Source organism: Acomys minous (assembly GCF_964271855.1).
Source record: "Acomys minous genome assembly, chromosome: 2".
Taxonomy (NCBI): Eukaryota; Metazoa; Chordata; class Mammalia; order Rodentia; family Muridae; genus Acomys; species Acomys minous.
Window position 1 is genome coordinate 39,604,461 of NC_140484.1, and position 72,089 is coordinate 39,676,549.

General features: G+C 36.9%; 1 long non-coding RNA gene across 1 annotated transcript; it reads left to right on the top strand.

The window, feature by feature from the left end:
- Positions 1-13,544: 13,544 nt before the first annotated feature.
- On the top strand, positions 13,545-49,762 carry LOC311583606. The gene is made up of 4 exons (XR_014774596.1): positions 13,545-13,643; positions 28,680-28,884; positions 46,203-46,375; positions 49,551-49,762. It is a non-coding gene; the product is annotated as an uncharacterized lncRNA (long non-coding RNA).
- Positions 49,763-72,089: the final 22,327 nt, after the last annotated feature.

Here is a 72,089-nt window from a genome sequence, read left to right on the forward strand (position 1 = left end):
CTAATGATTTTGAGCATTTTTAAAAATTGCTTCTCCATCATTCAAGATTTCTCTATTGAGAATTCTGTTTAACTCTGAACTCCATTTTTAAATTTGGAGTGTTTGGCTTCTTGGCACTTAATTTCTTGAGTTCTTTATGTATTTTGGATATTTTGACATTTGCAGGCAATTGTGTAGAACTAGAAAATATCATCCTGGGTGAGATGACCCAGACCCAGAAAGATACACGTGGTATGTACTCATGTATAAGTGGATATTAACCATATATTACAGGATAACAAAACTACAATTCACAAACCTAAATAAGCTAGGTAAGATGGAGGGCCCAAAGGAAGATGCTTGAATATCACTCAGAAGGAGAAATAGAACAGACATTGGAAGTGGTTGCAGAGAAGGAACAGGATAAGAGAGGGAGTGCAGAAGGAAATAAGGGTAGGGATCACAAGTGGAGAGAGCTGGGGGTGAGGGTAGGGTGTGGTCAGAAGGCTTGAAGAAAGAAGAGAAACGAAGACAGGGGCTTCCAACTAAGATGGAGACCTATGACAGGGTAGGCTCATGGGAAGTATGGAGGTGACACTACCTGAGACCCTTAGTAGTGGGGGTCATGAGACAGAAGAGGCCACCCTCTGACTAGATAAGACTCCTAGCGGAAGGAGGTGGAGACCAAACCACCCACAAAAACTTTGATGCAAAATTTACCCTCCCTACAAGATGTGCATGGATAAAGATAGAGCAGAGATGGAGAGAATGTTCCAATAATGCCTGGCCCAACGTGAGATTCACCCCATGGGAGAGAGGCAACCTTGACACTACTGATGATACTCTGCTATGCTTGCAGAGAGAGCCTAGAAAAACTGTCCTCTGAGAGGTTTCACCCTGCGGCTGTTAGAAACAGATACTGAGACTCATAGTCAAACCTTGGGCAGAACACAGGGAGCACTGTGGAAGAGTGAAGGGGAGGGATAGAAGGACCCAGAATGGACAGGAGAAGCTCCAGAAGAAGACCAACAGAGACTGAATCACCAATCAAGAACAATGCATGGTTTGGCTCTAAGCCCTCCGCCCCCCACAGATGTACCCAATGTGCAGCTTGGACTTCACGTGGGCTCCCTTGACAGGCGCTGTCTCTCATATGGACTTTGTTGCCTGCTTTTAGATCACTTCCCCGTGGTGGGGCTGCCTTGTCACGGCACCGTGGAAGAGGACACACTCAGTCCTGATGTGACATGATGTGTTAGGGTGGGTTAGTAGAGGAGGGCTCCCCTTTCCCTAAAGGTAGGAGATGGGGGCGAGGGTGCAGAGGGAGGGAGGGTAGAGCTGGATGGAAAGGAAGGAGGGGGCTACAACTGGGATGTAAAGTAAATGACTAAATTAATAAATTTTCAAAAAAGGTCATTTTTAAATCAAATATATTTTTAAATAATTGATTCTCAGAAGATGCATGGTTCTGCAGCTGGTTAAACTCACAGTCCAGCTTCTTCTCCATCATCAACTGATTTTCTTATGCTACATCATCCTAGAAATAATGTCTCTTGTTTTTTCTGTTTGTATGATAGTATGATTGAAGCACTACTAAAAAAACAATCTCAGATTTATTTCTGTAAGCCTGAGAAGAGAGTATCTCCCCCCCCCCACCATCATTGCTTACTGATTAGATTAAAACATGTAGCAAAAATTTAAATAGTATTTAAATGAAGGCATTGTTAGAAATGTATTCCTCAAGAGATTGGACAGATGCATAGATCCTTTCTAATATCTTATGGCCCAGATAAAAGGGCGATAATAAAGTAAAAACCAACTGTTCAGAGAAACTCCTTTTACCTATGCATTTTAGGAAGAGATATGTTTTGTAAGACTTGCTGGATTGTATTTGAACTTGTAGAAGAAGGTTTTTTTTCAGAGCTAGTTAGAATAATAGCCTACCTCAGTCATTTTTGGAAGTTAATATTTATAAATATTCATAACATTTATAAACTCTTCCAAAGCTCTCACAGATAATTGAAAGTTTTCACTAAATGGTTTCCTTCAAGAGGTCAATGGCAAACACTTTAACTATGTTTAGCAAAGAAAACCTACCATGAGAAAAAGAAACACACACACATATGTGTACATATGTACACATGCAGCTGGTTAAACTCACAGTCCAGCTTCTTCTCCACAATCAACTGATACACACACACACACACACACACACACACACACACACACACACACACATACATACACATACATACAAAGAAAACTAAATGGACTCAGGAAATTTTATTATCTATTTATTTTGTTACGCAGTCTCACACACATACATATATTAATAATTAAAATAAGAGTCTAAAAATTAAAAATTAAGACTTGCAACCAAAGAAAATCAATAAAATGTAAGTATTTTAAAAGATAGTAAACCGACCAAAATGAGACATTAGATTGAAAGCTTAAGTAACAGTAAGAGCACTGGAACAATATACATTTGCATATGCACACACACATGTGCACACATACCGATATGCACTTAGAAAGCCTGTTATTAAAAATAAGACAGAATAGATTTTTTTTCATCAGCATTTGTGGAAAAACACATAAAACGTGCTTTTTGACATGATGTTAAAATAGCAAATATTTAGAAAGTGGCTGAAGACCTTAAAATATACTAAACTCATCTCGAACAGCACAAAACCACAAGTCATACCGTAGGATTAATTTTTTTCTCTTTGTGTCCAGGTTTTCTGTTTTCATCAGATGCACAACAGGGTACATCAAAACTTCTTCAGGAAGAAGACATGATCATGTGAAGCCCAGTTCTAATCATCGAGTTTGTTGTGCGGAACACAGCCTCTGTCTACAGATGGTCTTGATCCATGTCTCTCATTTCTTTACCCTTCTGAGTGGTTCTGGAGCTGTCCTAGGGGATGAGGAAACACAAATGGCCCCCATCGCTTCTCTGTTCTGAATCTGACAACTTCATCCTGTTGGCAGTGAGAACATAGGCCTCTGCCCCACAAGAGCGGTATCTAAAGGGTTGTCAGCACATCAGGCTGTATTGTGGGCATTCCACGCACTGTGGCTATCTTTCATTGTGTCTGTGTATTTTAGCTGATTCTATGTGAAATGTTTCAGAAGTAAAATGTGGGAAAAGAAATATAGACAACCAACATCAATTCTCAGAGGAGTAAATAATCTCCATCTCACTCTGAACATCACAAATAAGTCCATGAGCTTCTGCCTTGGGTGTAACAATGCTAGAGTTAGTAGCATGCTTCCTGTGTCAGGGAGAGTTAGAAAACACAAAATAAAAGTGGCCACATGAGCACAGAGTAAGCACAGAATAGTCAAAGGAGCTGCTTTGAGTGAAATCCATTTTATGATACAGAATTAGAAAAAAGGCGCATAAAGATCAGTGCCACAAGACCTAGAACTACAAACAGTGCCACTGATTGTTCATTCTATATCAGGTTTTGTGTGTGCTCTTTGCTGTGTTCATTTGTTATTTAGTAAATCATAATTCAGGTAAATACTTCCTAATCTACTATTAGAAAGTTGCTTACAGGGTTGATATTTTAATAAAAATAAATTATCCTTAAGACTTCTAAGTCTAGCATTCAATTCAAAGAGTACCATATTCCTAATAACATGCTCATTGAAATTTATGAGTTTTTTTCCTTAAAATATAGCATCAAACTTAATTTCTATCATAGACTGACTGCATTTAGAGCTTTATAAAGTCATACACGAAGTGATTGTAGAAACAATAGTCAATAAAAACCACAGCATTTTCTTTTGGATTCAAGATTGATTATTCAAAAGTTTGTGTGCCTTTAATGCAAATTAACGAAGAACATGTTTACAGGACTTGACAGAAGTATGTGTGTACTGTAAAGACTCATCAATCCAAGCTGCTAACCATAGTTTAATCCCATTGTGATCTCCATATCAAAAAAATGTAGATGACCAAAGTAATATAGTTTCCTTATTCATATTCATCTATGGAGTGCTGATGAGAATATTTGTATTTTCTTTAAAATAACTTAGTCTCCACAGATGGATAAAGATATGGTTCATATCGAAGCTCCCCATAGACTCTTATCTACTTAAAGGCTTCCAAAAGGAGCAACTGTGAATAAAAGTTGTGCACAACGGTCTTTTGCATTGTTTCAGGAAAATGGCATGTATAGAAGAAATGCCTCAGATAAGCATATTTCCAGGATATGAATACATACACCCTCCCAGTGACTGTGAGGCAAGTTTTAATTCCCACCACATAATGGTCCATTTGCCTGGAGTGTTTCAGAATGGTTCAATAATCACCAGCCATGTGTGTAGTTTGTTGAATTATTTAAGCTTATTTCCAGGGGGAAAAAAAGACAGGGAGGAAAGCAACTGATTCAATGCAAATGAAAAGCTTTCGAAGCTCCCTATGGTGAAGATGTGATTACAGTCAGACAGTTAATAACCTAGACTTAGAAAAATCTGAAGGTTTTAAAACTGTCTGGCCAGTCAGTAAATGAGGTTTTTCCACACTATCGACCAACTGCCATGCGCTGTAATGGCTTCAGATCTGTTTGGAGTTGGAGTGGACCCACAAATGAAGCAAGAATACCACCCTCTGTACTTTTGATGATTAAGAAAGTAGTTTGTAAACCTCAATGGTTTTCTTTGGATTTGGGATTGAGTCTTCAGCACATACTGTTTATAGAGCCAGGCAGTGAGCACTATTTTCTGAGAAGAAGCAGAGAGAACTTCTGTTGTTTATTTGTAAAGCATGCCTGTATTGGGTTAGAGTCCTTAAAATGACCATTGCTGGTCACCTCTGGACACTCAGTGAGTGCATTATAACAGAAAGAATCAAATGACAGGGGAACTTCTAAGCAATAGTATTAGGTTATTTTGGTGGTGAGGGGTAGATCATTTTGAAATCAAAATTAGGAGGCTAAGCGTTTATCTTAACAGCTATTAAAAATATTCAAAAAGTGATAAAAATTAGAAATAAGGCTTCTTTTAGGCACTAGCCTAGATACATTTAATCTATTAGTAAAATAATTTTACTTTTTAAAATGTTCATTTAAAAGGCACGGAATACACAGTTTTTATGTAAAAGTCTTTGCTGAAATTTAGTAATTAGACATGTATTATTTGGCTGATTTAAGTAAAACTGTATCATTTATATAGTTATTGAGAAAAACTTGTTATGAAAACTTAAGAAGTAGCACTAAATCCTTTTTTCTTGAATAAAAGTGGCTACAAAGTATGTCATAAGCTATGGGGATAAAATCTTCTTTTTAGGACTTAAAATATGTTTAAGTACTTTGTAGGTTTCTAAAATTGTATATTTTTGTATATTTCATTTTGTTGCAAGAGGAAAATAAGAAGAAATTAGTTGTAAATGTATTACTTTAGAAGCATTTTGATGCTCTTCTACAGCTATGTTATCATTGAAATTATAATAGCTATTAAAACTACCCGGGGCTCTGTCTCAAGACCTATCAAAGTGTGCTAGAATGCTGTTTCAATAACATGTGTGTTGATGTTGTTTTTGTTATTGTTGTTCTGTGTGTCTGTGGAAGGGCAGAGCATGTGTGCATGTGTCTGTGTATATATGTGTTTTCTTTCTCTTAAGGAAAAAAAAATCTATAAAACAACAACAAAACTATAGCAGCAAGTAGAGTTTCTTTTTCTATAATATGAGAGAAATTTCTTGTACCCAGGCCTGTGCTGACTTTTATTCTACATCAGCAAAACCATACAATTTACTCAGTCTTTAAAACAAAAAAATCTATTATTCATTTCACTTATTGGCAATGAAAAATGTATCAACCATTCAAAAGTTCTTTAAAGTAGAAAGGTTGTATAAAAAACATGGTAACTTTAAGTATTCTATTTCACAGTTAGTCTCAATCAGATTAAATGACACTTATGTTCCTGGATTAAACGGTTCACCTCTTCAAATTGTTTTGTGATAGTTCAATTACTGATTAAGTGGACACCTTGAATTTAGCATGCATTCCTTGCTTTATGCTGTGCCATACCATGAAATCTTTTAGTTATTTTGGATGGATAAAGATTTAATGTCTGACAGTATATAGAATAGACACAATTAGTTTTATGACATTTCTTTTCTTTATTTGTTTTGCTTCTCTTAAAGTGTCTTTTTTAAAGTAGATAAAGTGGCATGGACGACGAAGATATGATCATGAGGAACTTCCTGAAGTTTACGTTAATTTACATTCATAGCATTTGAATTAAAATTTCAATGGTTTCTACTTTCATTGATAAGAAATAAAGCTTTTGATTTAGGTGAATTTATTAATTATGATAAGGAGATAAATATTCTTTGCATTGAAAGACAAAGTTGAAAATATAAGTGTACTTCTATATTGTTTAATATATTCTATCTCCTTTTAAAGATTTTTTTCAAATTCATTAATTTGATATTAGCGTCCAGTTGTTTAAATGGCAATTTAAAAATTGTTAACTTGAATAGTTACTGTTTCTATTTGAAACTGGCATATAAATATCTTCTTCTCTCCCATATTTATCAGTATTGGAATTGTATACATATGTATGTTATGTATAACATATGTATATGTATATAGTTATATGTATTTATGTACATGAATATTTACAAGCATATTGAAAAGTTGATGTCACTAAAGTGTGTAATTGCAGTGAAAAATAAAAGTTGTTCTAAACAAAGCAGAGGTCCATATGAAGGATTTTTTTGGATGAAAATGAATTTTTCTTTATAATCTCAAAAATTAGCATATTATGTGTTAAACTCAGGGATTTAGCTTTGGATAAATCTCAAAGGAATTTTTTGATACAAAGTTTGGTACCACAAGAGCATTTGTAGGACAGATGGATGGCTACATATATAGATATAGATGATATAGGTATAGATAGATAGAACTAGACATAGACACATGGAAAAATAGATAATAGATACATAGATCAATACATAGATGATAGACTAATATTAAATAAGATTATAAGATTATTACTTGGGAAAATGAAACATGCCAATAAAATAAAATAAAATCAGTATAGCCCTTATATATTAACTATTTCTAAGTAAATTAAAAATAGGCTACTTTGACAGAATTATAACTTCCAAGTTTCATGTTTGTGTAAAAAGGAATCTAACGAAACAAAAGATAATTTTATATGATTATTGTAAACACAAATGTTTGAACCAATTACATGGACTACATGGCAAAGTGTATATTCTTTCTTTCTATGAGCTTCAGAACAAATATAACATTCCCCAAAGTTAATATGTGTTCACTTATTAAATATTGGTTGAAGGATTTGCACAAGAATATATGCTACTGTGTAATAAAGCATTTCAGAAACTTAGTTAACATTTGAATAGTATCAAAACATGTAAAAATAAGCTATTAATGTAATTATTACAAACTCTATTGATCAAATAAAATTATACACTCTTCTTTTAGATTTATTATGTTGACTAATCTCTGCTTCTATTGCAAAGAACTCAATTTTCTCATTGTCTATGTTGTTTTAATTCTATGTAATTTAGTACAGCCTTTAATGTTCATTTATTTATTTGCTTTGTTTCTCCAACAAAATAAATTAATGGAAAATGCTTTAGTTAAAAGTAACATATTTAAAGATTTGATAATAAAGAATAGGTTTGCATTACTTCTCCTTTGTGGCTTGTAAGGTTCTGGACCTTGGATGGGACAAAATGTCTTTCAAGAACACAGGTTGATGGACAAATATTCATCCCAGCATATCAAGGAATGTATTATGACTAAAAACAAAACCAAAAATATTTCTTTATCCAGCCTGCTATTGGTTTAACAGTGGAACTAGGAGGTGGGAGATTAGATTTTACTATATTCCTAAAATCCAGAGACATGATGGTGTTAATATAGAAAATTGTACATCAAAACTGTGCATCCTAAACTAGCAAAGGAACAAACAGGAGTAATACTGTGTAGGGTTTTGCTTAGCATTTTAGTTTTAAAGGAATGAAAAAAAATCATATAGATTTTTCTTATGAAGCACTAAAAAGCACACATGCTTTAAGCACTAAAATGCATCATTTGCCTTGTTCGTTTGGGAAAGTCCCTATCAATAACAGGTGTGGCTTAACCACATCACATTAAAGGGCAAAAGATGTTCATTAGTAAAGAAAGGAAGAATCTAGAACTGTAAATCAACAGGGCCTCCTGGGGAGTTATATATTAGGCAGTAATTAAATAATAGTTCGTGTTGCTTTCTTTCACTGGGAATTACATCCTTTCCCCCCTTTTCTCTGCTAAAGCAGAGACATCCATTACGGTGAGTAGCTACAACACTTGTCAGATCCAATCAGCCCCACAGAGCTGAAGAACAACTGAAGTGTACTCTCTGAAAGCAGGGCTTCTTCTCCCCCCAAAGCCCACTGTCCTTTCACGTGCATGCAGCAGTCAAAAGGGATCACATCACTTAATGAAGAAAAACAGAAGCATATGGTAGTAAGGGGCCCCAGCAGGAGATGGCTGAAATGCCAAAGCTTGCACATAAACAAAATATACGCAAACATGAGTGTTCCTAGACTCTGTCGGCCACAGCTCCAGGAAATAATAAGCCTACAAAAGAAGACAGAGTGTACTGTGACCGCAGTTACCTGGCAGTCCGTATTTTTAGCTTAATGTTTTATTGCTCTATAAAGTGGTGCACCAGGGCAGGCTAGTCCCAGGTAGTTAATTATGCATAAGCAGTAACAAAATTCGGCCATGCTGTATAATTTTGAGATACGTATTCTTCACAGTGTGCCTTGCTCACTCCCTCTGCAGTCTTCCACCCCTGGCAGCTGAGCGGCAAACTGTAAGTGACTTCGATGCTGCCTGCCTTTTCTTCATGCTACCACTGCACAAGGGTGGGTGCAGGATGAACTTCATCAGTAGTTCTCTGCCATTCAACTGAGACGTAAGCACACATATTTCCAGAGGTGTAGTAATGAACATTTCAGATATGCATTGTCACGTTCATCCTAATTGTTTCTTCCGGATTTCTTCTCTGCCCAGTTAATGGTGTTAATCAAAATCCTGAAATCTTCCTGAAAGGGCTCTGAATCAGGAATATGGCCACCCTGCTACCTGGTCATTTGGCAGTGGAAATTCATTCCTCCTCCTTTAGACCTGTTTGCTTTCATGTTGGGACACCTCTAATGTCACCACTCTGTGAAATCTGACTCAAACCTTCAAAACTGATTGTCCTTTTGTTGTGAGTATTTTACTAGTCTGTGATTACATTGCTAAAACTGGGGGGTTGTCAAGTCAGGACTCATAAAGAATCATATGTAGTTTCAAAACACAACTGTATGTAAGCTATGTTCTAATGCTGCCAAGAGGTTTTATTTTCTAAAACATTAAACTGACATGGGGTCTCCTGTTTATGGCCATATTGAATAAAAAATAAAAAGTTAAAAAACGATGTTTTGCTTGAGTTTCCAGCTCAAGTTGCATAAATAATTATATTCCTAAGATAATTTTTTTCTTACTTTTAATCATTTGATCTCAAGTGGCTGCATTTTAACCTAAGTAAAACACATTTCTTTAATTTTTTTTGCAAATAATATAAAATGTACCAAATGGTCTTAATTCTTAACACAAATATTTTCTTAAAAGGCATCTTAGAATTATATCGTTGTCTGAGATGTAGAGTCTGTCAACAATGAAGGATGGATTGGTTACGAGATGAAGAATGTCAAAGATTTGGTTTCTTGCATTGATCTGTTTGCTTCATTGTTTTAATAAAAATGAATAATTGACAACAACTGTGATTAATTTGTTGCCTTTGGAAGTGATCTGAGGCCATTTTGCTAATTAACCTTTAACACTACTCTAATATTAAGGCTCTCGATAACCTTCGGTTTCTGCTGAACAACTAGCCTTAAGGCTTATAGTGGTTCATGGGTAAATACCTTGGAGGATTAAATTTTTTAGGACTTACTGTCTATTTTAATTTCCAGTTCATCCTCAAACTTCTACTTTCAGTACTGAGGAAATCTGAAAACATTCAATATAGTAATTTCAACTCTAATAAACAAAGACTTTTACACAAGCACAGATGGATCAAATGCCAGCAGGACTCAGCTGGGTCTGGACACGGCTATTGGGAGAGTTTCAAGTTCCCCCAATGTTTCTTATCTACAGAGAAATATAAAGATGATTGAGATATTGCTTGTAACCTCCCCCCAGGTGGTTAAAACTACACTTCTTGGTCATGTTAGTCTCAAGTGTCCTTTTAACTACGTCTGCAGCAGCAATGGGGAGCCAGGCTACAGACGTCCTCTGAGTCTGCGCGAAGGATCTTTGATTCCTGTGGAGTTGGGCTTACAATTTAGAATAAAGAATGTTGGTGCACAGGTTCTTGGCCAGAGATTTGTGGGGAGATCTGTACTATATAGTAACTGGAATAATTTTTTAAACTGTTTTTAAATGCAGATGGTTGCATGATTAAAGTGGTTGTTTTGAATTCCGCTTTGTTAAGAGCTTACTGGACAAGTAAGTAGGGTAAGGAGACAAGAAAGGAGAGACTAGGATTTCTGAGCCCTGTGCATGGGAGACCTAGGCACTGGCTCTCTTCCACTCTAACATACAGCAAAGTCTCCATGAGTAAAACAATGCAGCATCTTATAATCTTCTCACAACTCTTGTTATCGTCACAAATATAATCAATTGTTTAAAATGTTAGCAATGAACACTTGACTATCAGACAAGCAGCATATCATGAGAACTGTGTCAAAGATATGCTCATAAAATATTTTAAGAAATTAAGAAATGGACTTGTTTTTCTATAAAAAGATTTGTTTATAGCACTAATGGTTTTGAATTAAAACTGAATTTATTTTTGGGAATTACATGTGGATATTATAAGCTATCTTAATATTTTCAAGTATATTGACAACAAAAATAATTATTACCTTAGAGGTGAACACTTTGAATATAAACGTACATGTTTCACAACATCTAAAATACTATGAATACAAATTAGACCCACAGTTTTATACTACTAGGATTGTACTGTATCCACTGGAGTTTAAAAACACTAAATCTCCCTCATATCTTATTTGAGCTCATGACAATGAAAAGCCTAAGAACACCCATCTACCTGTAAGTGGCAGAATCCAGCTGAACACATTTCACACATTGCACAAAATTCAGGACTTAGCTATTGACCAAGAAAGAAGTAACCTCTCATATTCTTCTTGAGACAGAAAATTTTCCTTAAAATTAAGCACTGTTAGTGTGCACCACAGGGCAGATGTGTGATTTAGAACATACAAACACATGTCAAAGCTATGAATGAAACCCTGTTCAAATGGAACGAATGCAACCCTGGGGCTTTTTTTTTTCTTCTTATTTGTTTTGATTTATTCTCAATTGTAAATCAAATGTGTAATGAAAAAGCAGAGAATATGTGAGTAGAAAACAGAAGATAGTGTCTGGCAGACCAGTGAACATGAGTAAATTAGAAATTGATGAGTGCCTTGGCATTGCTGCATAGTTCAAGCACGGCATATAATAATGATTTGACTTTGACAATAGCTAGAGCTTCAGCTGAATTATTTTTACACAGGAGAGAAAAAAAATAAACAAGACACTCAGGGCCATCTCATGTCATCATTATTTCTTATATTTCTGCATGTTCACCACACTTACCCTTCCATGTACTTTCTATTGATGCCTATGTGTTCTGCTGCTATGTAATAAACTACGTTATTATTGAAAGAGTATGCCAAGGCTGTAATATCTGAAGTATGGTAACATGAATGTAATTAACCCTGTGGATCAGATGTCAATAAGTAAATTGAATCAACATGGCAATTTATCTCCCTTCAGAAAATGCCTGAATATGGAAACAAAGTAAAGAGATTGCATTTGGCTGGTGGCGTTATCAACAAATATTTTTACACTGAGGTGTCAAAGTGGGCAGTATTAGATGCTTACAAGTACAAAAAATACAACACCATGTGGTATTAGGAAGTATATGTGACATGGTATTTTTCTTTATATTTTAGCAATAGTGTCAAAACATTTGGGGCTTCATTTATTTTTAAACGTAGGTGTTTTAGCAGTGACATATTTGCAAAGCTCCAAATATCGGCTCCCAAAAGATTTGCTTTTTATATTCCTTCTAACAGCATATATTATGTGGCTAATTGACAGATATTTCAATTAGGCAAGCCTGAGTTAAATATTGTTTGGATGGAGAAGCTGTAAGGATTGACAGTTTGGCACTGCGTTTCGAAAGGCTTGGCATGCTGTTTTCAAAACAAACAAAATCACCCACATCATCAATGGTAACAATACTATCCAAAGGCTCTATTACAATTTGTTCTCTGTATGGATTTTGTTCTCATACCCGTATTTTTTCCTTTGACAGGCAAATTGCTGAAGATAGAAGGTAGAAGAAGGTAGATTTCACACCCAGCCCAAGAGGATTTTGCCTGTTCCATTGAGCAGGCTCGGGTCAGCTAAGTCCTTCCCTTCAAAGCATCATGGGTGTCTCTGAGCATCATTGCGAGCTAGTCCTGGCAGTAAGCCAGGCTTCAAAAGCCTTTCACCACAGTCACTGACTCACTAATGGGCAGCTGCAGGCTTTCTGATTCTCCTTTCGTTTCATGTGTTCATTTGACATAAATTTAATTAAACCAAATCTGGTGTTAAAGCAAGATGAGATAAAAGTGATATGTTTCAAATTAAAGAACTGTGAAAGATACAGGAAATGGAACTATGCTTTTTTAAAAAAAAATCTGTTTCTGTAAAATATTGTCAATTTTTGTAAGCTCACTACTTAAAATTGGCAAAAAAAAAAGATTTTAAAAAGGTAAAGGTATTCATTATTAAGAATAATGTGCATGCCAGGTTTGATGAAGGTCTTGGCCCCAAAGTCTCTGTAGTCAAACCCTTCATTGAATTCTTATTTTTCTTTCATTTTCACACTTCGGGTAGTCACCTATTCACAGGGAAAAACCAAGCCTATTCCTGCATTGGCTATAAAGATGTAGTTGCTACACAGTTCCTACTCATAAAATAGCAGGAAAAAAAAATGAAAAGACTGTATGTTAAATATACTTTTTAAAAGTCATCATTTTTTTCCAAAGGTCTCTTGGTTTTTAATTAAGGCTAAAGAGGCAATTGTTGGAGTCAGAAAAGGCGTGCACCTTAAAGCCTGGTGTTTTAGAAACTGTTAGGGGTTTCTCCTTTTAAACATCTCTGGCCGCTAAAGGAGATGCTAACCTACATATAGACGACAAGAACTAAGAAAGCCTTGCCATAGTCACAGGAATGAATGCGCACACCAATATTCTGTCATTGAAATGCTGTCACCTCCAGAAACACACTCTCCACGGGCTGGGGATAATGATTAATCTGAGCAGCTGTGCATCAGCAAACCAATGACTGCAGAGCCTTGTGGGTAACCATCTGAAAAGGTGAGCACACAGTGGGTGGGGTGTTCCTTAGGAGGACATTACCCAGGAGGACGTTCGAAGCAGTGCACCCTCTGTGGTGCGCTGGGTAACTTTTGTACACAGTGTAGCTAAATTCTTCCCCTGTGGATGGTGTCTGGAAGCCTCCTCACCACTCCCATCAGATGACCTCTTTCTGGAGACGACTCTAGGGCTCAGAATCTTACAGGTGAGAATCATCAAATCCTCTCACAACCTGGTTAATAAGTGAAAATCTTAAGGCTCAAGAATTTAAATAACTTTTCAAGGAATACATAACCCATTATTAGGGCAGCTGCGACAAAGCCCACGTCCCTGGCTCCCCAGCCCCGAGGGTGTTATATGTTAGTTATTTTTTAGTGTTTAGGCTGAACCTTCCAGTTATAAGAAAGCCATCAATGTATATCTGAGTATTTGCAGTCTCTCACCTAAGAGAAAGTACTCCTAGTGAGTACACACACACACACACACACACACACACACACGCAACATCATTAATGAAAAAAGAGAGCAGAAATTTAACCAAGAATAAGAGAGGGATATAGGAGAGTCTGGAAGAGGAATGTGAACAGGGAAGCAGTATAATTAAAATATTAAGGAAAAAATGATAATAAAAGAAGAAGAAAAGAAAAATAGAGTAAATTCCTTTGAGGTAAACTTTATAAAAATTCAATGTAATCAAGGTTCTCAAGATTTACTGATTTTTAACTGTTGCTCATCCCTATAATTTTGAAGATTGCCAGTGAGACGGCATTTAGACCACGAGTGATTGAGCAAAGACATTGTACATGGAAGCCGTTCAACTCTCTAGCTTCACTGCTGAACATTTGACTAGCCTACAGAATGAAGGATGGTCCTAAACACACTGTCCTCTTTAAAATGTTACTAATAAATCCACGGAAATAGGAAGTATTCTGATTCTCTTAGACAGAAATTCTTCTTTTTTTTTTTTTTTTATACATGATCCTACGTTCATGCCGGGTTATATCTGTTGCTTTATTGTATTCTTTCCTTCTCTGCCTGCCTTGTCTTCTCCTCCTCTTCCTCCATCTTTTCCTTTAGTCCTACTGTGTCCTCTACCCCTATTCTCTCTGCCCCTCCCCCACCTGCAATCCCACACCTCCATGACATTCTTCTTCCTCCTAGTCTTCCTCCTGATTTCTCCCCTAATCAACTACATCCATGTATTGGCACATATCTTTTTTTTCTTATTTATTTATTTAATCACTTTACATCCAGATCCAAGCGCCTTCCCTCCTCTCCTCCCAGCCCACCCCCACACTCCTCCTCCTATTCCCCCCTCTGTCTCCTCGCAGAGGCCCCCAATAGGTACCAACCCATGCTGGTACCTCAAGTCACTGCAGGACTAAGCACATCCTCTCTCATCCAGGAATGAGTCGGCGGCCCTGCTAGGGAAATGTGACCCAGTAGTAGGTAGCAGAGACTCCTGCTGTTAGGAGACCCACATGAAAACCAAGTTGCACACTTACTACATATGTATAGGGGTTATAGATTCTGTTTGCGCAAGCTCTTTGTTTAATATTGTCACATTTCTAACACACATTTAACTACTCAATGAAGGTATTTTCAATGCTTAGTGGGAACTTTCTCAAGCCACATTAATATTGCATGTTATATTTTTATCATATTTGTTTATTCTGTTCAGTTTATCTACACAATAGTCATAAAAAACAGTATTCTGTGGCTTATTGTATACAAACAGCAAAATGTTTAATGAGCCATTAAGCCTTTAGTAATTATTTCACATATGCAGATGGCATCCATATTATATATGTGTATATATATATATGTGTATATCTGTATTATATATTTGAGCAACTGAAAAATAATACTTAATAATAATAATAGTCATATTGTATTTTGTAATGTAAGTTTGGAATCCTTAAAAACTTTCATTTAATATAGCCTGATGATGATATAGATCTAAGATTTAGAAGTTCTAAAAACCATTAGGTAATTTAACCAGATTAGGTAATAAGTTTGATTGAACAGAATTTAATTTACAATGTACACAATGTTAAAATAATTTGCAATTCACAAATATATCATAATTTTCATAAAGTTAAGTACTCATATAATGGCATAATAAAATAGTTATAAATTTTGTATTCTTTTTCAACTTGTAGAAAATATATGAAGCTTTTATTTTAACTAACAACATAAAATGTAAAATACATACAATAATAGCAATACTTTTTCACTATTAAAGTTCTATATTTCTCTTTCAAAAATAATATTGCTCAATATGAGTTTGATACTTTTTCAAATATTTAATATTTAAGGACTTAACGTTTATATTTTACATGTATATTAACAACCATAAAGAATTTATGCTTTTCAACAAACACTCAGAAAAGCAAATAGAATGAAGCCTTGCAGAGCAGCAAACATGTGAGTCCAGACTGTGGGACATATCTCTGGGAAGCAGAGTTAACAGCTAAGGCAGAGATAATCCCCAAGTGGGTTTTGTTTCAGGGGGTCCTTTGAAACCAGGGGTCCTTGTTTCAGGATTCTTAGCACTAAGGAGAGGGCTGACAAGCTGGTGGGCAGGAATCTTTCAGATAAGAATGAGACATATTATCTCTCCAATTTCCAATAGCACTAAGGGGAAAACTGCTTAAAATCACACATGGTAAACAGAGTTCAGAGAAGCAAATAAGAATATAGGCTGCTGTTTTTAGACATCAGAGTTTGAAAAGTTGCCTGTGGTATTTTATCCAGGTTAGCCTTTGGTTTAATGTCTTGGCAACCCTCACTGTGAAGTAGAACTTGAAAATGATTGCAGTGTGGCTTTATTCTTGTCAAACCCGATGCCTCCCCTCTTAAGAACATTAGGAATATCAGCAGATCGGTGATGGGCTTAATACATTTTCTCACATACATGTGGTAGCAAAAAATGCTGAATGTCAAAGAAAGGGCTTGTTTGGGGATGGGGTAAGAGAAGATACTAAGGAAAGAATATGACTGAAGTACATTAAAAACAAAATTTATAATAAAACATTATTTTTTTTTTTACAAAATAAAAATCCCGGTGCTAATTTTAGACAAAAGGACTCCCAAGAGGCTCAATCCTACACAAAATAACCGAAGGAATGCTGAGAGAGTGGGAGAAATGTTCTTCCTCAGAGAAGAGAGCAACAATAACAAGCGATCAGCCCTAAAAACATAGATACAAGTAACGCTAGAAAGAGTGAAGAGATTGCATACTTATTTAGTATATACTTGTGCATGTGCTAAGGAGGGTGTGTGTGTGTGTGTGTGTGTGTGTGTGTGTGTGTGTGTAAAACAACAATTAACTAAAAAGAAAGCATCAATTTCAAAGAGTGCAAGAAGGGCCACATGGGAGGATTTTTGGGAGAGGACAAGGAAAATGTTACAGTTATAGTATCATCTTAAGGTTGTAAAAAATGAAAATTAACTTTTATTAAAACTCAATTGCTTTAAAAACTCAAATGCAAATAAAATGTTTGCATATTGGGGCATATATATATATTTTTTTATTGGAAGACTTTTGCTGTGATTGAAATCAGGATAACGTGTACGTTAGTCATAGTTTACCACAGTACTATATCCCAAGTGGTAAACAAAAAGAAAATAGACCAATATGTAAATAATGTGCTTTATGAGCCTTATGGCTTCCAGTCCTAGATATTATTTGCTATTATTGAAGATAAAATTAACCTTTCACACAACACTTTTCTTTTTATGTCTTTTAAGACCTGTTCTTCCTTCCCCACTTTCTTCTCATTTATCTTTTAAAATTATTTTAATTAATATGATTAATTTTTTACTTTTATTGAATGTCTATGATTTACACATTATGCACCAAAATCTGTCTTTTTCCCCCAATACAATAAAATGAACAGACAAACAAAAAATATTGTCATAGAAACTGTGGTGTATCAGCCAGTATAGCCTTTTGTCCACATATGTTTACTTTCAAATATTCATGGCTGAGTCATGGATCTGATTGGAGGCCTACACAATCGGTACTAGATCCTCACTGGGACTGCTATTGGATATCCCATTATTGCTGTGTGTCAAGGAGATTCTTAATCTTTGAATCTGCAGGTCCTGCCCCTTCATGTATTCCAGCAGGTCATACATGGGGTAGATGTTGGAGTGAGGTTCACTCAGAGCCCTGAATCAAGGCCCATTCCTTTGTCCTCAGAGAAGGGTTGGCTATTTTGCTTCCATGTCATCATGGCAGGGCCAGCTCACCTGCTCCCATGTCATGAGGGTAGGGCCAGCACAGAGCTCCCATGTCCTCAGGTCAGGACTGGCTCTCCTGCTCCCATGTACTCGGGGTGGGGCTGCTTCTCCCACTTCCTTGTCCTCAGGGCAGGGCCAGCTCTCCAGCTCCTGTGTTTTCAAGATAGAGCCAGCTCTCAAGCTCCCATGTCCTCAGGGCTGGCTCACCTGCTCCCTGATCCTAAGGGTCAGCTCTCCTGTTCTTATGTCCTCAGGGTCAGCTCTCCTTCTTTCATGTCCTCAGGGTCAGCTCCTCTGTTCCCATTCAGGTCACCAGATTGTTGCTGGCCATCAAGGCCTGGATGACCTCCTACTCCTGTGGGTACTGGATCTTGTGGGCCATCAAGCAGGTGGCAAGTGGAGGCCCCTCAAAGTCTTCATTGAGTAGCTCACAGAATCCAGTGATGTTGGCCCAGCTCAGCTTCTTGTCATGGAGAACTTGTGTCTCTGTTTATTCGTGCCTCCTGATTCTCTGGTTCTATTGCATGCTCCATCTACCATGGGCCCCTGCCTCGGTGCTGCCCCTAGTATCCACCAGTGCTGCATGATCCAGCTGTCAGCACTGAGCATGGCCCCAGCCTGTGAGAGGAGGTTACTCTGTGACCCTGTGGTGTGGGCGGTGCAGTCCTCGCTCAGGCTCAACTTGAACAGCGCTGGACGGAAAAGAGGCAGGAGTGACAGTGGCCTGGGGTCACTGGGAGCTCACTAGAGTGTGGTCCCATGGTCATGTGATGGGGGGGCATGGATGAACCACATGACAGGATTCTTTCTTTCTGTGAAACACCAACACTGTGTTTTGGAGCTCTCAGTATGGTCCTTTGGTGGCTGTTGTTTGTTCCATGGATAAGACACAGTGTGCAATTGACACCATCTTGGATGATCTCGTCTTGGGTATTTCTAATACCTTGTGCTAAGTGTTTCCTCCCAATCAGGCAGCTCTCGGGTTTGAAATTTTCTGTATAGTTATGGAACACAATCATCCTCCTCAGAATGTATTGAGGACCTCATCTTTTGAACCCCACGACCCGCATTGCTGCGTGGGCCCACGCCAGGCATAATTAATATTTTTAATCACAATTACACTACTAATAAGTGTGACTCAATACTTACATGCTCTATTTCTAAGACTTAAATTCTTACTTGTTATACATTGATTAAAGAAATCCTATCTATATTTCTTTTGTATTAGTCATCAATGAAACTTTGGTAAAAGAGATTGCTATTTTAAACGGCTTATGTCTTATTTAAAATAAAACACAAAACTCTTGGTTTAAATATAGAGGAATGCTGTCATTGTTATAATTTTGACATTTTATTTATTGTTCTTCTGGATTAGCTTTAATATATAAATTATTACATTTAATAAATATGACACCATTACTTATTAATATTATGTAGTCTATCTTCATCTGTGAGTGTTTGGTACTTCCTGAGATTCTGTGAACAAGGCTTTACCTTTGGCCTTGAACCTAGTCAACCCATAAAAAGCTAATAATAGATCAAGGTGAATGTTTCCCAATAACATTTTATTGAAACTAAAACTCACAAATGGCATGATATATTGGCACAGCCTTATCCAATGGGAACAGTGAAAGTCATAAAGCCAGCACAGCTATTTGACAAAGGTCCAGCAAAGCTAAGCTGAGTGATGCAATCACTGTGGTCCAGTCTCCCACATTTTGGGCTTGATCTCCTTGTGTCATATGCTTGGGGCACTTTTGTTATTTTTACAGCTTGGTATATTGCATTGATAGAAATATTTTTATGAATTATTCATTCCCTCTTCCCGGAGCACTGCTTCTAAGCTTCGCCAGGAATGTCCTGACCATACTATCTCCTCCCATTTTTGGGAGATATTCTTATCTGGACCTTCGTGAAGGTCTTCCTTATGCCCTGGAGATTGTTACTCAAGTAAATATGGCTCCGACTCAATGATACTCTTGCCACATGTGCTGCTGTACTTACTCAGGATCAAGATAACTAAAACACAGTAAAATTTAAAAGATGAACAAAATTCAGTAGGCTAGAGAAGTTGGCAGCAGATCAAATTAAAAGCCTCTTCCTGCTTCTGATGGACAAAGAATAGTGTGGATAAATGATAAAAGAATAAAATATTAAGACCTCCCTTTCTTAGAAAAGTTAACTCAATCAGAGCCTCTGTGGTATCATATGACCAGGCAACAACTACAACAAAATACCAAGATTAGACATGTAAATAAATTCTACAAATGCACTAAGTATAAATATTTTATTATGGCAGAAATTGAATAATAACTGCAGCAACTTTGGCCTGAAGGTTTTTCTTGGGCCTGATGAAAATGTGCACTCTGACTATTAAAAGTTGATAGTAGACGGCTTGGGACTTGACAGTCTGTCCATGCTGGCTCAGAGATTTTCTTTCTCTCTAGTGCCCTTGAAACATAAGAACTCCCAGCCTAAGAACAGACTGTCATGCTTTGGCAAAGTATGCCCTTGAAACTACAAGACTGTTATAAGTTGGGGTGTAGGGTTGATGAGGGAAACTGATTGTGAAAGATAATTCTGTTCTGTCATGTTTGATGACTAAACTTATGATAAAGAGGAAGTTAAAACACATATCCGTGGACAAAAATGATCTGATCTATGTTTTGGGACAGCATGCATCTATCCCTGCCTACTGAGTTCTGTATAAAGAAGTACACAGATGTCAGTCAATCATGACTGTAAAGCTCCTCCTGCCTTCTTGTACTTGACTCATTCCTCGCTTGTCACTCCTGCATCCACCTTTTTTCAGGCTCTGACCTCACCTGGGACTGCACTCCACAATATCTCATTATTTTTACTTTGAAGTATGTTAAATTAGAAAATCCTACTGTCAGTGCTCTGAATTTGGCCCATTGACATTTGTTTATACAATCCCTCCTATAGAAATCTGGTAAATTCTGCTTTGTGAAAGACTCTGCAAAATCACATTGATATTTAAAAGGCTATTAATTCTCAGAGAAAAAATGTAATTAAAGTAACTGTTAATCCCTAATGTGTTCATTTGTTTTCATAACAAAATGACTAAAATATAAACTGATGGCTGTGTTAAAAACTTAAATCACTTTCTCTGTTGGGTTATATCAGGGTGTCAGAAATATCTGAGCTGAGTTTTGATTGGAAATTTTTAATGAACATTTCTTAGCACAGAATTTCTAAGTAACTACTGCTTAGCTCCTAAGTCAGTTTCTTTAAGATATGTCATTCCACCATCAAAATAAATATTAATTCATTGTTATTAAATACTGATTTGCACATTCATCATTGTATATGCATTATAGATAAAGTAGTAAACATTTATTTATGCATAAGTATGCATATATCTCTACAACCACCTCTCAAACATGCACAACTCTCTTAAAACTGGAAAAGCATATTAAAAAATTGGCTAAACACAATGAGAAAAGGACCGAGTCCTCCCTTTCCCACCAAAGTATACTGTAGGGCCATAAACTACTCATTCCAAAAAATTGTAACTTAAGTAAGTGATCCTTTTTTTCTCTTGTTATTGGATTTGGGAGGGGAAGGAAAGTGTTAATCGCTATTTACATATGGTCTGGAAACAGCTATGCAACCACAAAACCAAACTCACTAAAAAACAGTCACAGAAAATGGCTAAAGCCTCTTGTGTCAGTAAAGACTCTATTTCTATGAGACAAATGGGGAGGGCTGTTAAGTAGCCACACTATCTCCAGCCATTTTTTTCTAGCCAAAATTAAAAGAAAAAATGTATTTCACATTGTAAACTGCAAACTTCCTGTCATCCTTTGCTTCAGAAATTGTGTGTTTAGCTTTTATACATTCATATAAAGTTATGTATGGCTTAAATGATGTTGCAAATAGTTAAAACCTAAAAGATACCTCCTCTCTGCCTGTAGAGTAAACTACCACTAGATTTCTGCCCACTTGGCACAAGGACAAAGCTTTGGATAATGCCATTCAAGCCTGAAACAGCTTCCACGGTCCCATTTGAGCTGGAGGTATATTGGCAGAGCAGGGACACAAGTAATCTAATTTTGGCGTAAGCCACCTATTACTCATATTCTCTCTCTTCTGCATTCACACTTCAATTAACAAACTGTATATGATACACACATATATTTATAGTTTATATTTTTTCCTGTGTTGGCAATGAAACTTTTTAAATTACCTCCTGTAAGCTGTGAGGATTTTTTTTTTATTTGGATCTGTTTGGTAAGCTGGGCTTAGCATTATAAATTGCGGATGCATGAGCTTTTCCTGCTTCTCCTAGGGAAGGCTGTGTTTTTGCAGTACAGCTCACCTCTATCTAATTTACACTTCCTCCTCTTCTGGCTAAGCCGGATATGGTCATCATATCCTTTTCATAATAACTGACATCCAGAAGGAGAATTTGTGCCAAGTCGTTTGTACGCACAACTTTACTGAAGAAAAGATGCAGCAAGATCTCAAAATCAGAAAACTTGATTCTGGTTGCAAGGTCAATATCTTCTGTTGTCAAATTCTAAAGCAAGTCTCTTCTTGGTAACCTGCTGTTCTTCCTCTGAGTGCCACCAGGTCTCCCCCTCCAGGGGACATGGTCAAAGGTGAGGCACCAGAGTATGTGAGAATGTCATATCCCACTCTCCACTCTACTGTGGAGAATGTTCTGTCCATTGGCTAGATCTGGGTAGGGGCTTAAGGTTTACTGCCTGAATTGTCCTTGGCTGGTGCCTTAGTTTGAGCAGGACCCCTGGGCCCAGACTTGATACTCTATGAGCATATACAGGGGTAGGTAATCCCTCTCAGGAACAGTCATAGGGGAGGGGAATAAGGGGAAAATGGGAGGAAGGGAAGAATGGGAGGATACAAGGGATGGGATAACCATTGAGATGTAACAAGAATAAATTAATAAAAAGAAAAAAAAAACAAATTCTAAAGCAAACTCCAAACTCATGACTTCTTCAAGGCCAGACTTTTGATGTACAAGATACATACCTTAGGATGTACAGTTCTTTGAGCTTAGAGATACAGCAGTCATCACTACAATCAACACAAAAATTATGCCGTATGCCCTTATTCTAAAATGTTTCCTCAGAAATCTTGAGGGTTAGTCTATGTTCCCCACTCATCCAATTTCTGTACAGAGAATTTTGTCACACGTAGTATGTCACAACAATGAAGTCCTATAGCGTGTGGCCATTTGTTGAGAATTGTTTTTAATTTAATATAGGATTTTAAGTTGTTTCTTCATTTGTGCTTATTAGTTCTTATTTATGGTTGAAATGATTGAACAGCAAACCATCTCATTGTAGTGCTTTAAGTACTTATTTAATATTGAATGGCATTTTCAAATGAAATATCTGAGTTTTCATGGCTATGAATGTTTATGCTCTTATCAAACCTTTACATACATATGTGTGTATGTATTTTCATTTCTATGGATAAACACTCAAGAATAAGAATTTTTAACCATAAACATGTTTTTGATATGTTTGACATCAAAACCTGCCTGCTTGTTTTCCAACATGACTGTAAATTTTCTATTGTTGTTTCAGATTCCCATAAGCAATGCAAGAGACTCTCAGTGCTCGGCATCCTTGGGAGTCATTTCAGGAGCCGTGTAGTGGAATTCTAGTGCTGCAATTTGCATTTCCCCAGTCAGTGACCATGTTTAGAAGCTTTTTATGTGTTTGTTTGTCACCCATTTCTTTGTAAATGTATTTTCAAATCATTTTCCTGTTGTAGAAATTTGATTGTTTTAATACTGAGTTTTGAGATTTTGAAAATATATTCTTCATATAAATACCTTCTGAAATATATGTATATTATAAATATTTTCTCACTCTCTGTGTCTTATTGGAAAAGATAGCTTAAGCAAAATATAAGTTTCTAATGTGGATAAAGTCCAAGTTATAATATTTTTCCTTTTGTACTTTATGCAATTTTTTATACAGGAAATCTGTGCTTAGCAAAATTCATTAGTACTTTAAAAAATCTGAATAACTTAAATATCAAGATGTAACTCATTCTGAAATAAAGCTATACTACCTTGTTTTAAAGAAATGTTAATTCTTAATAACTAAAGTAACAATAGAATTTACATATAAATATATACATACTCATTGTACAAATTACTTTAAAGTTATATATTATATATACCAATATTTTTCTCGAAATAAAATATACTAAGATACTAATGTTCTTATTCTGTTTCCACATAAAGTAATCCAAAAGTATTTTAAATAATGAATTGTTTCAAAAGACAAGCGATTTTCAAATATAAATTGAGTTGGTAGAAACAGTATAGCCTTAGGAGAGGATCTTTAAAATTTCAAGATAAGATCAGACTGGGTGCATTGATGTCCGTGTGTATGTGTGTGTGTGTGTGTAGTGTATAGTGTATATATTACATAATTTCATTCTTCTTGTATATATGAAGAAGAACTGAAATAGTTTCTGTGTGTGGACTTTTAGACATTGGTGGGCATGTGTGAAGAGATAAGTGTATAGACAATATAGAGAAAGTGAATTACAGAGAGTTTGTGCTCAAGTTTGTGAAGAAAATGGGTAAGCAATTTCCATCTATTAAAGATCAAATTCTATTCTATATGAATAGGATAAGAATCACTGAAGACCAAGGTAACATAAATATGTAACTTGAATGAGGAAGCTTTTAAAAAATTAGCACAATAGTATACTGACACAGAGCAGAAACCTTAGCACCCAAATTCAGTTCTTCACAGGCACCATAGAATCCAAGCACAATACCATTACAAACATGAGGATGAAAAGGGAGAATATAATTTTACACCTGTGCTTCCTAGAATCTGCCTATAATGATTAGCATATTTTTCTTCATGATATAAGAAAGAATGGCTACTTACACAATGTCTCTACTGTAATTATTTATAAGCTGATGCAATAATTGTTCCATCTATTAAATTTAGGATTCACGTTGTTCCTTTAAATATTAAATAAACTTTTTTTTTTACAAATTGTAAAATAAATAAGAAAAACATCAAAGAAGAAGTTGTGGTATCTAAAATGCTCAACAGTATGGACATATCTAGTAATGAAAATGTAAATAATTTTATCTTTTTACCACTGGCAAATTTTAAAACTATTTGGTGTGCTGTTACAATAAAAAAGAATACCAAGAAAAGAAACAGAAGCGTGTTTGTGTCTCTGTGTGTGACTTTGTAGACATGAGTGGTCACACATGAAGAAGCAGGGTGTAGATGCCTACAGAAAATGAATTTCATAGAATTTGAACTTGTAAGAAACTGCTAGCTATGTAAGCAGACAAATTCTGTTCTATTTAAATACAATGAGAGCCATGGTGATGTGTTAAAATAGAATATGAGAAAGAAGTTAATCAGAATGACTCATAATTCAAAGAATGCTTCTGATGAGAGTTTGGCAACATGCATTTAGAGCTCTGAATACACACACACACACACACACACACACACACACACACACACACACACACGGATCATTCAATGCCAGTTCTAGGAGAGTTTACCATAGTGGGAATGAGAAAATAACATTTGGGAGGGAGGGAGGAATGGGAGGATACAAGGGATGGGATAAACATTGAGATGTAATATGAATAAATTAATAAAATAAAAAATTTAAAAACCCGTATAAATATTGTCTCTGAAATGTTAACTAGAAATAGGAAAAAGTTGATGCATTGATAACTTGTGTACCTGTCATACAAAATGTTATTATGTAGTCAAAGAGGTTATACAAGCATCTTGATTGTATGACACTTAGAAATATATCAATGTTAAATTTTTGAATAAAACTTACACTGAAAAACCAGTGCTATGATATTAAGACCCAGATGACATTTAAACCAGATACTATAAAAAGAAGTAAAATCATTTCAAGAACATCGTTGTTTCTGAGTCACCATACTGTTCTTTGAAGTCTGATTGGCATAAGGAAGAGATTAAAACTACCAGAAAAATAAAGTAATAGTGTCATAGAAAGGGGGTACGGGTGACACCTACTAAGTGAGGAATGCATATGATGTGTGATGAGCCAAGCATATTTGAGAGTGATTGAACTCAGGACTTCTGGACGAGTAATTGGTGCTCTTAACCCCTGAGCCATCTCTCCAGCCCATGATGTCTATTTTTTATTATGCCCACTGGAAAGCTTCATTGTGGTTGTCTCCTTATCACAGGCATATGTGATTTTACTTCTTGAAAAATCTTTTGACCAGGGTCCATTTGTGTAATAACAATCTCTAATGTTTAATTTTATGTTATGTTATATTTAAAACCACCCAATTGTCCACGGTAATTACTACATAAGTAGACTTGTACCAATGAAATGATAGAGACAATACTATGGGATGTTTTATTAGTCCATGTGTGCAAATAGTTAAGAAAGAATATAGAAATTTGTAAGAAATTATTGTTTGAGGAATTTAAATAGGTTAGATGAGCTTCTCTGTTAACTTAGTGGTTCAGAGCAGTTGTTGCTGTGACAGAGGACCTGGGGTCAGTTCCCAGCACCAGCACAGTAGCTCACAGCCTTCTGCAGTTCTAGGTCCAGAAGATCTAATGCCTCTTTCTGACATTATCAGGCACTAGGCATGCCCACATGCAGAAAAAATCACTTAAACACATAAAATATATCTAAAAATTAATATATTTCTAGAAATCTATGAAAAGCTGTTTTTTTATTTAATTTAAGATTCAGTGTAGGAAATAAAAAACCCACCAATTAAAAAAGAATCAGGTTAGGGATATTTCCATCTTTAAATACATATATACTTGGGGGGATCTAAAATTAATACGGTGCTCAGCAAACCATGCATCTCTCAAATAATGAGATAAATACATTAAGATGAATTTAAATATAATTTGTTCATATTAATTTAATTTTGTTCATATAAATAATTAACTCTCTAACTTTTCTACCTAAGAGATATTTTAAGTGCTTAGTTTGATTAACTGATTTAATATTTATAACAATCCTATGGCATGTCACAAGATACTAAGAAAAACATTTAAGAAATTGAGACATGAGGGCCTGAGAATTCATTACGATGGGGAAAGTGTGCCACCTATGAAAACCTGGGTTCTCCTAGTAACAATGTCAGAATGGATTTATATTCCAGAAGACAGCATGATTGGTCCTGAGAAAATGGAAGGAATAAAATTCTTGCTCTGATAGGGTTATGGGAAATCCTAACATGGTTGGATATTCATGCCTACGCATGGCTGAGACAGAGACAAATCCGTTCTAGCTTATAATGAAGGAGCTATTTCCCATGTCTGATGAAAACAGGTGTTCAGGATTTTCAAGATATATGTAATGTCAACAGTCTTGTTCTCAAAATACATGTTTGTGAAGTCATGATGTCATACCTTATATTGATATTGTGTTCAGTTGAAAGCACCCAGCCTCACTGCAAGTGCAAGTTTAGAAAAACAAGAAAAGAAAAAAGAAGAGAGAAAGCTTGCTCTAAGTGCTAGAATACTCAAGCTACTGTCTGCCTTTCTTCAGTTCCTCTTCAGGATTCTGTCCCAATTTTTCAGACAAAAATACTAGAGTATAGAGCTATGTGATTTGAAGACACAGACAGTAACTTGTATAGGAAAGATGCTGGGGGCTTTCACTCTGACAGTGTGTGAATCATTTTCCATATGGCATATGGAAATACACTTGATCTTTTGTCAAGTTTCCTGGTATATAACTGCTCAAATCCTGTGCGTTCTTTTGAATGTTTGCCTTTTTATCTGTTATTAAAAATAGATTCTTTTCTCACATAATATATCCCAACTACAGTTTCCTCTTCCTCTGTTCCTAACAGTTCCTCCTTAGCTCCCCTACCATTCAGATTTATCCCTGTTCTACAAAACAAACAAGCTGATGATAGGACATAGTATTGTGCTCCAAAAACATACAGTGGGGGCCTTATTGTCTAGGACAATATCTCATTGGATATAGAGAGATCGGGCTGGTGCCTATATGGAGCCCTCATCCCTACATTATAGACTCTTGGGCATAGAAAAGTTCTCTGTAGACTATAGGAAGAGAAATATGGATACCAACCTAGCCACAAAATCCTTTTCCTAAAATCTGTTCTGTCTACAAGATGTGCTGTAGCAAAAGTGGCTCAGAACTAATGTCCAACCAATATCTGATTTACTTTGAGGCCCACATCATGAGAAGGAGCTCATGCCCTATAGTCCCTAGAAACAAGAGATTGGATTACCCAGTGATGTAGGGTACAACAAACATATCTGGAAAAAAAAGTTGATGTAATGATTCCTGATGATATTTTGCTATACTCACAGATTGGTGTTGTCCAGGCATCATCAGGGAGGTTTCCTCCAGCAGCAGATGGGAGTGGATAAAGAGACTCACAGTCAAAAAATATGAAGAGTGAGGGAGCACACATCTAAAGAGAGAGGGATCCTTTTGGTCCCTCCCACAGAGCTTGAGGAACACTATGAAAGAGGGAGGGGACAGATTGCAGGGGCCTGAAGGGATGGAGGACACCAGGAGAACATGGCTCACTGAATCAACTAAGCCGGGCTCATATGAGCTCATAGAGATTGAAGTAGTCATGCAAGGGTATACACCAGTTCCTCTGACATATTTTATGGCTATTGGCATGGTGTTTTGGTAGGACTCCTCAAAGTTACAACAAGTGTGTCTCTAGCTCTTTTACCTGATCTTTTTCTCCCATTGGATTGCCTTGTCCAGACTCTATATGGGGGCTTTAGCCTTCTTTTTAGCGTATCTGTTTTTCCTTCTTTGGTTGTTGTGTTCTGGAGGCCTGTTCTTTTCCCCAAAAGGAAATGGAGGGAAGGGGAGGTTGAGTAAGATGAGAGGAGTGGAGGGAGGGACAATTGTGGTCAGTATTGTATGAGAGGTGAATCTATTTTCTTTTAAAATTAAAACAAAAAAATGTATTTTATATATTCACTTTACATCCTGATTGTAGCCCCTCTCTCCTATCTTCCCAGTCCCTCCCTCCCTCCTTCCCTCCCATCCTTTTCCTCCTATTCTCCCTCAGCTTGTACTCAGAGAAGGGAAGCCCCTCTTCTGTCAATCCACTGCAGCACATCACGTTGCATCAGTACTGACCTCATCTTCATCCATTGAGGCCAGGCAAGGCAGGCCCATTAGGGAGAAATAATCAAGAGCAGGTAAGAGAATCCATGTCATAAATAGCATCTGCTTAACTTACTAGAGAACCCATGTGAATATCAAACTGACCATAGGTTACATACGTGTAGGGGTCCTAGGTCCAGTGCATGCATGTTCTTGGGTTGGTGCATCTGTCTTTGCAAGCTCCCAAGCATCTAGGATAGTTGACTCTGCTGGTCTTCTTGTAGTGTTTTTCCCCTCTGGTTCCTTCTATCCTTCCTCTCAACTCTTTCATAGTACTCCCTACGCTCAGGTTAATGATTGGCCACCAGTTTCAGCATTTGATTTGATCAGCTGCTGGGTGGGGCCTCTCAGAAAATGGTTATGTTAGGCTACTGTCTGTAAACATCGCAGGGTACCCTCAATGATGTCAGGGGGTGGTTTCAGTTTAAGCCAAGCATTGATTGGACGTTCTCTCAGTCTCTATCTTTTTCTCAGGACACCTTGTAGACGGGGTAAATTTCATGGAGTTTGTATTTATAAACTGTTATTCTTAGTGCCTGTGCTAAAAGTATTCTATTGAGAACATCTTCTGTGCAATGAGTTCAAGGGTATTCTGCATTTATCTTTTTTAAGGTCCAGTGTATCTGGTTTTAGGTTCAGGTCTTTTATCCATTAAGGTCTGAGTTCTGTGCAGACTCATAAGTATGACTCTATTTGAATTCTTCTGCATGCAAACATCCAGCTTGAGCAGTTTTGACCAATGGTGTAAGATACTGTCTTTTTTCCAGTGTGCATTCCTGGCTTCTTTATAAAGAATCAGGTGTTCAACAATGTATGGATTTATGTCTTGGTATTTTGTCTGATTTCATTGATCAACATGTCTGTTTTGTTTTTAGACAAAACCATGTTTTTATTACTATAATTTTGCTCTGTAGTACAACAAATTTTGCTCTATAGTACAACTACCTTCAGTAGTTCCTTTATTATTCAGGATTTACTATCCTGTGTATTTGTGTTTCCATGTGAACTTGATAATTGTCCTTTTTATATCTCTGTTAATGTGTTGGAATTTTGGTGGGGATTTCACTGAATCTGTAGATTTATTTTGGTAAAATGGCCATTTTTAATATATTAATACTGGCAATAAATGAGTATGGGAGATCTTTCCATCTTCTAATATCTCCTTTAACTTCTTTCTTCAATGACTTGACATTTTTATCATACAAATCTTTCCCTTGCTTAGTTAGAGTTACCGCAAGATATTTTATATTATATGAGGATATTATTATCCATTTATTATTATTATGCTTTTGTTTCCCTGATTTCTTTTTCAGACCATTTATCCTTGGTATGTAGGTGGGCTAATAATATTTTTGAATTAACCTTTTATCCAGCCACTTCACTAAAGGTATTTAGCAGCTCTCGGAGTTTCTTGGTAGAATTTCAGGGGTTGCTTATGTATACTATCATATCGTCTGCAAATAGTAATACTTTGACTCCTACCTTTCAAATCTGTATCCATTTGATCTGCTTCTGTCGTATTATTTCTCTAGCTAGACTTTCAAGGGCTATATTGAAGTGACATGGAGAGAATGGACTACTCTGTCTTTCTCCTGATTTTAGAGGAATTGCTTTGACTTCCTCTCCATTTAATTGATGCTGCCTATGGGCTTGCTCTAAATTGCCCTTGTTATGTTGAGGTATGTGCCTTGTATCCCTAATCTGTCTGGGACCTCTTTCATGAAGCGTTGCTGATATTGTCGAAATCCTCTTGCACATCTAGCGAAGGGATCATGTGGTTTTGGTATTCCATGCTTTTATATGATGGATTACATTTATCTACTTATGAGCATTGATTCATCCCTGCTTCTCTGGGATTAAGCCTATTTACTCATGGTGGATGATCTTGTCCATGTGTTCTTGGATATAGTTTGCAATGTTTATTGAGAATGTCTGAAACTGTGTTTATAATGGAGATTGGTCAGCAATTTTCTATCTTTATTGGGACTTCATGTGGTTTTACCATCAGGGAAACTGTGTCTTAATAAAATAAATTATGTACCTTCTGCTTCTACTTTCTGGAATAGTTTGAGGAGTATTGGTATGTGCTAACCTTCAAATGTCTGGAAGAAGTCTGTTCCAAAGCCATCTTACCCTAGGCCTTTGCTTGGTTAGCAGACTTTTAATGACTCCCTCAATTTCACAAGGTATTTTAGATCTGTTTAAATGGCTTATCTGACTTTGATTTAAATTTGTAAGTGATGCCTATTTAGAGAATTATCTATTTCTTTTGTATTTTCCAGTTTGGTGGAGTACAAGTTTTTAAAGTATGCCCTTAGGATTCTTTGGTTTTCCTCAGTGACTATTTTGGGGCACTCTTTCTTTTCTAATTTTGTTAACTTGGGAACTCTCTCCACTTTTATGTTAAGTTGGATTTTCTCAAAGCAATAACTTCTATTTCATTAGTTTTGTGTGAGTGGTGTGTGTGTGTGTGTGTGTGTGTGTGTGTGTGTGTGTGTGTGTGTGTGTTTGCTTATATTTTATTAATTTCATCCCTGAGCTTGATTACTTCTCTTTATCTACTACTTTTGGGTGTGGTTTCTTCTTTTTGTTCTATAACTTTCAGGGATGCTACTAAGTTACTAATATGAGATGTCTCAACTTCTTTTTATTGGTACTCAGTGGTGATTTCAACCTGCCTCTTAGGACCATTTCGCTGTGTACCAAAAGTATTGGTATGTTGTATTTTCATTTTCACTCAATTCTAGAAAATCTTTAATTTCTTTCTTAATTTCTATCATTATACATGTTAAATTCAGTGGTATATTATTCGGTTTCCATGAGTTTGAAACTGTTGTTGATATCTATTTTAATCTGTGAATGTCAAATAGAACATACAGTGTTATTTTAATTTTTCTATATCTGTTGTGATTTGCTTTGTTTTTTTTTTTCCCAAGTATGTGGTCTGTTTTGGAGACAATTCCATGAGTAAGGTGCTGAGAAGATTGTATATACTTTTACGTTTTGGTAAAATGTTCTCTACATATCTGTTAAGTCCATTTGGTTTATAACATCTGTTAGCTTCAGGACTTCTCTGTTTAGTTTATGTCTGGGTGAACTGTCTATTGGTAAGAGTGGGTTATTTAAATCTCACACTCAAAGTGTGTGAGTATAAATAAGTGATTTAAGTTGTAGTAGAGTTTCATTTATGAACTTGTGTATCATGTATATATATTAAGAAGTACATATTTTCTTGATGGAGTTTTCCTTTGATGGATCTGTACTGTTCCTCCCTATCTCTCCTGATGAGTGTTGGTTTGAATTCTATTTTGTCAGATATTATAATGGCTACACCAGTTTGTTTTTTAGATCCATTTACTTCAATATCTTTTTACCTCATTTTACCTGGAGGTGATGTCTATTCTTGAAGCTAGAGTGTCTTTCTTGGATGCAGTCTAAGGATGGATCCTGTATTCATGTTGCTTCTGTGAATCCTTCTAATGAATTGAGACCATTGAATTTGAGAGTTGTCAATGGACAGACTGTATATGCTGAATACTGTTATGTTGTTGTTGTTGTTGTTGTTGTTGTTGGAGGAGGATGAGGAGATGGTAGTGGTGATGGTGGTGGTGATGGTGGTGGTAGTGGGGGTGGTGGTGGTGGTGGGGGTGGTGTGTGTGTATGTGTGTATGTGTGTGTATTTTTGGGTGGGTGTTTGGATGTGTAGCCTCTTTTTTATTTGTTGCCCTGGGATTATTATTCCTTGTTTTTTCTTGGGTGTCATTAGCCTCTGGCTTTTAACATGAATGAATGGTGACTATAGCCCTCAAAGTTCTCACATTGGGTTGGTCACGTGGAAACCCCAGGCAAGACCGGGATTTCAGACCAGTTTACAGTCTCTAGGGAAGAGGTATAGTTTAAACATGAAATAAATCACCAACAGACAATAATATCAGATCATGCTAGGGATAATGAATCCCAAAATTACAAGTTCTGATTGCTCTAGTACAGCTGAACATGGGGAGGTTCCTGAAGTTGACTTTTTAAAAAAAAATAATTTATTTATTCACTTTACGTGGTCATAGCCCTATCTCTCCTCACCTCCTAATCCCACCCTCCCTCCCTCTTCCCCATCTCACTCCCCTATTCCTCAGAAAAAGGGAGACTGAAGTTTTGAAATATTTGGAACTGTCATGCCCCTTCTCTTTATGCAAGCCTGTGCTTATATATATATTACATATAAGATTCATCATTCTAATCTTTCATGATGATATTTCTCCAATATTTGTGAACCATTAAGGCAAACTATTAGAAGTAAACATTAGCCTTGTGAAACTTAGATTGCTTTCTCATAAAATCATGCAAAATACTTGTAACTCTTGCAGCTGTCAGGGCCCATCTTAGGCACAGATGATTTCAGTTTGTGGGGTCTACAGCTATTTTCACCAGCGTTTCAATAGTGGAGAATATATATATATATTCTTGTAATATAATTGTTTTATGAGATGGTGAATCTTATTTTGTGTCAATTTGCTTCTCCAAAGGACAGCATGCTAATTTGTTCTTTAAATCTGATTCCGGTAAGAAACATATTTTTCTTGAACGTCAATATCCATGGTTTGTTTGTTTGGTTTTGGTTTTTTGGTTTGTTTTGGCAATATGTGAACACAACAATTCTTATTTTGTCCTAAAGTAATCTTTGTTTTATTTCTTAGACTGGAAAATATCAGACTTAAGTCCTTCTGACTTTAGACTCTTGTACGCTAAGGAAAACTCACTTTTGCTGATGCAGATGAGGACACTTTTTAACCTTATGTCTTATCTAAGATTTCTAGTTAAAATGATAATATAAATTTTTGAAAATATAATGCTTTTAAAACTCCAGTTTTATGCTGGCTATTGATTCTTCCTATGCTGACAATCTGTTCATTTAAGTTATTTAGTTATTTTGTTTGTTTGTTTGTTTTGTTGTTTGCTTTTTTACATTTAAATACAAACACATGAAATAAAGACAAAATACTTCACAGTTTTGGTTTAGTACTTAACTGTCAGTTATAAATAAGGAATCCTGTCTCTGAGTTGCTTCCTGGCTGTAAATTTCCAGGTTTCCTGAGAATTGAAAGTCACTAATTTCGTTTCCTGTGAAGGTGACTCTTTAACTCTGGCTTCTCAGGTGGTTCTTTAATTCAGAACATTATAGGAAATACTAGTTAAAAAATCATGAAACCAAGGTATCACAGCACTCTTACTTATTTATAACATTATCTGCCTATCTGTTTATAATCTACTTGTCATCTATCTTGGTTGCTTGAAAGTTCTTAGCTACCAATTCATAATCTTAAGCATTGATGAAAATATGAAGAGCTAAAGTCCCCTCTGTAAGGGTGTGCTGGTCTCATTTTGCGTGAGTTCCTCTTCTTGAAGACGTTGAGGCCTTTGCCCTTCTGCTTTGAACCCTGGAGGCAATAGAGCCACCTGTGAATTAGCATGAAGTTAAGCCTTGAACTCAAGGATAAATAATAAGACTTTCATGATCTTGAACTAATCACAACAAAGCGCCTACTCAACACACTACAAAACAGAGACGTGGATCACTTCATGAGGCCATCAAATTGTGTGTCAAAACCAAATATTAACTCTTCAAGACTGCCCTGAAGTTTTACTTGTCTTTTAAATTTTCCCCACTTATTTATAACACAAAATTGTTTGTAAGAATGTGTCAATGACTCAGTTCAGTTTTATAAAGTACTAGCAGCTCTTGAGAGGAAACATACTATATTGAGTAGGTGTAAATAGGATTATTGGTCTTAATATAATCTTTTTATAGTGTTGGCAGATGGTGAACACAATGAAATATTTTGATAACTCCTTGTTTTATTTTCAGAGAGTTGGAAGCTTGGTGGAAATATGAAGTTCTAAATGTTTGAACATCAGATGCTCTCTCAGATCAATATGACCAAGGCTTTCTTTTTGGCCAAATAAGGTTTTATAGTTTAACATGGAATAGGGAGCTAAAAGGAAAAGGAGGAACAATGGAAATCAATGCAGGAGCAACAAGCATCACATACCCTAGGCAATCCATGCATCTCCCAAACAGAGGAAGCATCCTCAGAAGAGCTTGAATAGACTCACTGACGTAACTTCGGCTAGTGTGTCAGCATTGAAAATATTGAGTTGGCTGAAAGTACTGTGGTGTGTCAGCCTCTATTTGTCCTTTAAAGCAAGAAAAAAGAATAAAAGTATGCCTGTAGGCAAAATAAAGTCCCTTTCTTCCCTTTTCCCTCCACCACTCTTGCTCTCAACTTATATGCAATTTGTAAAATGAACTGTAATAGAAAGTTCAGATGACAAAAATTACAGTGGTGTGGCCAAGAAAGCACCCAGGGGGCTTTTTAGCTTCCGTTGTGCCAGGACAGAACTATCAGATCAGCCTTCTGGACTCAAATGCGACACTGTCAATAAGGATACATCATCTTTTTTGTGTGGTGTAGAAGAGCTGTCGGTTGTAATTCCCATTATTCCAAAGCCAAGATTTTCCATTAGTACAGCCACCTGCTGGGTTACTCTACTCAGGTTTAATGGAGTCTGAATCTGAATTTATCACCATCTGTGGGAATGAGAGAGCATTGCTAAGTCCGTTACTAAGCATTGCTAAGTTCATTTGCTAAGCAGTGTTGAATATAATCTTTATAGGCTGCTGAGATTGAAGTACATGAAAGAATAATTTAGCTCACCTTGACACCAGAATGTCAGACCTAGGGGTAAAATGCCCTCTGTTCTAGGGCCAATTTCTGCAAAAAATTAAAAAAAAAAAAATATATATATATATATATATATATATATATATATAATTTAGTTTACTATGCAATACAGAAACAAAATTAAGCAAATTCAGGATAGAGTTCCTCTTTAGCTTGGAAGAAGACCTTGAAAGATATCGTCAGATCTCTGGTAATGAGAGAAGATGTGAAAATATATCAATTTCACATTAAAACATTCAAGATTTTGCATCACTATGGTATCTTATAAACAGAATAATGTAGAGTTTAGTTGTCTGTTGCATTCAGCTTATTTTCTTCCACACATTAAAAGGAGCCTCTTCAGAGCACAAGGAGAGAAAAAGGTCAGGGACTATCAACTGTGGAAAAGATATCTCATATCAAGCTTCTATGGCTAAATTTCATGTAAATGAAGATCCGTAGTTGGGGCTTACAAGGCTACCAAGAAGGCACCATTGTCATTTCTTACAAGAATAAAAAGCAAAGCAGTGTTGACAGGGTTGTATGCAACTGACAGTTAAGTTCTGACATTGGCTAGCAGGAAACTAGCAGGTATAATCTCCGAGTCTCTTTCTCAGTCTCATCAGGCTTGCTGCCTTCTGGAGTCTGCTGTCCAGACAAAGGCTGGGAGGAAAATGTAGCCGTGCTGACATAGCAACTGGAGTAGGTGCTACTGGCCACCTAAAGGAAGCTATATCCAGACCACAACAGCAGTTGCAACAATGAGGGAGATAAACGCCTTCAGGAAAGAGGAATGAGGAAAATGCTTGTGCACATCAGTCCCCCTGCACTGGTGTGGTGCCCTGAAGAAACGTTGTCATTGTCTTTCTTCAGAAACCATGAGTTCACCCTTTTCTCATGAGTGCCCCTCCATTCTTATAATCTTGGATTAATCACTGCAAACAGGCAGTGTTTTCTGAAGTCATGGGGGTCAAGCTCTGTGGATTGAGGAACTTGGATAATTGGAAGGAAAGTTATTTACCACAGTGAGGCAGCAATTTCAGGGGAGGAGCTAGAGCAACATAACACATCACCATCCTGTTGTTCTCTGCAGCTACAGGGCGAGCCTTCCCTCTCATCAGAAAGGCTGTGCAATCTGTATTGTGACAAAGCAAAATGCCTCCTGGGTGCGTGCTTCTGCTGAAAAGTGTTTGATGTTTGATCTGTAGTAAGATAGAGGAGCAAAACAGTTCCCTTGGTTCGGTAATGCATAGTGGATGTGAACACAATCAAATATTTAAATTTTTATTCTGGGACACGATGCTCCATCCCATTGATTTATTATTTAGAAAATTCTGTATGTTCCCTTTTTTTTTCTTTCACTTTCCGAGTGTTGGATCTAGCATAATTCAAATGAAAGCCACCAAATATTATCTGAATAAATCTGAGGATTATGAGGCAAAAAGTATCTGCTGGTTTGGCTGTTTGCTCAGTGATGTCATATGACTTATGAAACTGTCTTTGAGCGTATAACGGTCAGAACCTGAGAACGTATAATGCAACTTAGTGCTGTGGGTAGAAAGCTCACTAACAGGGAGCTAGGGAAAGGTGTGGATGGCTTCCTGTAACAGACATCACAAGGATTGAAGTGAAAAGGAAAACAAAAAGTGGGAATACATAAGCAGTTCATTTCCTTCTGCATGGCATGCTCTGGATGATATAACACATATGGTTATTCATACCAGGAGCACCAACTTCAGGGATGGAGACAAACCCTAGAAAATCTGTCAGCTTGGGTTAATGGAACATTGTTATTACCTCAGGTCAAGCAGATGGAGGGCAAACTTCTCTGCTGGATTCTGCTGCTCTTTAATTAATGTCCACATTTGTTATGTCACTATAGTGCATCACATTTGCTCCAAAGGTTGTGTTACTTCAAAGCTGAAATTATTATTGCCTTAAATTTCCATGTTGAAAGAATTGCACAAAATCTTAAAGGTACATATAGACTAGACTAATATTTAAACCAGTGTATAGAAGAAAATGCAAAGGACAAAAGGAAGCACGCTGGTTTTACAAAGCTTAGTCTTTGTGTGGAGGTGGTATTCATATATCTTTTATGTGCATTTACAAATATGGGATTTGAGGGCATGCATATAAATATATAAAAGAAGACAGCAACCTCAGATGATAAAGAAATGTGGTCCTTATTACAGTGCCATTCCCTCATAAAGAAACTAACAGCTGCAAGTCATTTGGGGCTGTGTTTACCCTTGTCAGGGAAATATGGCAAGTGGGAAAATAGCCCAATGGAGACAGCTTATCATCTTTTGTAAACTTTCATTATCTTAGGCTTGTTCAGAAGGCACAAGGGATCCCTGGTGTCTGACACTCGGCATGTGAAGCTGTGGTGTTAGATCTTTAGCAGAATTCATAGCATCGGCTTATTATGTAACTACACAAATGACGTGTGTCGTAACTACAAATGTTCTTTTTTAAAGACGACAGGCTCACATTGTTCATTTCGGAAAAATATTTTTGCAGTGCTGGCTCCAGCTTCTAATTATCTAAGCTACTCCAATCCAAAATCATTAGAATGTGACAATATTACCTGGAATAAATCCAAGAGGAAACAGTAGGCAGTGATCTGGCCCGCCCTGTGGATTTAACACTTAAATGATGCTCAGTTTTCATTCAAAATTTAGCATAGACATCTTTTCAAACCAAAGTCAGTGCACTGATAAGATAAAACTATTTATTAATTTCACAGTAGGTTTCTAAGAGGCAGGACTATATCTAATATAGTTGGTTTTGATTTGTAGAAAACAGGAATTGCATTAAGGTTAGGGTTACGGCTAAGTAAAAATACAGTCATATGTGTGTATCTCAGAGCGCTGACATATCCTGCACTTTGCTCTGTACCATACCCTTCAAGTCCCTACCCGCTCAAAGATTTTACAGGCTTATAAATTTACCCTAGTAATGTCTCTTAGTGTTGTTATTATTCTCTTACATATTGCATCCTGACTGTAGTTTCCCCGTCTTCCCCTCCCCCAGTCTCTGCCCTCAAGTCTAATAATTTTCAATTAAAAATAACGCTTAAGAGACAGCTGTTGTTGCCACATTTCTTTAAAGTGAGAATCAAGTTCAATAATTCTTCAAGATTTGACTGAAATATAATGGGTAGAATGAAAATACAAATGCCGCTAAGGAATCCCCAAATGAACAAGACAGACTTTAAGCAACAAATTGTTTGGGTGTATGTGTTAATGACGCTGCTATTTAGAAATTTGGGCTTTTGTCCATTAAACTATCTCGTTGCCTCAAAAATGAAGAAAGAATGAAAACAGGAAGAAAGAAAGAGAGAAAGAAAGAAAGATAGAGGAAGGAAGAAAGACATAAAATAGAGAAAATTAAGCATATTTAAATAAATAGGTATAACATAGCAAATTATTCACACCTTTGTAACCTATGAAAAGGATGAATAATATCAATGTTAGTTGACTTGGTTGTAAATAAAATTAAGACAATAAGATTCCGTGATAAAACATGCAATAAATGAAATATTATCTCTTTAACAAGGTCATTTTGCTCTACTTTTTATTAATTTTTATTATTTATATCTCATGTTCAGCATTTGTCTTATAATCTGTGAAGGAAAAAAACCCTCAAAGGTGAACAAAGTAGCATGACATTATACTTAGATGACACACTTCTCACTTTCGAGTCCTTACATATCTGAACAAAACACCTGTTAAGATATGTCCCTTCCTTTTTAACTCCATTCTTCATATATGTCATCTTCTCTTTCTTTGTTCTTCATTTATAAGCCACCTTCTTAAACACTCTCTTCCTCTGCCTACCATACACACACCAGGATAGACTCTGAGATATAGGTTATGTACAAGAAGGAATGCTGTGTTTCTCAAAAGAGAATCCAGGCTGTAACTTTCTTCATTCTTAAAGGGAATAAATGTGATAGTTTCTAAATGAAGATGCTACCTATATTGAGATATAATTTTATTTCTCCTAGTCCTGAATCCATTAATATGTACTTTTCACATAAGCTAAAAGAAAGCACACACATTGAATGTGTTTAAAGACATGGAAAGACTCCCATCCTGTTCCCCCTCTTCAACTGCTTACAGTGTCTATTCTACCTGCCCTTCAGAATTAAGTGTCCTCCACAGGCTCCCCCTTGTTACTTAGTTTCTTTAAGTGTGTGGATTGTAATGTAGTTATATTGTATTATATGGCTATTATCTGCTTATAAGTAAATATATACAGGATGGGAGCCTACCAGGGATGTCCTCTGAAAGGCTCCACCCAGCAGGGGATAGAGGCAGAAGCTGAGTGTAATAGACAAACTTTGGGCAGAGCACAGGAAGCCCTATGGAAAAATGGGACATAAAACGACCCAGAAGGGAAAGGAACTCCACAAGAAGACCAATTGAGCCAACAAATCTGGACCCAGGGAGGCCAATGGTGACACCATACAAGGACCATGCATGGAGAGGACCTAGGTCCCCTATTCAGATATAGCCAATAGACAGTGCAGTCTCCAGGTGGGTTCCCATATTAAGGGGAAGAGGAGCTGTCCCTGCCATGGATTCTGTACTTTGATTACTTCTTCCTGGCAGGGTGCCTTACTATGCCACAGAAGGAAGAGTATGAAGACAGTCCTGGTGAGACTTGATAGGCCTGAATCAGTTGGTAACAGAGAAGGACTCCCCCTTTCTGAGGACTAGGGGAGGGGCATAGGCGGGAAGAGGGAGAGAGGGTGAGACTAGGAGGAAACAAGGGAGGTGGCTATAATTAGGATGTAAAGCAAACACATTTAAAAAATAAAATTTAAATTTCAAAAACACAAAAGAAAAATAACCAAACTGAGATGAAGTTGGAGACAGGGTAATGATCATAAACATGATACAGTCATAGTATAAAGTATCAGTAGAACTACACACATAATCATTGATGTTTTGTCTTTACAACATTGAATGACAGAACAGGATCCAATATAACGTTAGTCTTTGATTCTATTGTAAATGTTAAAATAGAGAAAACCCGAAAATAAATTTTTAAAACTAAAAATCATATTTTCATTTAGAGCATGAAGAGCTGCTAGTATTTGTAATAGGTTTTATTTTCTGATTTTGTGGTGGTCGGAATAGATGAGTTTATTCACAGTGCGATCATTCATCAGACATACATTAGTCTTATTTTTAATGAATAAAATTACTAGACTTTATTGAAATCAAGTAGATACATTTATAGAATTAAATTATCAAAAAGTTAGTGGCTTTAACTGACAGTCTCTTTTTTTTTTCAACATGGTCAGAAGTTGTGGCTCAGTGATTTCTCTGCTTAGAGTCTTACAAACTAAATTTAATTGAGGGCTGATTGTTTTACTCTCTGGAGAGTCTGGGAAGTTCAGAGTAAGTTTTCAGACTCAAATTGTTAGCAAAATTTAGAGCCATATGGCAGCAGGAACGCAGTCTCAGCTTCCTTACTGGCCATTTCACTCAAGGCTCCTACATGGCTTTGCACCATATATTCTCTACCTGTAGATGTCTTCTTGTTCAAAGCCAGCCAGCAATAGGTTGAGCTGTTTTGTATGGAACATTCACACTCATGTTCTTCCACCCCATATATCCTGCCTTTCCTCTTTCTTTGTATACTTCTTACAACTGTTGTAAGTCAATGTGTTTCTAGACATGTACAAATAAGTTGTAGAATATTCTTTATGGTTTTTAGCAAATCAACAAATATGTATTACTTGCTAATAAATATAATGAAGACAATAACTCCTGTCTTTGGATGCATACTTCTAAAAGATACAAAATGATTTCCTACTGTATATGGGTACAAATGAATTGTGCAGATTATTTTAAAATGACAAGAGGTGTATAAACCACATTCTGGGGTTTGATATGGTTAAAGAATATAGTTTCCATGAAGAAATAAAATTACTACAAGCAAGAATTAAACATTTAAATCACTCTATATTTTCTTATGTTATCACTGTGACTTTTCTTTCTTTTTTTTTGTAGTCGATCACCATATTCTTTTTTTAATTGTTATGAATTTATTCTTATTTCACCTCAATGGTTATCCCATCTCTTGTATCCTCCCATAATTCCCTCCCTCCTATTTTCCCCTTATTCCCCTCCCCTATGACTGTTCCTGAGGGGGACTTCCTCTATTTGTTTAAAATTTTAGAAAAATGAAAACATGCAAAATGTAGTAGAGAACGTTAAAGATAAATTTAGTCATTTATTATATATTCATTTAATTCCAACAGTCTTTCTTTTAGATCTATGCTCCAAATCGAAGCTAAGATGCTGTGTTTTGACCACAGTGACAGATATGGAACAGCTCTCCTTAAACACCGCTTTGCAGATGAAAATGATGAGCCTTTTGAAGGAGTGTTTTCTTATTCATGGCCTTCTCCTCATGTTTACAAACACGTTCTGCTGCTCAGACTATTGCCTACCACATAGTCAACAATTGTTGTGTATTTCCTGGGTGAATGAATGGCTTTAGCTGCACCTGAGTACAAATAGAAGTAGCAAAGGACGGCCAGCATTCACATCCTCCAACCTCCCCCTGCTCCCTGGTTCTCTTGTTGTGGAAATACATATGATGGATGCCACAGCAAATGTTGTCTACCACCATCACACATTCAGGATTGTAAAGATTCTATCACCTTACTCATAATATTGGAAACATATACCTGATTTACTGCCAATGGAAATGTAGAGAGGTATATGATTTGTCACTTCTGGTTAGAGAGAAGAAAGATTAAAATGGTTTCTCCACTTTCTTCTCCCTTGTCTTTAAAGTTGAAAGAAAAAGAAAGTGAGCCTTGAGATACAGCCTTGTGTAAAGCGTTTGTCCACTGAGTGTAAGACACTGGACTCAATTCTCAGTATTGAAGAGAACAAATTTAAAATGATAGAAGTGAAAGACAAAAAACAGAGAAAATAAGGGGCCTATCCTTCAGTTCCCTTGATCACACACACATGCTATTTACTCCACTATAAGTACATCCACACTTAGTCATGGAGAGTAACAGGCCTGATGGTGAGACAGGTCAATCAAAATGGAGATGGCCTCAAAATATAGTGGTCAAAGACTAACCCCTTAAAAAAGCAACTCTTATCAAGGATTAATTTAATTTTAAAAACAAGTACAAACTAGCAGCTCACTCTTTCTCAACTTGACAGTTCACTAGTGGTACAACTGCCATGTAAAAACATACATCTCTACAAGTTGGTGGTCCCATTGAGATGTAACAAGAATAAATTAATAAAAAAAATGAAAAAAAAAACAAGTTGGTGGTCCCAAGTTACTGAGTCATTACCGTATTGACATGGTCCCCTGATGCTTCAGGGCCATGGACTCAGACATGTCTCTCAGCAGTAACAACAGGGACAGCATCACATTATGCGCCCTCATATTTCCAGTTCCAACTCTCTTCATAGTGTGCAAACCATCCCACTTCTTTTGCTCTCCCAAATCTCCACCACATACTTGTACATTGTAATGGCTCTAGAGACAAAGGGGAGGGGATATGGCCAGGAAGGGCCCTCTGGGTGTCTTGGGCTCACCATTTTCACTAAACATTCTTCATTCAAGAATTCAGGCTGAGCCCAGTGCCTCCTGACTTGAAATCTGGTTTTTAACCAATTATTCCCTTGCCAACCATTTATTGGCATTTATTGTCTTCCTAGTCTCCTGAGAAGGGCACACATCAAATTTGAGTGACCCTACACACTGGTTACTAGGCAGATATTTCCCCTTTCAAATGCTGGACCTCAGAGCACAACCTTTGAGCCTCCCCATGATGAAGTCTTCCCTTGACTTTTCTCTTCATTTCCACTCTGGAATCCATTAGAAACAGTGTAAATGCTTCCATTAACTGTTGCATCAGGAATTTCTGTTGTTCTGTCTAATTTTTGCCAGTTTAATAGGTCAGGGATTTTTATAATATCCTTTGATATTTTAATGTCTACCACACCACACTACTTTGGTTTAAAGTTCAAGTAAACTAATAAATATAGTAGTAGGTCGCTTACACAGACTCAGGATACTTGAAGCATAATATGTAAAACAGACTGGAGAACTGAGATCTTCAAGATTTGCCATTTACTGATGCTCATCATCTTCTTTGAGGCAGGTTGGATGTTGGCAGGAGTTAACTTGTCTTGTTAATGAATCTTTAGAATAATAAAAACATCTTTAAATGCTATATTCTGTAGGTCTCTGAGGCTTTTGAAGACCTTATTCAACTAATTTACCTTGTATTGCTATAGAATCATATCTATCTATTAGACCTAGAATATATATTCTTGTGATGAAATTAGACTAGTATTTGACACATCCATGATTTGCATCAATATACAAAATTCAATACTGTGCAGGCAGAGTTGACAGTCGAACTCTGCCTAGACAGGGTAAACAAATTCTCAATAGTTCCTGCCTCACAAATATGTCTGTCAGATATATTGGGCCAGAAGGCTGAAGATGATACTTCAATTTTATAGACATTGTTTTATGACTGACTGTTCAGGTAGGAAACGGTCTCAGTCATTTTCTCATTTTGGAAGCTGCTAACCTGCACTTCTGGTTCATTCAGGTATTAAAGTTTGATTCCTTCTCAAATCTCTGATGCGGTTGTAGACTGGATAGTTTAGTCTTTCAGTTAAGCTCAGTAGGTTAGGGGTTAACATGTTTTGAGATCAAGATAGATGTTTTAAGTTAATAGAGATGAGATATGACAGATATTGATCTTCATTCAGAAATTTAGATCCAACAAGATAGAAAAGATGTTTACTTCAAGTTTGCCAAATACAAATAGCCAAATCACTGTGAATGTAACATTCATATAATTCTTGATTGTCTCATAGTTCTTCCTGCTGTATATAGTTTATTTTATTCATGTGTAATAATATAAATGTATACACTAAAAAAGAAACATTAAAAAAAGATTTACCATTTAGGTTTACTTTTTTAGCCAAGTAGCTAAGTGAAGTCTGTCTCTTTGGTGCTGGCTCAGCTGTAACACAGCCCTCTGAGTTACTTTTTATAGATATCACAAAGCACTATGATATTGACGACTACAATGTATCATCAACTAGAAGATAATCTTAATATGTATGTGTTTATATTGATGTCTCATAACTCTGATGAATTTATAGACTTCAGTTCATGTGCTGCTTTAAGAATGTATTCCACCTTTGGGAAAGCCCATAACTTTACTCATGAAAATTGTAAAAATCACAGGTAAATATTAAACTTTACAATTTGCTTGGTATGACACATAAAGTAGTGAAGTATTCCTTATGACAAGAAAAAACTTCCCCATAGTCACCAATTTTCTAAACTTCATAAGTATCCCATGTGAATTTAATCAAGAGAAAAGAGAAAAGAAAACATATACAGAAAGAGGCATATCATCAGAGAGCCGTTGATATTATCTTATAATTTGTTCAGATGCTTGGAAAAATTGAGTAAACTGTATTTGTAAATAACTCTTCTGGGGTGTATGAGGTGAGTTTATATCAAGATATCCTTGCAGTCTGGGGTGAAAACAAACAAACAAACAAAATCCTAGATATCTACACCAGTTCCTAGAGGAAACTCAATACAATTAAGTGATATAATATTGAGATTTTATGGTCACACAAAATATTTCCACTTAGAAGTAAAGCTTTTTATGTATTAATTATGAGAGTAATGTATCTTTAGTGTATATTTTTTAATTAGAACAAAACTCAAGATGACTTTATGCTAATTTTAAGTATTTGTATTAAAACAGTAAAAATGACAAATGCAATGTTAATTCTCACAATTAGGGGAAAGCATAGTACATATGTGATGCTCAAAAATCCTTAGTTTTCAGTAAAACTTTTACTGCCTATGGTAACTTTGAAAAGTGACCACAGGATGTTTGTGGGTGGAGGGGCAAGATAGCAATAGATTTATTGGTGCTTACAACAATAAGCATCAACAGGTTGTTTTAGTTCATATCTCTGTGGAAAACGTGTTGTTTATGTGGGTGTGTATAATAATTATGGTAAGTATATTTCTTTAATGTTAAAGACATTATTTTAAATATCCAATCAATTACAATATATTCTAGAATTTGTTAGGAGCAGAGACAAGGAAATTGTCTGAAATCCTGCCATTTTAACTTCAGACTTGATTTTAGCTAAACTGACCAACCCCTCCCTAAGCAACAACAGTTCCTCCAAATATGATGCTTGCTCATAACAACAGAAGGAGGAAACTAATGTGATTGACTGGGCAAAAACACATACATTCAGTATTGGTTGACAAGAATGGGACACTTGGGAAAGTCTCTCTTCCCCATGTTCTGATTGGCTCAGGCACTTGTGGGTTCTATGCTTATAAACTACACTTCAGCCCCTGCTCTGGGCTGCCAGAATAAATAAGGCTCTTTGCTCGGTGGTCCTGATCATTCATTGACTCTGCTTGTGTGTTGGGAATAATAAAAGGTTTTGTTGATTTATGAGCCCACTGGTCTTTTCTCTTCCCTTCCTTGTAGTGTCCAACAGACATGGTGTAACACATTTATTTCACTAAATAAGTTGACACTGGAAAGCACATTTTTATCTTTTTTCCTTTACTAGAGCTCACAGAGTGAAATATCCGATCCTACCGTGAATCCCAGAAATGGATGACCCACAGTGGCTAGGTGTGACCACAGGCAATGCATGTTAATAGGACCAACATGGCTCAAACATTGTATTTCCTTTCTCTAGCTTCTTCTTCAGAGGTGCCAGCAAACTACCAATGACATAAGGTAAAGTGACAATTTATTAATTTGTAAATGATACAAATTTCTGCTTGCTATGGAAAACACACTATGACAATCACTTCTTTCTAGTGACCACGTTCATTTTAGAAATCAGAGTGCTCTTAAGGATACTGTATTGTAGATATCATCACAACAATGGCTGGTATTTGCTTCCATTAACTGTCCATTGAATTTATGTTGTGGAAGTTTTACAATTAGCTCATTTAAAGCCAAAGCACTCCAGAATGTCTAAAATATAAGAACAATTTGTATAATTTTTTTCACATTTATCATATATCACTTTGAGCCTTCATGTTCTCCACAAGAGATTTGCGTACATGAGTTTTTGAACTGGTTTTGGACTCTTTGATGCAGAAGGACACTGTCACTACTTGACATAAGTCTTGCTCCCAACAGTCACATAAGTATACTCTAAGGTAAATCTCTGTAATGAGCCAACATGATTCAATTTATTATTTAAATAACTATGTCATAGAATCTGTTCTTGATGTTTTAAAAGTCAATTTGGGGGAATTACATGGTGTGTGTTAGTGTTAGTACAATTATCACCCATGCTGAGAACTACAGTTGATGCCTGCTGGCTCCTGGATCTACGTTCGGAAACTTTCCTCTCATTTGTACATCAGAAAGTGATGACTTGAGATCTTATCTGATGCTGCAAGAGATTTGGGGCTCTGTAAAAATGTTTCTGTTTGTTGAAGACCCATTTATAATAATGATCATAAAGATGGGGTGACATATTTATATAGTATTAGTTGTAAATCTAAACTACCAAAATTTAAATTGTTCAGTCATTCATAGTGTCTGATTTGGGAAAAGTAACGTAAAATAGAAAAAAAATTTAAGTATTCACTTTAGAGGTTTTGGGAAATAAACATGCCTGGTGAAGGCATTAGAGTCAACTATTGTGAATCAACTTTCCAAGGATATTTGTTGCGTAGTAGTCAAACATTCTAACCTGTCTCTGTGATCTGAATATAATGTTCTTTATTCAGATAAAAGGTGCAAATCCCAAAGAGGAAAAAAAAATCTCCCAGTCTAACCTTTCTGTTTATTGTTGCTGTTTCCTCTAACAACGTATTTAGCATTTGAGTCCCAGAAACAGCTCAGTGGATTAGTAAATGTACTCTGTGCTGGTGGGCAAACCCTTGGAGAAAAGGGACAAATGTTGTGATCTTACATTTTTATAGCTTTCCAAATATTTTTACAGCACAAAGTAAATACCGACACAGTGGAATGATATGAATTTCTGATCATGAGAAGTGCTTACTAAAGAATCATTTTCCCATTTTTGTAGTGTATTTTACCCTGTCGGTATCTATAATAGTTTACCTTCATTATCAACTTGATTGAATTTAGATTTACCATAGAAACAACATTTTGGTTACATTTTTTTTGAGAGTGTTTTAGAAGAGGGAAGGCCTGCCCTGATTGTAGGTGACCTTCTCCCATGAGCCTGTATCCTAAAATGAAGAGGAAGAGAAAGCAAGCTGAGCACCAGTACTCATCTCTCTCTGCTTCCTGTGGATGGAAAGCAGCCAGCTACCTTTTGTTTTTACCACCATGGCTTCTCCGTCACCAAGGACAATACTCTCAAACTTTCAGCCAAAGTAAACTCTGTCCATCATAACAAAAATTAACTAGCAGATTGTCACAAAACAGACTATATAAAGTAATGAGTGGGCAATGTAAGGGCAGAAAGATTTGAAAGACAGCATGGAGAACTTGAAATCTATTCACCCCACTTTATAAAGACGCTTTGATCTGTATTGCTGAAAAAGAAATAATCAGATTTGGGATTTCCTTTATATATATTTCTCCTATGTCTCTAATGCTGACCACATCACCAACATTCTTGTTATGTCCCCTCAAAATTACTAATGGTATTTAGTTTGTCTTCTGAATATCAGCATCTCCTTGACATACAACCAAACCTATAGCACCCAAGCCACACCTCCATAAAGTGATGATGAGGACCTGAGTCAGGAGGCTATGGATTTCCTAAGCTCCAATGCAAGTTTTCCTACTAAACAAAATTGAGGAAAATACTTAAGTTATTCAATGTTAGGTTTATTATTGTTGTTGTTGTTGTTTTTAATGATTTACTTTTATTTTTTTTATTATTTTTTAATGTGTTCACTTTACAACCAGATTGTAGCCTCCTCCCTCATCGCATCCTGGTCCCATCTTCCCTCCATCATCTCCCTCCTCCCTCCTCTAGTCCTCAGAAAGGGGGAGTCCTCCTCCCCTAACATCTGACCTCAGGCTATCAAGTCTCATCTGGACTGTCTATATCCTCTTCCTCTGTGGCCTGGCAAGGCTGCCCCACCAGGGGGTTAGTGATCGACCAGTGGGCACTAGAGTCCATGTTAGAAGTAGTCTCTATTCCCCATATTAAGGGACCCACAAGGAGACTGGTCTGCCTATCTACAACTCCTGAGCAAAGGGTCTTGGTCTTCACCATGCATGGTCCTCGGTTTGGTTGATGCATCAGTCTCTGTAGCACCCTCCTCCTTTGACTGGATTTCTTGGCTTCATTGGTCTCCTTGTAGTGCTTCTGTCTGCTCCAGGTCCCTCTATTCCCCAATTCTTCCATAAGACTCCCTGCACTCCACCGCCAAGCTTGGCTGTGAATCTTAGCATCTGCTTGGAGCCCTTGCTCAGTGGAATCTTTCAGAGGACCTCTATGTTGGGATCCTTTTTTTTTTTTTTTTCCTTCTCTTCAACTGCTTCTGGTGTGTACCCTATTTGCCCTTCTGGATGAGACTTAAGCATTCTCCCAAGGTCCTCCTCCTTGTTATTTAGCTTCTTTAAGTCTGTATATTGTAGTGTGGCTATCCTGTATTATATGGCTAATATTCGCTTATAAGTGAGTATATGCCATGTGTGTCTTTCTAGGTCTGAGGTACCTCACTCAGGATGATCATTTCTAGTTCTGTCCATTTGCCTGCAAACTTCAATATTATTTTAAATATTAAAATTCTTGGAGCAAAATGTAATCATGACCAAAACAATATCAGTAGATTGAAGGGCTTATATACCAAAAAGTAAGGAGCACAATGAATGTTCTGTGAATTCAGTTATTTTTTTTACAATGCCTTACAGGGTTATTAAAAGAAATGGTATTTTAAGCCTACTTGTGCACTCTTTTTTTTTTTAGGACTGCTGAGGACCTGATGTATCCTTTTACTTTTGGCAATGCAGACTTGTTTCTTCCACAAACAATCTCCTCCAAGGCTACCGAAAACAAGCCCTTTATACTTCATCTCCCCTTAGGTTGTTTTATGTGTCATTTGTAGTGCTGTTTTCAATGAGGAAGATTATGTTTCCTGCATCTCACGCTGATGTACACATGCAGTCTCAATAAAGAGATCACGTCTTAAAGAGATGAAATGGCAAGAGTGAAGCAGAACAAACATAATAAAAATGGAATCATCCTAAAAATTGCTTCCCTAATATAACGAGTGTTTTTATGCACTGTTTACCAAGCATTGGTCTTATACTAGAGAAGTTACTAACACGCCAAAAATTTAGTGATAGTTCAAATAATCATCATTTCTTGCATGTCTCACAGAGTTACATAGTACTGATCATTATTCTGAACATTTGTAAATTTTAAATCCACTTATCTTACATCAATCCCTTGAGATAAATATTAATATTTTCTCTTGTACAACAAGGGAAGAAAAGCATAAAACAGAGCATCTATATGTATTTGCAAATAACTATTCTTGGATGTATGAGGTGAGTTCACGTCAAGATATTCTTGAGGTTTGGCAGTGGGGGGAGGGGGAATGAACACTAAATATCTGTGCCAATCCCTAAAGGAAAACTCAATTCCATAAAGAGAAACATACACATACATTGTATACATACATATATATTATAGATGTGATATATATATATATATATATATATATATATATATATAAAGTTATAAATTTGTAAGTGGTATCTGGGACAGAAAGTTCAAGCTATCTCTTCCCGAGTCCTTGTTGTTTTTTTTTTTATCAATATGCAAATCAGCCAAACAAGGTCTGTAAGTGAGAGGCTGTGGGGCATGAATACCTGGAAATACTTCCTTGAATTTATGTGAGTTTTTGAAGTTTAGTTTTAAAGATTTTAGTTTAGTTTTAAATTATGTGTATATGTGTGCCTTTGTTGGAATCGGGTGAGGGTGTGTGCACATGTTGGGAGCATGAAGGTCCTTACACCAACAGGTCTCCAGGGAGGCTGGACAGGGTAAGCACACAAGATTGTCTTTCCAATGAAGAAGATGTAAAGCCTGTTTTTCATCCAGTAAGCTGCGAATTGAGAGTGATTATCAGCCTGGTGATCTGTGGTATCTGTTGGACCAAGCTTTTACAACCAGGAATGGAAAACCTGAAAGTCTAAATGACCCTTTACATTATATGTATTGCCAGAGCCCTCCTTCACTCCCCTGCTTCCACAACCAGGACCAGAGTTGGCTGATAGCCCAAATAAGCAGTATACTTTCTATGACAGACACAGGCCAGATTCTTCCACAGGCCCTTAAGTTAATACAAGTAGCCTATCTTAAGAACTCATATCCTTGTTTTTAAAATTAGAAAAGAAAAAAAAAGAGAGAGAGAGAAAGAAAAGAAAAAAGAATGTACCCTGAATTGAGTTTCAGTGTAATTTTGCTTTCTTCTGCACCAGAAACTGTATTATACCGGGAAAATTTCTCTAAATTCCACAGTGTTTTAAAACGCTAGTAATAAACCATCTGGCATTAGACTACCTGAAGTTTGAGCCAGGTAAACAAAGTCAATCTGAACTAAGTTTTCATTCTCAGTCTTCACGGATCACTGCCTGCCTTGACACATGCAGAAAAGCCCCTCCTGCATATGAGTGCAGATGGTTGTGGAGGCCAAAAGACAACAAAGAACTTATAGAGCTGGAGACACAGGCATAGGTGCGGGGAGTCAGATTCAATTCCTCCGCAATAGAAAAAGAAATGCACTTTCCATTACTGAGCCCTCTCTACTCCTTGACTTTGTTTTTAATTTGAAATATTTTATTTTATTTTAAAGGATGTTAGCCAACTTTTTTTATAAGAAAATATATTTTTTAAAAATTATTTTGGACTACATTCAATCTATGAAAACATCTGTGTTGGCTTGGAAAATAAAATAGAAAGAGAGAAGGGTCCATTGCTAGGATAAAAAAGAGAGTTGAGAGAGAGGGGTAGCTTTAAAAAGATTATCACCATCACTTACCTACTTTACTTCTTAATTATTGTCTCAGCCAAAAATCAAAGCTGTCCCTGAACTTAGGGATATATCCACTACATAGGCTCTTGTTGGAGGTTGGTCTGGTTGCTACCAAATTAGCCGACCAAGGTACCCCAATATGTTTGTAACCTTACCTAAAACCTTGTTCCTGCTTGACCAATAAAATAGCCTTGGTTCACCTGGGGCAGGGCAGAATTAATTTCCTAAGCTGTCTCCCATATTGGGATGGCTCTTCCATACCCTGCCCCAATCCCATGCCATCTGGTTCTAATAATTTTTTATCGAGCTACCTCCCATGCATAATCTCAACTACTTGCTAATGCTCTTCGTCTGAGACAAATCCTCCATCCATGCTAGCCGTGTGCTTCTGCTCCACTTCACCCTTGGTGCAGCCTTCTTTCTCCTTTCTTCCTCTCTTGTGTCCCCTCCTCTTCCAGTCCCTGACCACTTCCTTTACCATGAACCTTTCTGTCCAAACCTTAGCCACACCTGTCCCATTTGTCCTGCCCAGGTGTCTTGGCTTTTTATTGAGGCAGGGTATGCAACACCTGCCCCAACAAGGGAGGTAGTTTAGAGGATTAATATCTGCCCTGCCCCAGGTGAACTAAGGCTATTTTAAATTATACTAGTTGTTTGTGTTTTTATTGATTGATAGCAAGTTAGAAAATACTGCCATAATAATAATTAACCTAATAATAAGCATTTTTAGAGCATACCTCTAAATTAACCCACAAAAGCTTCTGAAAACTATGGCTCTTGTAACTGCAGTTTTCATCAACATATATTTCATATATATGTACATAGATCCATAACTTCCTCTGTGCATATGTGTCAATATGTTTTGAGACAATCTTTTTAAAATTCTTATGTTTTTGATGCTTTCTTATTATTTGGCATATCTAAGTGCCTAGTGAATATATTTCTGTTAAATTAATGAATGCTTTCTGAACAGTTCCCCCACTTGACAATAATCATATTGGTTCGTAGCTCCATGTGAGGGAAGGAATTTAAACTCCTTTAAGATATAACCTATTTGGATGACTCAGAGTTGCTCAAATACTTTTCTCTTTGGTTCCATGATGCTGTGATTATTCAGAATGGTTAAATAATCTTGGAAATTGCCGAACCTGATGATAGCTTTAATTTCAAGCCTTTGAAGCACTCTCCTCGACACCTCACTACTTTCATGGTTGTCTTCAGAGTTCACACCGTCTCATTTACAAAAATCTCTATGTAGATCTATTGCAAATTGTATGTCATGTTGGATGTGCTCATCACACTCTCATCAACATATTTTGAGGTTATTAATAACATGATGATTTTGAAGTGTTCTGTTAAGAAAAAAAAAGGAGCCTTTTATGTAAAGAAGATAGCGTTGATCCTAGCTGAAGTTTGTGCAGTATGGGCTTAAGGGAAAAGAAAATTGAATGAAAATCAAATTGGAAGCTTCCTTTTCTTTGTCACTTTTCTTCTTTCTTTCTTTCTTTCTTTCTTTTCTGGAAATGTTCTGTTTAAGTCTATGAGAGAATGACTGTAGCTCTGATTAAAACTTACCCTCTTATACTCTTATATTTGATTAGAAAGAAAAAAGTTCCTGTCCTTTTCAGACAGTGCTAAAAGATACTTGATTACATTCAGTCCTCACTCTGAAGACACTAGGACTGTGACTCATGATGGTGTGAGCAGCCCTGGCAACATAGAGAGACATAAAAGAATCAGCGAATTGGAGAAAAACAGACATTAAAATAAAGAAGACTGTCCTTTTCAAACGATTTGTAGTAAGGCTTGATGATATAGTGTGGCATACTACGAGCATCCTCATCCTGGGCCCAATAATCCTTGTCAGCCTCTACATGTAGAGAGATCACATCACTGTAGCATAAAAGCATAGAGTGTGGAATCTCCTCCCCTTTGGTAAAGCAACATGAACATTTATATTTGTAAGAGTGTCAGTGTTTTATTTTGCTCACAATCTCTTCTTTTGCCTTCAGTTCTTTAAAGAAAATGAAAATGGTTTTTAAAAAGGATGTTAATGCTGAAGATGGCTGTGTGGTTATGAGTAGGGACTAGCCTTCCCAAGGACCTGAGTTCAATTCCTAACACCGACATGACAGCTCATAATTGTCTATAATTTCAGTTCTAGGAGATTCCATCTCCACTGTCCTCTGTGTCTACAAAGCACAGTAGCAAACAGATAAAGGTGCAGGCAAAACACTCATGCATAGGAAATTAAAAACAAAAATTTAAATAAAAAATCATGGCAGGGTATGAAATACTGTTAAAGAACAGAGAGAAATACTGTTTTAGATAAGAATAAGGGGCAGAAGCACCAACTATAGAACATGCACGGACTGGACCTAGGCCCTCTACACACTTGTAACCAATGGGAAGTTTGGTCTTCATGTCGGTCTCCTAGTGAGTTCAGCCACTGCTGTCTATGACATGGACTCTGTTGCCTGCTTTCGATCACTTTCTCCTAACGGAGCTGCTTTGTCTGGCCTCAGTGGATGAGGATGAGCTCAGTCCTGATAAGACTTGATGTGCCCCAGTGAGTTGGTGAAATCCACTTTTCAGAGGACAAGGGGACAGGGGATTGGAAGGGAGAGAGAGGCAGTGCATATATAAATTAAAAATGAACTTAAACAAGAAGAGTAAGAGAAAGTTTATGTGAAAGTTAATATTTAAGCAGCAACTGTTATTCATCATTATTTTACTTACTTACTTACTCATCACTGTCATGAACTACCTCAGAAAAATTGGCATACAAGAACAAAGTTATTTGGGCTCCCAATCTCAGGAACTTTACCTTATGGTCACATGATCCCCTGGGCCATGTAAGAAATAAAGCAATTCCTCTTGTCCTGGTGAGAGAGGGAGAGAGAGAGAGGAAGAGAGACAGAAGAGAGAGAGAGAGAGAGAGAGAGAGAGAGAGAGAGAGAGAGAGAGAGAAGAGAGAGAGAGAGAGATTGTCTCAATATTCCTTTTAATGTCCATAAATTATCAAGTATGTTCCCTAGGTTCCACATCCTAGAATTTCCAGCTTCTTTAGGTTAGCACTATAGGGTGGTGAGTAAGCCTTTTAGCATATAAGCCTATGAAAGACATCTCAGTTCTAAGCCACAGCAGCAACAACATCACACTCAGGAATGAAGACACATAGCTGTCTCGGCAAATCAGCATCAAGTCAAGAGAATGTCAGAGGCAGTGGTGTGATGGGAAGAGGTCCAAGGGAAGCTTACAGAGCAGCAAAGACATCTTTACAGTGTATGGCAGTAAGGGAAGAAGGAAGTGATGAGTTGATGCTGTGGCTATCACAAAGGATGAAGTGGCATAAAAATGTATGGTCACTCTCTTATATGTTTTTTATGATGTGAAGCCATTGGAATGCTTTGACAGCTGATTTGTTATGATAAAAAAATACATATTAAGATAATCCCACCATCTGGGTAGTGAAGCAACTTTTATTATGCATCATATTAATTAGAGCCTTAGAGACTGGAGGTAGTTGTTTGAAATTAAATATAAGTGTGTATGAATGTGGTCGAAGTTGGTAATCAGGCTACACAATAGTTTTTCTCATTGTATAAACTAATAATTTCAGATGCTGTCTGGATAGTAATTTTTATGAAAAACAAAGATACAAATAAATAAGTGCTTTTAGTGAACTAAGGGGAAAAAGTAATAGTTTAGGGTAAGAAACTGGTAGATGATGTGTTTGGGTTATTGTATTTAATGACATAAGCAGGCTTGATGGAAAAACAAATGTATCCACAATGAGAGATGGAAGTATAAAACACAACTCAATGTTTAGTGTGTAAATGGCTATGTGGTAATTAATTGTCAGAGATAAGAAAGCCTGGAGGAGAAGTTTTTGAAGAAATAGGGAGTCGATGATTTTTGTTTTGTTTTGTTTTATCTTTTTGGATATTTGAGATGCCCTTAAACTTTCAGGTAAGAGCATGGAATTATACATATGGATAACAAACAGTATGAGACTCATACAAAAAATGGAGTTGTGAAAGAAATATTGGGGAGAAATAAATTATGCCTTATCTGATAACTCTGTAGATGTAAGTAGAATTTAATATCTTAGCTTTATGACACTAAGTAGAGCCATGGGACAGGTATGAAAAGAAAAATTCTACCTTGGACTACTATTTCACTTCAGTATCAGAGCAACAAAATCTCTCTCTCCTCTCTCTCTCTCTCTCTCTCTCTCTCTCTCTCTCTCTCTCTCTCTCTCTCTCTCTCTCTTTTCCCTCCCTCCCTCCCTCTCTCTCTCTCTCTCCCTTCCTCTCTCTCTCTTCCTGTCAATGTCTATGCCCAGTTGTGCAGCTAGTTCTTGCTCACTCTGGGTCTGAGAATGAGGACAACTACAGTATACAGACCAAACGATAAAAAAGAAAAATCAGGAAAGCTGAGAAACAGACCTTCTTGCTTTAGTTTCTGAGAGGTATTTTTTATTCCATCATAGCCTAGCTCACCCTGGACAAGGTCGAAATAATGGAAGCCAGAATATAATAGAATCACCAAAGGGGTGAGTACAAGGAAAGATATAAAATGTCCAAGGGTTGAGTCCAGGGGGCATATACACCTTTGCAAGCTAGAGAGAGAGAGACAAGGAGTCAGACAGATGAACAGACTATGGATCACTTATTTATGTTAAAATTGATGTTATTTATTACCATTACTACATAGTTTTGTTTCAAATTGCTACAAATTTAATAAAAGAACTTTCTCCCTTAGGATAGAAGAACACTTCTTTAAATACCACTTTATCTGATTTTAGCATTCATTTGGTTGTATAATTGTGAAACTATTTTTACCCCAGAGTAAGTTCAGCTCAAAACACTTCTACTTCTCTCTACAGGGTTTATTCTGAAATGGTTTAGAACACTGAGCATAGCATAGATGACCCAAGGCTCACAATTTAAGCTTAACCTCAGCAGTTATTCATTATAGTTGGAATTATGCTAAAATATTCTAGCATACTTTCTTATGTGGTATAGTCCAATAAATCACAATACAGGGAATTTAATATATAGGGCACACCAAGGCTTTAATTGCACCCTCTATTCTGTTCATTGCAAAGTCATAGTGTCCTTTTAATTTAGTTTAATTAAGACATAACATTTATACATATACACCATATATATGTATACATACATATAAGCATATATATGTATATATATATATATATATGAGGGCTGTAAGAATGTCAATGTCTTTTCTTTTAAAGATTTATTATTTATTATGTATAAAATGTTGTGTCTGCATGTACAACTGCATGCCTGAAGAGGGCACCAGACCTCATTTTTATAGATGGTCATCAACTGCCATCTGGTTGCTAGGAAATGAACTCAGGACCTCGGGAAGAGTAGCCAGTACTCTTAATCTCTGAGCCATCTCTCCAGCCTCACATTTCAATATCTTTAAACAATAATTCTCTTTAGATGTTGTTAACTTGGTAACTTGATATTACCCACAGTTCTAACCTACAAGCCATGCTACTAAGCTAAAGGAGAGCCAGAAATAATTCCCATGGTTTTCAGTGCCCCATGTTGAATCTCTTCCACTCCCTCTTATCTTACTTAGTCTTTTCTGTGTATCAATTCTATGAGTCTGGTGTATTAATTTCCAAAGATGAGTCGAAGCGCATGGTATATGTATTTTTGTGTCTTACTTATTACATCTGACTGTTCTATCTATGCTTAGACAAGTGGTTTTCAGTTGTTACTTTGGATGGATAACTTTGTGCCGTTTATAAATACCAGATTTTCTTTGCTCACTCATACATTGAATAGCGTCTATGTTGAGCCTATCTTTTTAAATTAATATTTTATTTATTATAATTTATTCACATTACATCCTGATTGTTATTCCCTACCTCTTATCTTCCCGTTCCCACCTTCCCTCCCTCCTTTGCCTATTCTCCTCCTCTAGACCACAGATGAGGGGGGGATTCCTTCCCCAACTGTCTGGAGACAGCCTATTAGGTCTCATCAGTATATCCTGCATCCCCTTCCTCTGTGTGCCCAGTAGGCCATCTTGCCAAGGGTCAGTAACCAACCTGGGGCACCAGAGTACATGTCAGAGGTTCAGCAGAAGTCCCCCTTCCCCGCCAAGTGAAGGAATGGCATTCCATCAGTTACAGGGCATTTGCTCAACTATGTTCATAGCAACTTTACTTGTAATAGCCAGAATCTGGAAACAACCTAGATGTTCCTCAACTGAAGAATGTGCAAAAAATACTGTGTTACATTTACAAAATGGAATACTATTCAGCTATTAAAAACAAGGAAATCTTGAAATTTGCAGGTAAATGGATGGAACAGAAATGGTCATCCTGAGTGAGTTAACCCAGACCCAGAAACATACATGGTATATACTCACTTACCAGTGGATGTTAGCCCAACATAGATGTCCTCGGAGAGACTCCACATGGTGGAGGATCAAGACGGATACTGGGACTTGAAGCTAGACTCTGGGTAGAGCAGGAAGACTGGGAGGATGGAAGGTTTGGGAGGGAGCAGGAGCTCCACAAGGAGACCAGCAAGACCAGCAGATCTGGACACGAGGAGGTCTGCACAAACTGATGCAAAGTGACTTGTGCTTTAATAAACATGGAAGTGCAAATGTCTTTTAGACATAATGATTTCATATCTTTGGCTATACATTCAGCAGTGGGATTGCTTGATCATATGGTAATTCTATTTTCAGATTCCCTTTTGTATACTGTTTTGCATAATGGCTGTCAATTTTCTTTTTCAATTGGATTATATATCCCTGAACTTTTCTTTGACATAAACTTTGGAATATTTAGAGTGATGAGTATTTGATGTCTAAGAGACAAACTATAGAAACCTTTACATTTGTCATACACACACACACACACACACACACACACAACTACAATTTAAATGTGACATATATTGCGTTTTAGTTTTTAATGTGTTATTAATGATAGAAAAATGTTTTCACGTGTGCTGATTACAGAATGAACTAACCTGCACTAGTGAGGGTGTTCTGTGTAAACTGAGAACATTTTACAACAACTGTGCATGAGCTGTCTTTCACCAGTGTTGGCTTCATTTATGCATGCTTTCTTTTTTTTTTTTCTTTTTCTTTTTTAAATAATTTATTCAGATTACAACCCGATTGTTATCCACTCACTTGTATCTTCCTGTTCTCCCTCCCTCCTTCATTCACCCTATTCCCCTCCCCTATGCTTGGGACAGAAGGGGCCTCCTCCCCTACCATATGATCACAGCTTATCAGGTCTCATTCTGGTATCCTGTTTCCCCTTCCTCTTAGTGCCACCAGGTCTCCCCACCAAAAGGAAGTGGTCAAATAGGGGGCACCAGAGTTGATGTCAGAGGCAGTTCCCACTCTCCCCACAACCATGGGGAATGGACTGTCCATTGGCTAGATCTGAATAAGGGGTCTATGTTTACTATGTGCATTGTTCTTGGTTGGTACAGCCGTTTGTGCAGGCCCCCATGGGTCCAGATTGTTAACTGTTCTACACGTCTCCCTGAGCAAAAGTAACATGGCAATGTTGTCTTAATTTGATACATTTGAAGACAATCTGTAGCTCTGGATCCAAATTCCTGTTAAAAAGAAATCCTCTTCTGTGGTAGTGTTGACAAAAATAGGCCTGCAGTGGTGACCACTGGCTAAGCTGTGCATGCTTAGCATAGCTAAGCCAACTCAGACAGGTGATGACAATTGTGTCACAACATTCTATTCTTCCCATCAAGATACAAATTTTCTTTTGACAATCATTTTAAAATGAGCCCAACTAGAGAAAAATTGGAGAATTATGAAAGGACAACAATATTTATTGCCTGAGTGTAGCTCAGCCATTTCTCTCAGGTTTCCTTCTACATAACTGCTGCTCTGTTATGGTCTTATGGAAGAAAGAAACTACTGCCTGTTTAATTGTGTGTGTGTGTGTGTGTGTGTGTGTGTGTGTGTGTGTGTGTCTGTCTGTCTGTCTGTCCGTCCGTGTGCACATGCACGCGAGTACACGTGCCTGTGTTCTATATAAGGTACAGAGGAAGAAGTGTCAACACACAGAACATGAAGTACTGAGACTCAGGACAGTAATTTTATAGGTGAATCATGATAGGCCACATGAAGACTAAGTGGTAGATGTGACTAAAAGCTTAGAGCAAGAGGCCAGGGGAAGAGGTTGAAGATATGACTCAACATTTCAGAATGTGTACTGCTTTTGCAGAGCACACAGATTTGGTTTCCAGCACCCACATGATAGCACACAACTACCCGTAACTCCAGTATTTGTGATCTGATGGATTTTTCTAAACTCTGTGCATGCCAGGCAGATATACATGCAGCAAAAATGTTCAGATGTATAAGATAAAATACATAATTAAAAACTATTAAAGAGAGCAAGGAGACATGTTGCAGTTAATTGAATGGTATGGCCTAATAAATGTTTATTATTAGGCTTATAGTTGTTACCGTGGTATTATTTAATCTGCTTTCATAATAAAGACACACACACCTGATATATTTTGCAGCAGCCTTATTTCACTTGGGGCATGGCAGATACTGTCTCCTAAGCCACCTTCCATTATCTCTCATCCTCTATCCCATGCCATCTGCTCTCAACAATTTCTGTCTGGGCTACCTTCCATCCATAATCCCGTCATACTTGCTAAAGTGTACATCCGGGCCATTCTTTTCCATATGGAACTTCAGAGTTCCTGCTCTGTACCCACGTGGCTCTTTCCTACCCCTGCAACTCCATTCTGGGCATCTATAGGTGCACATGAAATACGACACCTCTTTTAATCGGTTGGAACCTTCAAAAATAAATAAAGGAAAGAGAAAGAGAAGAAAATCTACAGGCTAAATTCTAGTATTCATTCAAGTGGGAAAACAGTTTGTCAATTTACTTAACAAATGACAAGCATTTTTGTAGTTGCAGGTATTAAATTATTAAACAACATAGTCAAAGGCCTTGATCATTGTGGCGCCTTAGGTGGGAAAGCCTTATTTAAACAAATAAATTAATAAAGAGTATGAGAGAGAGAGTTATAAATCAGTTTAACAGAGATATCAATTGAGTAAGATGCATAAGAGAAAAATTTTCACCTCTTTGTGGAGGAATGTTGAGTGGATGTAACAACTGTCAATAAAGCGCTGGTTAGCCAATCAGCTGGGTGTAAGGACAGGGAGTGGAAGGCGGGACCTCCTGGTGGAGAGCAAGGAGGATTGTCAGGGGGAGGAGTTAGAAGGTTGGCGGTGTAGGAGGACAAAGGGGAGAATGGCTGGATGAGCATCTCAGTGGCAAATGCTTGGGGTATATGTATTATATATCAGTTTAGAGTAGTTTGTTTACCATAGTTTAGGAGAAGATTTGTATTAGTTTAGATTCTGCCCAGCATTGTGCTGACACCCTTGATGTACGCTTCAGACTCTGTGTCTTTTTTCAGCAATCGTAGGCCGAACCTGTAAATTTTTAATGTAACACCTGTTGCAGGAGAGTATCAGGCTATATGACAAGAGCTAGGCACACCCTGAAGAGCTTCACTGGTGAGAGAGATAACAGGACTAGGCTTGGGAGACCTTCAACCACTGTGTGGATGAGGATGGACGTTCACTCAATAAGGAGGCTAGCCTCTTGGAAATTGGAAGGTTTACCATGTGATGTCTCATATAAACACTGTTTATTTACATTGAGGCACTTGGAACATTGTGCCATGTGAGCCTCAAGCTAGAAGGTAGATTGTGAATGAGTCTAGTTTTTCAGGTGGACTGATATGAGTTTGCAACACAGGAAATTATCTTTACAAACTATACCACAATATTTCAATATTGATTAGACACAAAAATGCATGCACAGAATTTAAATGGCTCTGATAGTCACAAATGCAAAATAAAAGTTGGTGTTACTGTTGTCATCAGTATTTCTTTCTCATGATATGAGAACTGACAAAGCACCAAGATATCCATCACAAGAAATACAGTGGATGATGGCTTTTGTGATGTGCTCTCTATGGAGGTAAATACAACAAATGTGAACTTTTAAAGGTAGTGTCTAGGACAAACTGATAGTTACTATTTTCCATGTAGCCAGGGTATATGGTAATTAAAAAAAAAAGAACTTCCTAATTCCATGTTAGAAATTCCTTCATTAGTCAAAGTCTAAACCACAAAAACACAAGGTAGTCATTGGTTGGAATGGGGAAGCCTGAAGGGAGGTACGTATAATTCACAGAGACATCCTCCCTTCTTTTGGCTTAGAAACTTTGATTAAACTATCCCTTTCCCAGATCCCACTCAGTGAGGCACTAGGCAAGAAACTGAGCCCTGGAGAGCTCAGCCCAATTGTCAGGGTGACAAAATAGCTACAGCGAATGGGAATTAAATGAGAAGGCTATTGAACCGGGCTCTCTGGAGGACAGTGGGTCCAGTCAATAGGGACACAGGGATACCGGGAAACAGCAGAGTTTGTGCTCAGACTCTCTGTGGTCTCTGTTGACTCGTAATGAAGACTCTCCAAATGGTGCTTACTCTTCTCAATGGGCTTTTCAAAGCAGATAGAAAAGAGAGAGCAAGGGCATGCCAAGCGCTATGCTATCACTTCCATAGCATCCAGACAACTGATCCCACAAACTGGCCTCTGAAGAAGAATTGTATGATTTTGCTTCATGTGCTGTATGAGAGAAGAAGGAGCGTTCAATTCATAATTTTAAAAGAAAAATCCATATTTGAATGACAGTGTAGACATTGGTAAGGATTATAGCCCTGTGTTATGTTTATCTGCTGTAGTTCTTGGTGGTAAAGGGACTTACACAACATCGGGTGAGGTGATATACTCTGAGGTACAAAGGGGCCTTTCAGTAAAGCACAAATACTATTAGCTACATCTGTTGTCCTGAGAGATAGCCAAAATTGAATTTTTAAAATGTTTGAAAACTTACAGCTAATCATCTATTTATATTAAAGCCATTAATATACTGTATTGTGGTTAAAATAAATATTTACCAGGTTTGCTCCCCCAACTTAAAAAAAATTAAACTCATCTTATAAGTGACCATCAATTTCATTAATGCTTTTACAAAAACTACTTCTGCCTTTGGGGGGAAGCAAAGAATAAAAATAGTGCTATTTACACTGTTTTCTTTTGAAATTTTCATTTCTATACCCATATTATGCATCAAAATTGAGCCAATTTAACCCTCCCTCTTTTTCTCTCTCTCAACCCTTCCCCCAGTTCTCCCCACTCCCCTTAGAGTACAAGGTCATTAATTGCTATTGGGACCTTCATAAACCCTAGTCTGCCGATGGGGTGAGAACTCTGTTGTTAAATGTATTATGGCAGGAATGTCTTTGGAGATTGCCTGCTTGATTGCTTTGTAAAGGCCCAATGGCACACAGCAATTAAAATCCATAGACCTCCATAACCCCTCTGATGTTTTATGGGCCTTTTTGTGTCCTTCGGTGGAGTTTACCATTTGTGTATTTCCCACTGGGTCTCTCTTTCAAAATTCTAAGTGGGATTTGTTTTTTATCCACTGCAATGAAGCTAGTTATACATCATGTGAAAGGTTAATGAATATTTTCAAAAGGAGCATATGTTTTTAAGTCATAGGTGAAAGTTATACTAAAAAGTGGCTGTATGAAAACTCATGATATTTTTTACTAATCGCATTAGGATTCATTTCTATAAACCTTACAAATACCTGTGATTCCTAAACTAAGCGTAGCTTATACTATGGTTCTCAACCTATGGGTCGTGACCCCTTTGGCAAACTGTTATCTCCAAAATCATTTACATTAGGATTTATAACAGTTACAAAATTACAGTCATGAAGTGGCCACAAATATGATCTTATAGTTGGGAGTCACTACCACTTGAGAAACTGTATTAAAGGATCACAACATTAGGAAGGTTGAGATCCACTGGCTTATAACATAGTAAGGGGTTAAAAAGTAAGGGAGCATCTTGAATTCCCGTTGTGAGCTGCTTCACATAAATAGCTTCCCAATCACCACACACACACACACACACACACACACACACACACACATCCATTTAGTAACATCAGAAAATTCCTTTGGGCTTGTTAATCCCAGCACAGAGGCAGAAGCAGAGGCAGCTGGCTCCCATTGAGTTTGAGGACAGCAGAGTCTACATAGAGAGTTCAGAGACAGCTAAGGATACATAAGTGAGACCAGCATCAACCAACAGCAAGACAAAAAATAAATAAATAAATAAATAAATAAATAAAGCAGCAACAATAAACAAACAAACAAACAAACAGAAACAAAGATTCACCAGAATAGAGGACTTTGCAACCTAATGCAACTGGCTTTTGTCCAGGTGGGAGAAATTTGCTATCATCACTCAGGGCTGGCAAAAGAGCCTCTGGTGAAGAGCTTCAGATAAGACTCACCTTGTCTAAGGCTGTCCTGAACATACCATAGTGTCAGAGACCGTTCCACTCACAGCATCTCAGAAGCTCTTGTCATCTAAAAGTGACATGACAAGGCAACTTAGTCGTTTGACACAACAGTCATTTTCTCTATACTTCTCCCCTCACCGAGTTTCTCTTTCTTTGTAACTTGCCTGCACTCCATTCACATACTTAATAGACATGTAAAAATCTTTATTCAACAAGCAAACTCTTCAGTATCCATACCTCTTACAGGGAAAGCATTTCTAAGCTTCAGCAACTGGACACCGGGTTCACAGAATGCTTTGTGCAAAGCCCACACTTTCTTCTGGCTAGGAGAATGGAGACAAGCAAAGTTTGAACCTGAGAGTCACATGACAGAAGGAAGGAACCAACTGCCACATATTGTCCTCTTAGTTCAAGTTCCTCATCCGCTCTGTGGAATACAAACGCACCCCAGTCCCCCTTAAAAAAGGTTTTATTTAGTTAAAAGAAAAACTCATATATTCTAAATTTCACAAATTCTTATAGTTGGTTTAATTGGTAAACATGAAAGGAATCCAAGTCCCATGTTATACATTTTCAAAATCATGTTCTGAGTAGATTACGTGTACTAAAACTGAAGGATGGTGATTATTCCGTGGAGACAGTATGGGAGGGAGGGGGAGGGATACACTGATAAGACACTATTAAATAATGGAGAGAGGACCAGATCTTAATCCCCACCACCAGATGGTCACAGATCAACGGCAGTAATTCTGTAACTCTTTGTCTAGCTTATCTATTGATGTGTCCATATTGTAATATGTTTTAAAAATTGCATGTCTACTACATTTTTAATGTTTTTGCTTTACCTGTGATGCTAAATTTCAACTGCTTAAACAGCAAGCAGTTTACTCTGATTATCGGTTTTCCACAGCTGCATTTACTAGAATCCATGCTTTTAAGCCATCTGGATTGTGTGTTATAGTTCTTTAAATGACAGGTCCTCAAAGGGGACCTGAGTGTGATCTGCAGCATTCATTTAATACTGTCTTGGCAATGTGCACCTTTAATCTCACTCAGCTCTGGTTAAAGCCAACACTGTGGAAATGTCCCATCCCAGGGCTAGTGCTGTCACCTAATCTAGAAGACTCACCAAGGATGGGGTTTAGACAGATTCTTTGAGTCCTAGTAAGGTTTTTATTTTTTCTTTTAGTTGTTTGTTCTTTGAGTTTTTTTTTTTGTTTGTTTGTTTTGTTTTGTTTCCTTTGTTTTAGTTTATCAACAAGACACCAACTAGGGTCATCTGGAAAGAGGAAGCTCCACTGAGAAAAACGTCTCCATCTGATTGCCTGTTGGTAATTCTGGTGGATATTTTCTTCAGTAATGATTGATGTAGATGGGCCCAGCTCAACTGGGGCAGGTCCACCCCTGGGTAGGTGGGCCTGGATAATAAAACAAAGCAGGATGTGCAAGCCAAGAGGAGCAAACCAGTGAGCAGCATTCCTTCATGTTTTCTCCTTCAGTCCCTGCTTTGAGTTTCTGAATTATAAAGTGTAAGTTGGAATATACTCCTTTCTCCATAAGTTTCTTTGGTTATGCTGTTTTATTATAACAATAGAAAGCTAACTAGGATAGACTGTATCTCATATAATGTAGAGAGTGATTGAGGAAGCCATCCAATGCTGGCCTTTGTTAATACAAGGACACGCATACACTCTCATACATATATGTGTCACCCATTGACACATATACACACATAGACCATACAGATACACACACACACACACACACACACACACACACACACACACACACACACAGGGAGTACTCATTTCCCTTTCCCTGTACACATAATCTCTTGTGTCTGTATAGAGGTATCACCTGTCAATAAAAACTAATGGCCTGTTAGTTGAGGCAAAAAACAAGAGGTGGGAGTTCAGAGAGAGAAAGAGAGAGAGAGAGAGAGAGAGAGAGAGAGAGAGAGAGAGAAAAAAAATTCTGAGAGATAGTCAGAGGCAGGGATTCACCCCAGGAAAACTGAGGAGAACAGACTCTATAGTACAGCTTGAGATCGGGTATGGAGATTCCTCTGGAGGATCTTTTATTGTATAGGATTATTTTTGCTATTCTGGGATTTTGTTTCTCCATATGAAATTGAGAATTGGTCTTTCAATATCTTCAAAATATTTTGTAGGCATTTTGTTAGGGATTGCATTGAATCTGTAAATTGCTTTGGGTAAGATGGCCATTTTTACTATGTTAATTCTCCCGATCCATGAGCAAGGGAGATTCTCTCCATCCTCTGATGTCATCTTCAATCTCTTTCTTCAGAGATTTAAAGTTTTTTTTTTCAAAAAGTCCTCCACTTGCTTCATTAGAGTTATTCCTAGATATTTTATATTGCTTGTGGCTATCATGAAGAACAGACTCATGAAATCTGTGGAAAGATAATCAGTCATGTCACTCTCATAGAAGAGAATAGATGAGATATTCATTGTGGGCAGGACAGGGAGCATGCCTAGCTATATTGGCCTAGTCTTTTGTAAATATATTTCAGTCTCAGATACATCATTTCTGGAAACATAGGTATGGGTAAAAATCACTGGTTACAGAAAATCCCATTCTTCATCTCCCTGTAATGGAAAGTGTAGAAAGCTACAACTTGACATTTAAAACATCTTTATTCAGTAAAAAGTTGGTACTGAAAATGTACACTCCAGCAACTATATATTTTTTTTATTTTTCAATATGACTTTGAAGACAAATTTTAATACAGCAACATGGCTGATCTGGCTAGGGAATTATAGCCAAAGACTTATGTCTCTGTGATCTGTGTAGAATGCAGACACACTACAAACCTTTCTTCCTCTGTTGGGATTATAGAAACACCCTTAGTTTACACCTTTATTTCCAAAGGGGTGAGTCAGAAAGATTTGACAGAAGAGGATACACCCAACTTGCACAAGAACAGCACATGAAAAATCCCTTGTGTCTGTATGAAAGTGTCACCTGCCAATGAAAATATAAAGGACTGTTAGCTGAGGCAGAAAATAAGAGGGTGGGAATTCTGGAGAGACAGAAACACAGACACAGACACAGACACAGACACAGACACAGAGAGACAGAGAGACAGACAGAGACACAGAGACAGACAGAGACAGACAGAGACAGAGGGGAATGAGGAATTCTGGTAGATAGCCAGAGGAGGCCAGAGGAGGGGATTTGCCCTGGGATCCTAGGAAGATGGGAAGATGAACATATGAATCTGTGCAGAGGTAACTTGCCACATGGCAGAATAAAGAATAGAATAAATGAGATATTAGTTATGAGCAAGTCAGGGAACATAGCTGGCTATTTTGGTCTAGGCTTTCGTATATATATTTAAGCCTCAAAGTCATTATTTCAGGACTGAGGCAAGGAAGGAAAACATACATTTACAGAGAGACTATTTTAGAGAGCAAAGGGACAGGCGGTTTAGTTCAGAGTGTTGAAATTTGTCAGTACGTAGTACAGTAGAGTTGAGTTTCTGGCAGTTCCCTTGATGGAAGTTCAGTTTGTGGAGTTCAGAGGTAGTTATTACCAGGACAGTTTTACAGAGAAAGCTTCCAGAAACAACATGCTAGACACCAGCAAAGATAGAATGAGCCAGAGAATGAGAAGGAGACAGAAAGTTAGAATAGTTTGCCAGTGTTAGTTTGATGCCAAGCAGAGCAATTCAGTCAGAAGTTGAGAGAAGGCAGTTTGAATCAGTCAGCTTGGAGAGAAGCTTGAACCAGAACAGCTGAGTTGACCAGAGAGGCAGAATTCAAAGCTAGAAAGGGTGAGTTTATTCAGCAGTAAGCCTCTGAGACAACAATTACATCAGGTGAATAAAAGTTAATTTTACATGACTTATTTATAATTCATAATATTCTGGCCAATAGACTGTGTTACTTCTAATATGCAAAACATTTGTATTCATTAATTGTTCACAAAATGTTATTTTGAGAACCTAATATCTTCTAGCTATTGAAAATTATCATATCTAACTATTAATCTGAAGAGGTTCACTGGGTTTTCGCTTTCTCCTAGTCTTTCATTCTGTCATATAAAATGGCCTTAAACGAATAATGAATAATTAAGAAAATATGTAAAAAAACATGTGTATATTTATTATTATACGTGTATCCATAAAGTGAAACTGGTATTATATTTTTCTATTGCTCAAACTGTCATGCTTTAAATGCTGTTTTTAATTATAGAGTATTCTATAAATATATACATTTGTGTCAAATCTATAAATAAAATATTTATGTAGGGTGTAAGTAAAGTAATTTTATATCTACTAAGCTACAGTTTTAAAAATATAGATTGGATGTTCTTTTATTAGAATGGTTTCCTGTTTTCACATCTTCCCTATCCTGATGTGGTTGATCTAGAAATGCTTATCCAACCATGTCCCTATGGAACAGATAAGATGCACTGGCTTCAGCCACTGGCTCCATCACCCTATGGTGGATGTTAGGATGTCCATATACTGCACAATCATAATCTCCCAGTCATAACACAGTTCTACATTTGCACAAACACAAATAATCAGAATTCCTTCTTGAAGTTGCATTCTGGGAATACCTTGGGCCTCAGTGGCAGCACATGTCATTTAATGCACATGCCAAGCTCAGAAGTTCTTTTCTCATCAGCCCAGCCAGGTCCCAGTGACCATAGCAATTATGATATGTATGCTGCTTGTCTGCTCACTCTCAGTTTAACATTACTAATGAACAGAGCCTATGGTGGGCTGTACCTGATTGTAAAAATGTTCATTTCACAGTTATCCATTACTAGTATCAAATTTCTTACAATTGATAATGTAAATGAAACCAAAAAATATGTACCTTATTCTTTGCAACTGAGTTGGTAACACAGAGTTAATCAATATGACAATCATTCAAATCCAAAATATTTATCTTAGTTAGAAAAAGATTTAATTACAAAATGTATGTAAACATATAAAATTGTATTAGATACAAAATTCAGGCTTCTGGCAGCCATGTAAGTATGTACAGATAGTCTGCATCTGCATATATACCAAGATGGCAACATGTTCATTTAGGCTTACAATTTTTTCCATCCTGCATGAAATACTTAACGTTTGTTGTCCTGGGAAAATCTCAAATGCCAGGTCCCAAGTAAGTGAATATTCAAATTCTACTACATAAGTTTAGATATGAAATAAAGACAACAGAGCAATATAAAATTTACATCTATGTATGATATATGTAAAGCATTTCTCTAGATTGAATATTCTACGTCTTTGAAAAATCTACATATTTAAAAACTGAATGAGAATTTCTCTTTTATATGCCAAGTTAAGGCTAAACCGAGTTCTGGTTGCTCGTCAACTCTTCAATACAACTGACATTTTCTACTTACATCTATCCTAAGTAATTCACAGACATCATTCCATGATTTCTTAATGTGTTATCTTTCAAATTTATGGACATTTTATTGTATAATATCTAATACTCACTTAAGTATTTTCATAAATATATAGAACCCCATATAATTAAAAAAATCCTATAAAAACATAATACAGATGAGCTACTGTAGAGAAATTTTAATCCAGAAACATGGCTTCTGTGGCAAGGTGTCAGTATTAAAACCTAGATCTATGTGATCTGGATGGAATGCAGACATACCACATGCGTTTAATTTCTCTGTCTAGAATACAGACATCCCTTTAGGACACACTAATCCCAAATGATGAAGGTAAAGTTAGTTCGCAGAAGGAAGCACTGATGTTTGAAAGTGATGTCTAATTTAGGGGCAGGCAAAATGACAAATCTGAGAAAGATTTGACAAAATGAGTCAACGATAGGTGACACCTAACTCTGACCAGAACAGACAGGAGAGACGGGCTACTTAAGAACAGCTCAGAGGGAGAGAAGGATGAGTGAGTTTTACTGGGACAGTTGTACAGAGACAGGCTGAAGAGAGAACAAGCTCAACACAGGTGAAAACAGAAAGAGCTAGAGAATGAGAAGGAGCCAGAAAATTCAAATATATTGGCAGCAAAGTTAGTTTGAGGCCAAGTAGAACAATTCAGTCAGAGGATGAGGAAGAAACCAGATTGAATCCTTCATCTAAGAGAGGAGCTTGAGCCAGAACAGCTGATTTGAACCAAGCAGCAAAAGTTCAAAAAGAATAAGAAAAGGTGACCTTATTCAGCAGTAAGTTTTAGAGGGTGAAGACATTCTGGGCTTAGATTAGATTGTATGGAGGCAAGAAGCTTCCAGGACTAGGCCTAGGTTAGCAGATGGAGGCAGTAAACCTCTAAGATGACAAATACACCAGGCAAGTCAAAGTTACCTTTACAAGTTACCTCTGGACTTGTAAAATGCAGATTTTTATCAGATTATGTATCCATGATGTTTCTTCCCCAATGTTGATTTTCCTCTATATTCCAGAATCCACTTAAACCATGGATCATTTCATCTGCTGTCTACTGTCCATATACTTAACATGAGATCTCTTTTTTTATGTTTTTTTCTCCTTTATTAATTTATTCTTGTTACATTTCAATGGTTATCCCATCCCTTATATCCTCCCATTCTTCCCTCCCTCCTCTTTTCCCCTTATTCCCCTCCCCTATGACTGTTCCTGAGGGGGATTACCTCCCCCTGTATATGCTCATAGTAGAAACCTACAAGTAGAACTTTATGATAGGCAGATTTGGGCCCAGTGGTCCCGCTCAAATTAAGGCACCAGCCAAGGACAATACAGGCGGTAAACCTTAAACCCCTACCCAGATCTAGCCAATGGATAGAACATTCTCCACAGTAGAGTGGAGAGTGGGGTATGACTTTCTCACATACTCTGGTGCCTCACCTTTGAACATGAGATCTCTTACACAAGAGTTAGATACTTTATTTAATGGTTTATAGCTCATTATTCAAAAATCATAGAATTTAGAGCACGCGAGGGAAACCACTGCATTTGTCTTAAGAAGTTAGCATATCTTTAACACCCAAACTAGATCACAATTATACAGACAAAATCAGACAAATGTCTGTATTGTGTAATGTGATAGCCTCACTACTATATGTGAAATGACAGCCACAACGCACAGTAAGAGATGTAATAACTGCGGCTATTATCATTATTCACCTGAATCACAAATTAATTGAGCAAAATATAAGAGTAGGATATGTAGAGAAAAAAATAAAACTGAAAAGGTGTTTAAAACTAATTCTGTAGTGTAAATGGAATGAAACTCATTTATAAGGGCGAAATATTAGTTACACGAAAAGAAATACCACACAATGTTAATTATTGAGGTTTTAAAAGTAATTACATATGGACTGGCTGCCAAAAGGTAACCATTTGGTATTTAGCAGGATATTAGAAGTCTTAGCGAGGTCAGTCTTATATAAGACAATCCATACATGTATAATAATTGGAATAGAACAGAGACTGTGCGTTATAAATTGAGAAAAATGTCATATATATAATGAAGTCACATATGCAAAATTGCATGTACATATGGACATGTACAAAGAGGCTTTGCAGAGTACATATGTATGCATGTCAAATTACATCTGCCTTTGCATTTCTATACTTAAATCTAAATATATATATATAATGCGAATATAATAAAATATCTTAACACAGCATCTACACATTTGGATCAAAACTAACAAGAAAGATTAGAAGAAAGTGAAGCAAGAAAAATCAAAATTCTATTGAAGAATATAAAAAACTGTATATCAACAAATTTACTATAAACAGAAATGGAACTATGATTACCTTATATAAACTTACACCACTTAGTCAATTTCAATAAGCATCTGAAAATACTGCACTATGATGTTTAAAAACTTTTTATGTGACTTAAAATTTTAATAAGCGCTAAAATAGAAAAACATTAACAAAAGGTTTTGAATTTAATGCAAGTAGCATATTGTTCCATTTATCTTAAGTTATAGATGAATTATGAATTAGTGGCCAGAGATAAGTACTGTCATTGGAGGTGGGGGGGTGGTTGATGCATGG